The 65,457-nt window shown below is 32.2% G+C and overlaps 6 protein-coding genes, 2 long non-coding RNA genes and 1 pseudogene across 52 annotated transcripts in view; 7 read left to right on the plus strand and 2 right to left on the minus strand.

The window, feature by feature from the left end:
- The window catches only part of LOC128194829 (uncharacterized), a 12,406-nt gene extending 1,978 nt beyond the window's left edge, over positions 1–10,428 (plus strand). For 2 of the 8 annotated variants that reach the window (XR_008246245.1, XM_052871183.1), the window contains 6 exons: positions 1,426–1,485; positions 4,418–4,519; positions 9,427–9,643; positions 9,874–9,915; positions 10,006–10,116; positions 10,192–10,428. Coding sequence is in view for 5 of the 8 variants with exons in the window: in XM_052871183.1 (XP_052727143.1) it covers positions 4,482–4,519; positions 9,427–9,643; positions 9,874–9,915; positions 10,006–10,116; positions 10,192–10,245 (462 nt within the window). In the remaining 3 variants the exon portion in view is untranslated. Of the gene's footprint in view, positions 1–1,018; positions 1,233–1,425; positions 1,486–4,056; positions 4,178–4,244; positions 4,338–4,417; positions 4,520–9,426; positions 9,644–9,873; positions 9,916–10,005; positions 10,117–10,191 lie in introns of those variants that run through there. The other 6 variants (XM_052871184.1, XM_052871185.1, XR_008246243.1 and 3 more) reach the window with 6 other exon arrangements.
- Positions 10,429–11,724: 1,296 nt separating this feature from the next.
- On the plus strand, positions 11,725–15,626 carry LOC128194687 (leucine-rich repeat extensin-like protein 2). Of its 38 annotated transcripts, none has more exons than XM_052870255.1 (17): positions 11,726–12,379; positions 12,510–12,560; positions 12,691–12,750; positions 12,890–12,940; positions 13,071–13,130; positions 13,270–13,320; positions 13,451–13,510; positions 13,640–13,699; positions 13,839–13,889; positions 14,020–14,079; positions 14,219–14,269; positions 14,400–14,459; positions 14,589–14,648; positions 14,788–14,838; positions 14,978–15,028; positions 15,168–15,217; positions 15,376–15,626. In XM_052870255.1, the coding sequence occupies exons 1-17, from the start codon at positions 11,785–11,787 to the stop codon at positions 15,394–15,396; spliced, it is 1,443 nt and encodes a 480-aa protein (XP_052726215.1). In that variant the 5' UTR covers positions 11,726–11,784; the 3' UTR covers positions 15,397–15,626. The 38 variants fall into 38 exon arrangements, with proteins under 38 accessions (XP_052726246.1, XP_052726247.1, XP_052726215.1 ...); XM_052870259.1 differs by having other exon boundaries at positions 14,598–14,648; XM_052870257.1 differs by having other exon boundaries at positions 14,409–14,459.
- Positions 15,627–24,521: 8,895 nt separating this feature from the next.
- Positions 24,522–25,267, plus strand: LOC128194775 (uncharacterized). The gene is made up of 2 exons (XR_008246135.1): positions 24,522–24,924; positions 25,070–25,267. It is a non-coding gene; the product is annotated as an uncharacterized LOC128194775 (long non-coding RNA).
- Positions 25,268–29,846: 4,579 nt separating this feature from the next.
- LOC108332975 (nodulin-30-like) lies at positions 29,847–31,069 on the plus strand (annotated as a pseudogene).
- Positions 31,070–32,841: 1,772 nt separating this feature from the next.
- Positions 32,842–34,170, plus strand: LOC108332974 (nodulin-30-like). The gene is made up of 3 exons (XM_052870882.1): positions 32,842–33,526; positions 33,683–33,760; positions 33,918–34,170. Exons 1-3 carry the CDS (start codon positions 32,899–32,901, stop codon positions 33,929–33,931), a joined length of 720 nt encoding a protein of 239 aa, XP_052726842.1. The 5' UTR covers positions 32,842–32,898; the 3' UTR covers positions 33,932–34,170.
- Positions 34,171–37,341: 3,171 nt separating this feature from the next.
- Positions 37,342–37,947, plus strand: LOC128194706 (uncharacterized). The gene is made up of 3 exons (XR_008246034.1): positions 37,342–37,443; positions 37,520–37,671; positions 37,871–37,947. It is a non-coding gene; the product is annotated as an uncharacterized LOC128194706 (long non-coding RNA).
- A 13,226-nt stretch (positions 37,948–51,173) lies between these two features.
- LOC128194740 (protein ALP1-like) lies at positions 51,174–52,176 on the minus strand. The gene is made up of 3 exons (XM_052870754.1): positions 51,592–52,176; positions 51,275–51,500; positions 51,174–51,199 (listed from the first exon to the last, which is right to left on the minus strand). The coding sequence occupies exons 1-3, from the start codon at positions 52,174–52,176 to the stop codon at positions 51,174–51,176; spliced, it is 837 nt and encodes a 278-aa protein (XP_052726714.1).
- Positions 52,177–55,398: 3,222 nt separating this feature from the next.
- Positions 55,399–57,862, minus strand: LOC108332378 (uncharacterized protein At2g34160). Its single transcript, XM_017567614.2, has 5 exons — positions 57,654–57,862; positions 57,513–57,561; positions 56,012–56,074; positions 55,824–55,888; positions 55,399–55,661 (listed from the first exon to the last, which is right to left on the minus strand). The coding sequence occupies exons 1-5, from the start codon at positions 57,768–57,770 to the stop codon at positions 55,560–55,562; spliced, it is 396 nt and encodes a 131-aa protein (XP_017423103.1). The 5' UTR covers positions 57,771–57,862; the 3' UTR covers positions 55,399–55,559.
- A 6,964-nt stretch (positions 57,863–64,826) lies between these two features.
- The window catches only part of LOC108332377 (glyoxylase I 4), a 1,204-nt gene continuing 573 nt past the window's right edge, over positions 64,827–65,457 (plus strand). Inside the window, exons 1-2 of the mRNA XM_017567613.2 lie at positions 64,827–65,069; positions 65,227–65,332. Coding sequence (XP_017423102.2) covers positions 64,840–65,069; positions 65,227–65,332 — 336 coding nt within the window. The 5' untranslated portion in view covers positions 64,827–64,839. The remainder of the gene's footprint in view (positions 65,070–65,226; positions 65,333–65,457) is intronic.

A 65,457-nucleotide genomic window follows, 5' to 3' on the forward strand; every position in this document is an offset into this window, starting at 1 on the left:
AAAGGAACATATCCATGAATATAAGTATAACCTGTAATCAAGTACACAGTCTATTAGACAGCAAAATTTGGAGGTCAACAACCCCATCTCCAAGTCGAATTTAATATTGTCACCAATAGACCACTTAGCATCTGAGTAAGAAAAGAACATTGTGTGAAAATTAACTAATGCTAGAAATGCAAGCAAAAGATTTATATTTAAGATTTCACCATTTCTCTTAGTGGCTGTAAAATCATTACCACATTGCAAGTAACTTTTTAGTGTGTCTATACATGACAAAATAAAGTTTTTAGCAACTTTATCCCCACAGTGTCCCCATGAAAACGAGTCAAATTCACTAGAAGATAAAGAATCAGCAGCCTACCACAAAAACAAGAAAAAACGACAGTTAGCATTTATGAAACCTTAAAGAGACATGAGAGACAGGAAAGTTTCTGCAGGAAATAGGCATGAACCTTCAAAGCCAACCAAACACCAAGCTCGCCCAAACTAAATATCAAAGCATCAAACATCTTTGTTATTCTTTTTTGTGCAGACTCAGCAGCTGATCTAGTGAAATCTGAACTTTCTAGAGTGAGTTCATGCTGAGAAACAGAAAATCCATTGTTAATACCCGCTGACATAAAAAATAAATATTTCTGTACAACCAAGATTAATCATGAGAAAAACGAAATAAGTCCATGCATGATGTTACAACTAATGAAGCGAGCATATAGAGAAAAAGAATTCAATCAGAATGATATCCCAGTATAAAAATCATCCACACTATTATTGAGTTATATATGAACTGATATATATATATATATACACACACACACTTAGATACTAGATTTAATAATTATTTTAAATTGGAATATATCTAAGATTATTCATTTTTATATTAAAATTAAGTTGAAAAAATTAATAATGTAAAACTGTGTTAAGAAAATACTATATGGGTAATATAGTTGTAAAAGTTTAGAGTGTTCTATATATGATCAAAATAAACGGTGAAGTTGGTCAGAATGATATTTGAATTTCCCTAACTAGTAAGAGAAATATTGTCTATTTTTAACCCTAAACTCCTTACAGTAAATGTGTTAAATAAATTTTTCTTTGCTTGTGCAATTAATTAGTAACTATTTTATTTTGCAATACTGTGTATGATGCAGAAGCAAATTCATGACTTCATCATATACAAGAAAGGAGTAAAGAAAAAAATTATTAAAACGGCATCAGTTTGTACTTCATTGGTACTTAATCATAGACACACCAATTTTATTATACAGGCAATTATGCATTTGATTCAATACACAACTTTAGGGTCTCCTCACTGTTATCTAAAACCAAATCCATAAATTGTAAATTACATTTAGGTTGTTTACATATAATGTCAAAAGGCCTGTCCCTGTCATATAACATTTTTTTATTCACTTCTTGTTACAGGGAGTCCTATTAGCTGTGTTACAAGATTTGGAGACTATTCTGCTAAAAAATTCTCAAGTGGTAATATTCTTTCCTTAAAATCTGAAGTTACTTCTTCAAATGTTGTTAAGAAATTGGAATGACAAGTTGGTAGTTTGTCAAGAGTTTATAATATGATTTATGTAGATAAAGAGTAAAACAGAATCAATCCTAATAAAGTAGCTAATTATGAAATTAGCTCTTGAAATAAATCCCTTGATCTAAGGGATTGTGAGTTGACTTTCCCCATAAAAGGAAAGTCGATTGTAAATTATTTTCCTTGGATTAGTTCTCAAAGTTTAGTAAATTCATCTCATGTAGTGTATTTCGTTGAATATCGTCACTTATTCTAACCTTCCAATCCTCTTGGCATGAACAGAGGTCGTTGTAATGGATAGATCATGGATAGACATGCCTCGAAATACAAATCAATATATGAGAGGATTGAATACCTTCTTGGACTTCGCATTCACTAATAGTGGTGTTAGGGGAAAGATAGTATGTCCATGTCAGAAATGCAATTTTAAGAAATGGCAAAGTCGTGAAGAAGTATATGAGCACTTAATTATTAAACCTTTTCCAAAAGGTTATACAATGTGGCTTCTACACGGGGAGAGAAGAGTAAATGAAAAAGCTCCTCAAGTAATGGTCGAAGAAGATGGTGGAAGAGTTGAAATTAATGATAATATGTGTGAAATGATTAATGATGTATTTGCACATCATTGCTCTACCAACGACATGGTGGATGATGACGATATGGGTGCAGAGTCAAGCCATACTAGAAGTCATGATGGGACAAATTTTTTTGAATTAATGCAAGATGGACAACAAAGCTTATATGAAGGATGTGATAAATATTCAAAACTTTCTTTCTTGGTGAAGTTGTATCACATCAAATGTCTATGCAGAATAAGTGACAAAGTTATGTCCATGATACTGGAATTGCTAGCAGATGCATTTGAACATGCTAAAATTCCAAATTCATTCTATGAAGCCAAAAAAGTGATTAGCAAGCTTGGTCTTCATTACACCAAAATTGATGCTTGCCCGAATGATTGTATGTTGTATGTTGGAGAAGACAAAGATAAAGATTCTTGTAAGAAATGTAAGACATCAAGATGGAAGCTAAAAAAGAGAAATACAATTGGTGACGATGTTGTTGTTAATAAGCGAAAGAAGATTCCTACAAAGGTGTTAAGGTATTTTCCTTTGAAGCCTCGATTATAGAGGATGTTTTTGTCATCTAAAATAGCTGAGCATATGAGATGGCATGCATCAGAAAGTACAGATGAAGGCATGTTAAGACATTCAAGAGATTCTGAAGCATGGAAGAAATTTGACTTGATGCATCCTCAATTTGCCTTAGACCCTCGAAACGTGAGACTTGGTTTAGCTACTGATGGGTTCAATCCATATGGGAACTTGAGCACCAATCACAGTATTTTGCCAGTTGTTCTCATACCATACAACCTTCCTCCTTGGATGTGTATGAAACAAAGTTCATTCATTTTGTCCATGATCATTCCTGGAAAGCGAGCACCGGGCAATGATATTGATGTTTACTTACAACCATTAATAGAAGAGTTGAAGGAGTTGTGGAACACTGGAATTAAAACTTTTGATTCATATGGAAATGAAGTATTTGATATGCGTGCAGCCATATTGTGGACTATTAGTGACTTTCCAGGACTTGGAACCTTATCTGGATGGAACACACATACAGGATTAGCATGTCCGAGATGTAATTTTGACACTACTCCTAAGAAGCTTGTCAAAGGTGGGAAATTTTGTTTTATAAGTCATCGTCAGTGGTTAGATGGAAGACATAAGTTCAGATTGACTCATAGCAAGTTTGATGAAACTATTGAAAATAGAAGCCAACCAATGTCAATCTCAGGACATGATATCCTAAACAACTTGGGAATGTTCACGTTGAATTTGGGAAAGAACCTATAGTTGAAGAAAGGTCAAAAAGACAACGCAGAGTTGATCATCCTAAGGTAGATACTCTACAATGGCGAAAGAAGAGTATATTTTTTGACCTTCCTTATTGGGTAGATAACTTATTGCACCACAATCTGGATGTTATGCACATTGAAAAAAATGTTTGTGACAATATATTGTTTACATTGTTGAATGATAGTACAAATAATAAATGCAAAGACAATCTAAAGGCAAGAAAGGACTTACAACTTTGGGGTATTAGACCAGATCTGTGGCCTGATGAGAGTGGTAGAGATCTTCCTGGTATATATACATTGTCAAATGTAAATAAGGATATATTTCTAAAAACTTTGAAGAATATAACTGTACCCGATGGTTACTCAAGTAACATCAGTAAATGTGTTGATGTCAAACAACGTAAGATTGGAGGAATAAAAAGTCATGACTCACATGTGTTGATGGAGCAAATTCTTCCTTTGGCAATAAGAAAAGAAGTGTCCTCTATTTTGATTGATCTATGCTCTTTTTTTAAACAATTATGTAATAAAGTTTTGAAGATAAATCAACTTGTCCAATTACAAGATAGAGTTGTCCTCACATTATGTCACATGGAGATGTTATTCCCTCCTTCTTTTTTCATAGTGATGGTTCATTTGATTGTGCGTTTAGTAGAAGATGCCAAGCTTGGAGGACCCGTACTAGAGATGAATTTATTGCCATGGCTCCAGAAGGCATAGATAGAGATCATTGGGCTTCTGTTGTTGATTATCGACTTGATGAAAGAACAAAGGTAAAACCTATATCTCTTTTCATAAAATTTTGTTATGATTTAATAACTTTTCTTATCACAATGTTAGGAGATTGCCCTAAAAAATAAACACAATATGACGAAACAAACTCTTGCTCACACAGGGGGATCCAAGAGCATTGCAAGGAAGAAAGAAGAAATGGTGAAGTGTTATTTATCTTCAATTTTCTATTTCTCATAATATTTATAACATACCTAATAAGCATTTGTTATTTTTCATAGGAAAAAGAGTGTGGGCACAAAGTTAGCAGAGGAGAAGTTTGGATAGCTACTCATAAGACGACCAATGGAGCTTTTGTCAGTGATGAGGCAAGGGAAATTGGTGTAAGTTCCAATCTTTTTAGTATTTCCTATAATTGTTGTATTTCAGCATATTGTTTCATAAGGTGACTTTTGTAACATCCCAAAAATTCACCCAAAATTAAAAATTTATTTTCAAAACTTAAATGTTGTAATAATACATAACAACCCGAGCATAAACTAAAATCTATACATCAGTCTTAAGCTCAAACGCAACAGCAAGGATAACCTTGAATCCTCCTAATTCGATCTTCCATCTCTTCCTCCATTTGCACAGGATTACGTGACAATCCTTCAACTGCTCCCGTATAACATCACACATTATACGATCATCGCATTCACATGCACAAACAAGCAAAGTAAGGGTGAGCTAACCTGAAACACATCATTTATAAAACATGCATAGTTATTTCAATACAAATAACATATAATAATTAAGTCCGACATCCTCAAACCAACGTACCACAATTCCTGTTGGACACTCATTCCAAAGTACCTAATAATCAACCCAATACACCATAAACTCTCATCCAGATGATACGTTGATGAGCAAAACAACGGAAGGTACCCCACTTGTGATTTCATTCTTAGTCTCCTCAATATGTCCACAATCAACCACAGATCAAGACATCCTACTACAGTACCCTCAACCTCAATACATACCCAGATATCATAACATTACTGAATCAAACGATAAAACAACGAACTTATATTACATCGGATACTGTTTACACGAACAGTAAGATTGATCACTTAAGCTAGAAACTGAGCATCAAACGCTATTATACCGAATACCATTAGGTCGAATACCAAAAGATCAAACGATAATTAAGATCAAGTACATAGACTTCACGTTAAGACAGTGTACTCTACTAAAACAATTACTATTATTTCGAACACTATTCGAACGATTGCTCAAAGATCAAATCTCGCACACCACAGATTAATTACCATTCGGACGAACACTTAATTGATCACTTTACTGAATTTAATTCTATCTAAGAGTAACATCATCGAGACCGGATGTTCCCTACGTACAACCACTAACTATTAATGATCTTTACCCGAGACAGGCATCATCCAACCCGAGCACTACCTATGAATGATCATTTCCTGAATCATGTATCATCACGACTAATCACTATTTATCAATCGATCGACACTTCAACGACTATCAAAGCCGGTCACTCCCTATAAATGATTACAACCTCAGAGCAACATCACCAATAAAGATCATTCCCTAAGAACCATCGCTACTAGACAGAACACTATAATAAGGAACGCTTGAGTCTGGGTTAAACGCCTAGAGTACTCTGCTGAACACCTCAGTACTGACCGAACGTAATCAAACTAAATCTCAGGTTACCAAATTAAGATCGGACGCTAGCTACCTCAGATCCACTAACATCAAGATTAACTGTTATCTAATCACGCTCGCTACCTGAAAATAAATAACACCAAGACCGAACGTCACTAGTAAGAACGCTCGTTACTACCTATAGACCCAACAAGTTTTACTCCCCGTCTCTCTCGAAGAAGTATTCCAAATCCAACTTTATATGCACTACCATCTCTCCCGTATCCGTACCACCATCACGGTTAGAAACCACAGCCACAACATGCAAGATGAATAACCAGAATTATCACATTATAAACCCACTACATATACTATAACAATTCCCACGATAAATCGACTCACATGACACTGCAGACTAGTCTTTCATAAACTGATGTCGTTTACTCGTAATTCGTCGTCATAACCTGCTCTCAATAACAGGCGACCCGAGCCGTCATCCATCGCGACTTCAGACCTATCTCCCCGACTCCTCAAGGACTAACGAGTAAAAACATCGATACTACGCGTAACGATGCACTATACTCAACACAAGCCGAAGTCATTGGGCGAGACATTCACCTCCTCGCGCAGAAGAAGGTGACACTCGAATCTCCGTCTCACGCGTGAGACTAGCAAAATGCTAAAAAGACCGACGTAGTTACAAGTAAATAACATAGTGTATGTACCACCTCCAACAGAATAAACGTGCTCAATCACGAAGTCATACATATTCTCAATAATATGTATAACTAAACCAATAGAATAAACGTGCTCAATCACGAAGTCATACATATTCTCAATAATATGTATAACTAAACCAAAATTGGATCAAGGAAATAACCAACAATTCTCAATAATTGCTTCAAAATTCTCCCACGGATTCATGCATTGCCGAACGCTATTTCCAACTCTGATACTGTCTGAACGAACGTTCTGAAATCAATCCTCATCACAGGCCGAACGCTCACAAACAAGGGCCGAACGCTCAATACACCAAGGACGAACGCTCACAACACCAAGGACGAACGCTCACCACGCCAAGGACGAACGCTCACAAACCAAGGCCGAACGCTCAATACACCAAGGACGAACGCTCACAACACCAAGGACGAACGCTCACCACGCCAAGGACGAACGCTCACAATGCCAAGGACGATCGCTCACTACTACAAGGACGAACGCTCACTACAAGGACGAACGCTCACTACAAGGACGAACGCTCACCACTGAGCAATTTGGACGAACGTCAAATTTCATCGGAATTGGACGAACGTTAGGCCGACCACTAATTGATCGAGCACTGTTGGGACGAACGTCCAATTTTGACTCACCAAAATTGGACGAACGCGCATTCTGCATAATTCTGCAGAATCGCGCAGATTCCAGAGAAACCCAGAAAACCCCATTTTTAACCCCTTCTTCCCAAATTTGCATCAAAATACAGATTATACCAACAATTAATGAAATAAATCAAACTCCCCTTACCTCTTGAAGACTTCCTTGCAAGCTTTGGGATCTATCTCCTCCTAGACATGCAGCTCTAGATCTCCTAGCAAATTCATCAGCTCTCCACTTTCTCTTCCGATCTTACTGGAAGAACTCCACCCTGACCAGATGCCCAACCCAGATCTACCTCTCAGCCCTTCTGAAGTTGGAACAGCTTCTCATGGAAGCTCCTAGAACGACTGGAAACGAAAGGGAGGAAGGGTTCCCTTCTTCTGGAAGCTCTCCCTCATCCCAAAGATAAGCCTCTCTCTCCTTCTCACATGCCAAAATGAAAGCTCTCCTTTGCTGAGCCTTTTCCCCCGTAACCCAATACCTCCAATAAATGCTCTCCCAATAGTCAAAGAGGTGGGTGACCACCATGTCCCCACCATGTCCCCTACCATCCAAAATACGGGTCTTACAACTTTGTGATGAACACACCTCTTGCAAAAATTGGTGTTATTTTAGTTGTTGTTCATTTTAGTGCTTACTATTTTAGTACTTCTAATCTGTTTGCTTTTTATGCTTACTGTGTGGTGTACTTTGATTGTATTTCCATGTTTATTAATTGTATTTTTTTGTACAATGCCACAATTTATTGATGTGTGGTGTACTTCATACAATCATGAAATAGCAAGGTTCTGAATCAACTCTTTAATGTACAATGCCACAATTCACTTTAATATGGGGAACTAAAGTTTGGGAACCCCTCGGATTTCTAATCATACAGTTGTTGGAACAATCGGTACCGTTATAGAGTCGCGCAGCGGAATAAAATATTTTGAAAGCGTGTTACGGTCACAAATCAAGTTTCGATGGTCCGTTTTAGAAAAACAATTTTCTTAGAGAAAATTTATCAAACAGTTGATGTGCATAAAACAATAAAAAGAGTAGGGAGTAGAAAAATTGATACACTGGATTTTTATCCTGGTTCGATTCAAAAGAATCTACGTCCAGTTGTTAATCACTATAAAAAGTGATTAACGTTTTCACTAAAATCAGTTTCACCAATTACAATAAGAGTGAAAAAAAAACAGAGAGATAAAACCTTCCTTCGACGAACGAACCGGAAGATGACCACCTTGCCAACTCGAAGAGAACCGCTCCGACTATCGACACACGAAACGCGAGCTTCTCCTATTCACGAGACCAGGCAAAGCACTTGAACTAGCTTTTTAGAACTTCCTCAGACAAATTGTATTCTCAAAAAGCTCAGTGTTATTCTTAGAGTTTTGGAAGAACCTTATATAGCTCACTATTCTGAATTCGCAAAGATGAATTATAACTGCCACAGATAATCGATTATCAAAAGTGATAATCGATTATTAAAGTCCGTTACAGGGTTTTCAAAATGTAATAATCGATTATATGATGTGATAATCGATTATTCCTGTATGACTCTGTGATAATCGATTATTGTCATTCCATAATAGATTATTGCAGTTAAAAATGCAAGTTTACAAAGTTTACAAGAATTTCCTACTACATTTAATTTCTACAAATTGCTTTTAACTAATTCTAATATCTTCTTCAACTAAAACTTCTTGCAGCATCATCAAAACAAATTTCTTCAAGATTTACCAATACTCCTTATTGGTAACAACAGTAAATAACTATCTCATTCCACCAAAGTCAACTCCAATACCTAACAATCTTCGTGCATTCCTTGCCAATATCTTTCAATAGATTTAAACAAATATTAAGCTTTAAGCAGAGAATTGATTTTCCTATCCATGCCTTGTCAATATCAATTGTTTAGCCTTGGTACAAAATCAAATACATATTCTATTCTCTCAATACATTATTTCCTAGTATGATACAAAGTTAGAGAAGAATTACTGTTGAAGAAGATAATGATGATACAATTATTGATAATCAATAAAGAAGGCGAAAAAAATACAATCAATAAACATGGAAATACTAAAATAGATTCTTTCTTTGGATTGTCATAATCTCTTTAGTGATATAATTATTGATTGGCAATTCTTGCTACTATTTTTGCAGACATCTTAAGTTTAAATATAAGTATATTGCTGCCAACTCAATAGTTTGTCTCTTTATAAAAATACAATGTTTTTAATGTTGGCATCATTGATTACGTTGTATGTAGGAAAAAAATTCAAACATATGAATCTACAACATCGTCTCAATCAAAAGAAATATCAAGTTTAGATTCATTGGCTCATGTTTTAGGAAGCCAAGAGCATTGTGGATGTGTTCGCGGTCTAGGTTTAGGTCCTTGCCCATCTAAAGTCTTTGGAGTCCATGCTCGTTCTCATATTGGATCATCTTCATCTACTCCTTCTAATGTTGAATTACAATCTCAGGTTAATGAATATTTAAATATTTACTTGGTTTGTTCCTTTTAAAATTAACATGTTAGGTATCATATTTCTCACTTTTTAAATAAATTTTTCTGTTATAGGTATCTTCATTGACTTCTTCTAATGTTAAATTAGAATCTCAGGTTAATGAATACTTACTTGGTTTGTTCCTTTTAAGATTAACATGTTAGGTATCATATTTCTAACTTTTTAAGTAAATTTTTCTGTTATAGGTATCTTCATTGACTTCTTCTAATGTTAAATTAGAATCTCAGGTTAATGAATACTTACTTGGTTTGTTCCTTTTAAGATTAACATGTTAGGTATCATATTTCTAACTTTTTAAGTAAATTTTTCTGTTATAGGTATCTTCATTGACATCACAAGTCAATGAAATGAAGGCAATCATGACACTTTTGTTGCAAAATCATCAAGGTCCATTGCCTTCACAATTTGCAGTATTTCAAAGATCATCGGTAATAATTGTTAAATTTATTTGTATGATTTTTTTATTAAATATATTATCGACTAACTATTATGTTATATTGTAGGTATCTGATCAAGGGAGTGGGTCAAACAATGGATGTAATAAAGAAAAAAATTAGATATTGTTACTGAATACTTTTATGAGTCATACTTTTAGTATTGAACATCTATATTGAACATATGTAATGAACCTCTTTCTTTTTAATTTTTATGTATGAACAATTAGTTGTATGAATGATATTAGGTTGAACAATGTAGTTTATTTTATACAATATTATTAAATTTTAGTTCATATTAATTTATTGTTTGTTTTGTCAATAAGACCATTTTTATTATAATCTAATTTTATTATAATAAAAAAAATGAACTATACAAATTCCCGGCGGTTTTAAAACCCTGGTAAACTAAACCATCAAAAGTAGGGGCGGTTTTGAGATAATCTCGGCTAGTTCCGGCGATTTTTGTGTAGCCCCGCTATTCCCGGCGGTTTTCATAAAGCCCCATCTAATTCCGGCGGTTTCTACAAAACCCCTGAAAATTCCGGCGGTTTCTGGGAACCCCCGCTAATACTGGCGGTTTTTTCAGAAGCGCCGGTACTTGCTTGGCGACAGACGTTTTCCCACTGATTTTTTCAACCGCAGGAAATATGATTTGTGGGGGTTAAAACCGTCGGTAATATTTTAAAAAACCCCGATAAAAATACAGATTTTTGTAGTGAATTTGCCATTTAATATCAATTTATTCTTCACTGTAACAAAATTTTACCCAACTAAATAAATTTAACTAGATGAATTATATGAGTTCCGTTTTAAATATAAATAACCAATGCTCTAGAGATATTATCTATTGGTTATATTTATTAAAAATACAGTCTTATAATAATACATTAATTAATATAATTATATATTTTCAATATATATATATATATATAGTGTTTCTTTTTTTATATATAATTGTCGTTCTAAAAAATCAATTTTAGTTATAACGGTGACGTCATATAATAGTTAATGAACTGACTCTTAATTTTAATGAAGGATCGACCTTTTTGTGAAACCCAATTTTTCCAAATACAACATTAATTATTTGATGCAAGTTTTTGTTATATCCAATACACGAAAGGGTGGCCAAATATTATTATCTAAATATTACTCTTTTATCACAAATTCTTGATAATTTATTCAATACAATGAAAAATAACAATCACTTAACTATTTTTCTTTTTATCATGTATCAATAACTCAACCCCCATATGTACGCATCAAAGTATATGCCTCTTTAAAATTAGAATATTGCAGAAATTTTGAGTATATATGTAGAAGTATACACATACATATATAAGGAAATTCTTTAAAAAAATAATAGAAATAAATACGAATATTGCAGTATCAGTTATAGTGCATGGATTAAATACATAATTATGTTAATTAAGTTATGTAATTAAATTCTATTTTATTGCTGGAGATAGATAGATATATATATTGTTAACTCTTGTGAAGCAAATAAGTCAGGTTGTGTAATAAAGATGAAAGGTCATTATAATTTTTTATAATAAACAAGAATATAGTTTCTATATTCTTCTACGTATATATATATTGCAAACTTCATGCACCTAAGTCCCAACGAAACGTAAATTGGTTTATCATAACGAAAACCTAATCATGGAGAGAATGAGAGTCATACTAATCACTGCATTATTGTTCATAAGCGTGGTGGTTGCAGAACATTCTGGTGGTGGTAAAGCCATCAATCCTATAGAAGATGCTGCAACCGATGAAAGCACTAATCTTGCTAAGGACGTTGGTATGAGCTTGGCCATTGATCAAATACTTAATGGACAAACTCAAGCGTACGAGTTTCCGCGGTTTAAGAGGTTTGTGACACATTGCGGCTCACATGTTGCTGAAACATGCAGTGGAAATAGTCCAATGCATCATGGCGGTGGTGGAATCGGTGGCCAATTTGGGTTGTCTCAATGTCTTTTTGATTCCATGCAAGCATGCTTGGTAGACCACAAGGCCTCACTTTATCAAACAACTTCTTCCGATAACCCTAAACAGTCAATTCAATATTTGCCAGTGCTCTTTGAGACTGTAAAGTTTCAAACCGTCTTGAGAACCTGCTCCCGTGTCACTGCACAAATTTGTTTCACTGGTTCTAACGTTGATGCATCCGCTTTATCAGCTTGTCTTCTACCATCTTTGAATCGCTGTGTGTATCCTATGCAACGACGACCACCACCGCTCTCTAAGATTTGTATATCACATTTTTATTCTCTTAAAGTCAATTTTTTAAGAAAATTATATATCATTTAAGAAATATCATTAATATTTGTGCATTCTAATAAACTCATTAAGTTTAATTAATTAACATGTGGTTGGTGCAGATTCTACTCAAATTACGTCTGATCAAGAGCCACCACCACCCCCCACGATTTGTATATCACTTCTTTATTCTCTTAAAGTCTATTTTTTAAGAAAATTATATATCATTTAAGGAATATCATTAATATTTGTGCATTCTAATAAACTCATTTTATGTTAGAAGTTTAATTAATTAACATGTAGTTGGTGCAGATTCTACTCGAACTACGCCTGATCAAGAGCCACCACCGCCCCCCACGATTTGTATATCACTTCTTTATTCTCTTCAAGTCTATTTTTTAAGAAAATTATATATCATTTAAGGAATATAATTAATATTTGTGCATTCTAATAAACTCATTTTATGTTAGAAGTTTAATTAATTAACATGTGGTTGGTGCAGATTCTGCTCAAATTACGCCTGATCAAGAGCCACCACCACCCCCAACGATTTGTATATCACTTCTTTATTCTCTTCAAGTCTATTTTTTAAGAAAATTATATATCATTTAAGGAATATCATTAATATTTGTGCATTCTAATAAACTCATTTTATGTTAGAAGTTTAATTAATTAACATGTAGTTGGTGCAGATTCTACTCGAACTACGCCTGATCAAGAGCCACCACCGCCCCCCACGATTTGTATATCACTTCTTTATTCTCTTAAAGTCTATTTTTTAAGAAAATTATATATCATTTAAGGAATATAATTAATATTTGTGCATTCTAATAAACTCATTTTATGTTAGAAGTTTAATTAATTAACATGTGGTTGGTGCAGATTCTGCTCAAATTACGCCTGATCAAGAGCCACCACCACCCCCAACGATTTGTATATCACTTCTTTATTCTCTTAAAGTCTATTTTTTAAGAAAATTATATATCATTTAAGGAATATCATTAATATTTGTGCATTCTAATAAACTCATTTTATGTTAGAAGTTTAATTAATTAACATGTAGTTGGTGCAGATTCTACTCGAACTACGCCTGATCAAGAGCCACCACCGCCCCCCACGATTTGTATATCACTTCTTTATTCTCTTAAAGTCTATTTTTTAAGAAAATTATATATCATTAATGAATATAATTAATATTTGTGCATTCTAATAAACTCATTTTATGTTAGAAGTTTAATTAATTAACATGTAGTTGGTGCAGATTCTACTCGAACTACGCCTGATCAAGAGCCACCACCGCCCCCCACGATTTGTATATCACTTCTTTATTCTCTTAAAGTCTATTTTTTAAGAAAATTATATATCATTTAAGGAATATAATTAATATTTGTGCATTCTAATAAACTCATTTTATGTTAGAAGTTTAATTAATTAACATGTGGTTGGTGCAGATTCTGCTCAAATTACGCCTGATCAAGAGCCACCACCACCTCCAACGATTTGTATATCACTTCTTTATTCTGTTCAAGTCTATTTTTTAAGAAAATTATATATCATTTAAGGAATATCATTAATATTTGTGCATTCTAATAAACTCATTTTATGTTAGAAGTTTAATTAATTAACATGTAGTTGGTGCAGATTCTACTCGAACTACGCCTGATCAAGAGCCACCACCGCCCCCCACGATTTGTATATCACTTCTTTATTCTCTTAAAGTCTATTTTTTAAGAAAATTATATATCATTTAAGGAATATAATTAATATTTGTGCATTCTAATAAACTCATTTTATGTTAGAAGTTTAATTAATTAACATGTGGTTGGTGCAGATTCTGCTCAAATTACGCCTGATCAAGAGCCACCACCACCCCCAACGATTTGTATATCACTTCTTTATTCTCTTAAAGTCTATTTTTTAAGAAAATTATATATCATTTAAGGAATATCATTAATATTTGTGCATTCTAATAAACCCATTTTATGTTAGAAGTTTAATTAATTAACATGTAGTTGGTGCAGATTCTACTCGAACTACGCCTGATCAAGAGCCACCACCGCCCCCCACGATTTGTATATCACTTCTTTATTCTCTTAAAGTCTATTTTTTAAGAAAATTATATATCATTAATGAATATAATTAATATTTGTGCATTCTAATAAACTCATTTTATGTTAGAAGTTTAATTAATTAACATGTAGTTGGTGCAGATTCTACTCGAACTACGCCTGATCAAGAGCCACCACCGCCCCCCACGATTTGTATATCACTTCTTTATTCTCTTAAAGTCTATTTTTTAAGAAAATTATATATCATTTAAGGAATATAATTAATATTTGTGCATTCTAATAATCTCATTTTATGTTAGAAGTTTAATTAATTAACATGTGGTTGGTGCAGATTCTGCTCAAATTACGCCTGATCAAGAGCCACCACCACCCCCAACGATTTGTATATCACTTCTTTATTCTCTTAAAGTCTATTTTTTAAGAAAATTATATATCATTTAAGGAATATCATTAATATTTGTGCATTCTAATAAACTCATTTTATGTTAGAAGTTTAATTAATTAACATGTGGTTGGTGCAGATTCTGCTCAAATTACGCCTGATCAAGAGCCACCACCACCCCCAACGATTTGTATATCACTTCTTTATTCTCTTAAAGTCTATTTTTTAAGAAAATTATATATCATTTAAGGAATATCATTAATATTTGTGCATTCTAATAATCTCATTTTATGTTAGAAGTTTAATTAATTAACATGTGGTTGGTGCAGATACTACTAAAATTACGCCTGATCAAGAGCGACCACCAATACCACCGACTGTATATCACTTCTTCTGTCACTTCTTTATTCTCTTAAAGTCTATTTTTGAAGAAAATTATATATCATTTAAGGAATATAATTAATATTTGTGCATTATGTTAACAAACTTATTTTTGTATTAGAAACTTAATTAAATAATAACCTGTGGTTGGTGCAGATGGGCCACGTCTTCGGATGATACAAGGAAGTAATTGCGTTGCATATTATAATATAACAGAACAATAATTGCAATACATTAATGATTATCCTATATATGTAATGAATAATCTCTTATCTCTGCAAACATTGTTCCTACTATATGGTGTAGGATCTTATGTACTTTCTGTTCTAATTAGCTATATCATTGCATGTCATGTATAAGAATATCATTCAAGAATGCTATGATACATGGTAATAACGTTTCTACAATTTTGTATCTTAGTGTTGAATAAACTATTGTATGTGGATGTTACTAAAAAAATTAACTCTATTCTTTCTGTCTAAACATTCAAAATGTGTTATAAAAAAAGTTATTAATTACTATCATTTTTCATTTTTAAAAACTCACAACTTAACGAGGATGGTTGTAACACTTTTTTTAATAGTCACTGTACAACTAATGTCATAAAAACAGGTAAAGAAACTCATCTTTTTTTTATAAACTATAAATACAAGAAAATCAAGGTTTTTCACAAACATTATGAAACTCGAGATTAAATTTAGCTGGCATCACTCGTGCCTGTAAAGTTATTTTCCAATTTAAGTTTAAAATTGGTTTTTCTTTCTGTTTATCTTAAGAATTGAATTTTAAATTTAATTTAACCCTATAAAAATGTAAATTTTAAGTATAATGCAATCACACAAAACTAGCTTGTAAGGTGAGATTTGCATCTATATATTTTAAATTAACTTCATTTCTAGTTAATGTGTGATTTTTAACAAAATTAAAAATTTTATGAATAAAAAAATGAAAACTTAACCTATCGTAATGTAAAAAAAAATGTGAATCATAAAATTTGACACTATTTTTAATATACTTAATAGTCTCACATCTTAATAATCAAACTGCTTAAATTTAGAAATTAAAGTATAAAACAATTTAAATACTTTCTTTTTCTTTTTCTTTTTCTTTTTAAAAAAAATATTATAACAAAATATTCTAAAACGGAAAATATCTTAGATATCTAATGATTAACAATAAAAATATTACTCGACAAACTTAAAATCAATTTTACTCTATTAATACGAAAGAAAATTATTTAAATCTGTAATTTAAAAAAAGAAGAGAAACGAGAGCTTCTCCCTTAAAACCTGCCACCCCACCTTTTATTTTCAACTAACGGGAGTGATTTTATTCAAATTAATTAATTAAGTTTTTTTGGGTCAAGAAAAATAATAAACGACTAATCCACGAATATGCTTTTGTAAAACATACTTTATTTCTACAATTATGAATGCATTTAATAGAATAATAAAATTAAAAAATATAAAACAACGACAGTTTTTAATTACGTTTCACAAAATTATTTTCGCTTGACTTTTACGTATAAATATCATATTTCTTTAATTAAACAATTTCATATTTTATATTATTAAATCATTAAATTATTCAATGTGGTAAGTCAATAAAACTTTTAAGCTAACCTTTACTTTAACCAATGAAACAATCTCTTTACAAAATAAAAATCGTAAAAATTGTTATATAAAATGTGCACGAGTATATTCATACATTATGACTACATTTCTAAAAATAAATAAAAGATGTCTTTATCATTTGCTTCTCTAACCTTTATAACATTATTATTTACATAGACCCTTTTCATAATTTATTAAAAAGCGTAATGAAGAAAAATAAATGTGTTACACTTTTTAATGGTATTAAAATCATGATTAGAGTCTAGCAAAAATATAATACTATTCTGTTTTGTAATCAGAAATGCAGGCCACGTTATAATAATAACACCTCTAGCAACGTTAATATAGCACCTGAAAATAAACAAGAGTATCGTTTAGAATTGATAAGTAACTTATAGAACAACATTAGTAAAATTCAAAAATAAGAAAAAAAAAAGGGGTTTTTATACCCATTCCTAGGGCTAAAAAAACATGCATAATTTTTGTTACAAAAGATTATAATCCAAATCTCATATATCTACTAAAATATATACTTTAAATTTAACTTAATTTAACAAAATCAATTTATAAAATAAAATTTACACTCAAATATCATCAATAACACATGTATTAATTATTTTACTCAACTCATCAAAGTTAAGAATTGCCTCTTTAAAAAAAGACAAAATAACTTATGCAGCTCAAATTTTAATATATATATATATATATATATAATGAATTTTCATAAAAAAATAGAAGAAATAAACATGAATATTGCAATATGAGGCAATTCAATGATGGAATACAATCTATTATTTTATAGGATTAAGTTTTATTATATACTTTCAACCCTTCTAAAGCAAATGTGTCAGGTTGTGCAATAAAGATGAAAGGTCATTATAATTTTTTTATGATAAACCTGAATATATATTGTAAAATAAATTCATGCACCTACCACCAACCAAATGTAAATTGGTTTATCATAACGAAAACCTAACCATGGAGAAAATGAGAGTCATACACTGTAATCTTGTTCATAAGTGTAGTGTGGTTGCAGAAGATGCTGGTGCTGCTAAAGCCATTAATCCTACAGAAGAACATATGTCATCATCTCTTTCGTCAAGCACATTGAACCATTGGTATTAAAGGGTAACGCAAATTCTAGAAGAATGTAGAAACTCCTAAAATAGAAGAAAAGAAATGTAACACAAGTTCTAGAAAATTGTAGAAAAGTCTAAGATAGGAAGAAAAATCAAGAATATTCTACATAGGTAAAAATCTAGAACATTTCACATAAGTTGTGACTAGTATGTTCTAGAATAATCTATATATGGGTCTATAAATACCCATGAACTCTACCATTTGAAGCATGTAGACAACATCTACCATTTGTATGAAGCCAACATCTACTACAACTAAAGACAACTACAACACTTCTTCAAACTACTACTATATATTCAACTATTTCTATATTTTCTTTATCCCATCAACTATTCCTTTCACAGCCTAAAAATACTAACAGTGGTACCAGAGCTACGTTCGGTCATCTACTGGGCGTAGATAAAAAATTTCAACTACCTTAAACAAAACTATAACTCCATCCTGTACTACTTCCAAAATATTTTCTCAACTCATGGCTACTACTAATCAAACATCATCAATTCCAGTACCTATTTTCAAAGGAGAAAATTATGATTTTTGGAGTGTCAAAATGAAGACATTCTTCCGCTCTCAAGATTTATGGGACATCATAGAAGAGAGATTCACTATTCCAGAAGACACCTCTACTCTTACTACAGCTCAGAAGAAGGAGTTGAAAGAAAATAAGCAGATGGATTCAAGGACTTTATTTGTTCTTCAACAAGCAGTTGATGACAATTTTTCCAAGGATAATTGGTGTCACAAGTGCAAAGCAAGCTTGGAACATAATACAAGAGGAGTTTCAAGGAAGTGATGAGGTACACAATGTTAAACTTCATTCTCTAAGACGAGAGTTTGAATTATTAAGAATAAAAGAAAATGAAACCATTAAAGACTATTATTCTAGAATAAAAGAAATAGTCAGTCATATGAGAGCCTATGGGGAAAGCATTCTTGACAAAAAGATTGTTGAGAAAATTTTAATTTCTATTCCTCAAAAATATGATGCAATCGCAACCGCGATTGAACAAACAAAAGATTTGGATCATTCTCAATCACACAACTAATGGGCTCTCTTGAAGCTTATGAACAAAGATTGAAAAGGCATGAAGAAGACTCGGTTGAAAATGTCTTTCAATCAAAACTAAAATTACGGTCTCAAAATAAAGAATATGAAGGAAATAAAAATACAGAAGAAAATTCTAGAAATAAAGAATATTCTAGAAACTTTTCTATGACTCGTCAAGGAAAATATACTCCATGTGGCATACGTAAAAAGACAAGTCACTTGGAAAAAAATTGTTGGTATCATGGAAAACCTCAATGCCAGTATTGTAAGAAATTTGGTCACGTAGAGAAGTATTGTCGTGATAAAAATAAACATCAAGCAAACTTTGCGGAAGAAGATAATCAGGAGAAACTCTTATTCTATGCCAATCAAGATTCTCCTAGTGGAGAAAGGAGTTGGTACTTGGATAATGGATGGAGTAATCACATGGCAAAAGATCAAAGTATCTTCAAAGACATTGATAAATCTGTCAATGTCAAAGTTCGGCTAGGAAATGGCACCACAATTGAGTCTCGAGGCAAAGGAACGATCATGGTGGAGATAAAGAAAGGTACAAAATTCTTCAAGGATGTTTTACTAGTTCCCAATCTTAAAGAGAATCTTTTAAGTATTGGCCAAATGATGGAGAATGGATACTCTCTTCATTTTGAGAAAGATACATGCAAAATTTTATGATAGTAAAATGATAGAAATTGGTCAAGTAAAAATGGAGAAGAGAAATAGAACCTTTCCTATAAGCTTCAAACCTGGAACTAATATTGCCATGAAGGTAGAAGTTGATGACTCATGGCTTTGGCATAGGAGATTTGGCCACTTCAACACACATGCCTTAAAGCTTTTATATCAGCAAAACATGATGAGAGATCTTCCATGCTTGAAAGAGACGTCTGGCCTATTGGGTTCCATGTCTCATTAACGTCACCCATATAAACGTCGGACAGAGATCAGACATTAAAAGTTCAAAATAACATACTTCTAAAGGTCTTTCTGCAGTAGTGTTCACTCTTAAAGTAGAATGTTGGAACACCACTTTTTTATTTTGAATTTGTACTGAACACTACTTATATATATCAATTTTTTTAAAATTATCCATATTTTTTAAAGATAATGAAAATTGATTTTTTAAGAAATTCCCAATTTGGATATACAAAAGTTTTTAATTGGCTACGCGAGCTCTTTTGCATTTCTAGTATGAAAAAATTTTCACATAGGATTGAGTAGCTTTCTTTACATTAATTTCTAATTTGACAAACGTGTATTTTGATTGAGTAGCTTTCATGTCCACGAGGAGTATTTAAAAAAATTGAAAAAGAAACAGTAAAATAGGAATAAATTTTTATTTTTTTAATCATAACACAGTGGTTATTTATAATCCAGGAAAAAAATAATTTTCATGTGTTTGATATTAGGAGTATTAAAAATTCGACTATAAAAAATAAAAAATTGAGAATCCATCAACATTATTTTTATATTTTTATGAAACTAAACCAAACTGATGTAATTTATATATTTTTTATTGCATTTCTAGTATGAAAAAAAATTCAAATAGGGTTTTGCAGATCATGAGATCAATTCCGTCTTGCAGTTTTGCCATTCTTCTGTATCTGGTGGCCATCTGGGCATACAGAGGACAACTCGTAGGTGCTTTGTAAAATCTCGATTTTTGAGATGCCCGATTAAGATTAAAATTTTAAAATTTTAAAATCATAATACCATTGTGGGAATGTACTTATGTAATACCAAAATTTTATTTAAAATTGAGAACTAGATTGAATCAAACAGAATCGCTTTTATTTTTTATATATTGTTATGTAATTAGGTTTAATTAACAATAAACAAAATATTGAGTAAGAACAATATTTGTTTATAAATATGAGATATATTTAAAAATAAGAATATAATAACAACTTTATACAAATTATTTATATTATTTGACAATTTTCATTCAAATGTTTAATAACTTTTTGTAAGAAAAAAATTACAATTTTATAATGACAAAAATCACAAAAACATATCTAAACCTTATCGTAATGAAATTTAAAATAAACTAAATTGAATCCTACTTTTCTTTTATATTAGTTTTATGTATTTTTCATTGAAAAATTGAATTAAACTAAAATTTGATATGTATTGTGAAAAGAATAAGAATTCTTTAACCTCCCTTTTCATAAATAATCATGTTTTCAAAAAATGATGGTTAAAACTAAGAATGAACTTCATGGGAGAAAGTTTAAACATTTTTTTATTATTTAGCACCGGAATACAATCACAAGCAAAATCTAAGGATGGGTTAGCTATTTAATTAACATATAAGAAATTTCACGTCAAGCTTACCTCAAAGCATAACCATAATAGGATTACAATTACAAACAAAATCTAACTATCAACTAGTTCACATATGATTATAAAAATTAGATAAAAAAAATTAAATTAGGGTTACCTCAATGCCTTTTTGATTCCATGGAAGCATTCTTGGTAGACGACAAGCCCTCACTTTATCAAATGTTGGAAGTCCCACATCAATTAGTGATAAAATCCACTTTCTAATATGGTATGAGAGTCATGGTTAGAGTCTATCCTAGCGAGTTCTAAGTGGGCATTTATGTTTCCACCCGTTGTCGGGCTACTATCGGACCACCCCATTAATTTCTACTCTCACGCATGAGATGTCTATACGCGTGAAGGGGGTGTGTTGGAAGTCTCGTATCGACTAAAGATAAGGTCAATTTATAATATATATATATAAGTGAGGTGCAAACCTCATTGTACAAGCCGGTTCGTGGGGTTGAGTTAGGCTTAAAAACTACTTTCTAGCATGGTATCAGAGTCATGGTTAGAACCTATTCTAGCGAGTTCTAAGTGAGCATTTCTGTTTCCACCCGTTGTCGGGCCGCTATCGGACAACCCATTAACTAGAGATAAAGCCCACTTTCTAATATCAAACAACTTCTTCCGATAATGCCACCACCATCGCCACCTTCACCACCATCACCGATATGTATCACTTCTTTCACTTCTTTATTCTCTTAAAGTCTATTTTTTAAGAAAATTATATATCATTTAAGGAATATCATTAATATTTGTGCATTCTGATAAACTATCATTATGTTAACATGTGGTTGGTGCAGATTATAAGCCTGATCAAGTTGAGCCTGAGAAAATTACACCTGGTATGACTTCCTCTATCACTTTGTATAGTCTATTTTTCAATAATAGCAATGCATTATAGATTATCCTATATATGTAATGAATAATCTCTTTATCTCTCTTAAACATTGTTCCTACTCGTTGTATGGTGAAGGATCTGTTGTACCTTCAGTATTCCAATTAGCTATGTCATTGCATGTCATGTGTAAGAACATTATTCAAGAATGCTATGATACATGGTAATCACGTTCCTACTATTTCGTATCATGTGTTGAATAAACTTGTATATGATTTACTAAAAAGTTTAACTCTATTCTTTCTCTCTAATGATTCAAAATGTGTTATAAAAAAGTGTATTTGTTAAAAGATTAACTTCAAATAGATATATATAAATAGAAACACGCAGAGTCTATAGAACTTATAAGACCAATTTAAAATATATCTAAACAGACGCAAACGTTATCTTACAAGTCAGTTTTATAAAATTGAGTTAGGTTTAAAGTTCAATTTTTAACATGATATTAAAGTCATTGTTAAAGTTTATTTTAGCAATATTTATTGTTTGTAGAGCATATTGTTCCACACGCTATCATATCATTCATTAATGTCTAGTCTAACGTACGAAATGTTTATATCTCAACGTGAGGAAGTGTGTTGAAAATTGTAGATCGATTAAAGATAAGATCAATTTAAAATATAGAAATATATAATTTTTTTTATAAGTTAATTTTTTAAGATTGAATTAGACTTAGTATACTAATTATTACTTATTTTCAGTTTTAAAAACTCAAATAGTTCTAACAACTTCAATGAATAATCACTGTTGAACAGAAACTCATTTAAACTTTTTTATAAACTATAAAATACAAGAACATCAAGGTTTTTCACAAACAATATGGAACTCAAGATTAAATTTTGTTAGCATCACTCGCGCTTGTAAAAGTATTTTTCAATTTAAGTTTAAACATGGTTTTTCTTAATTTTTAAAATTAAGTTTTTTTATGAATAGAAAAAAGAAAACTTAACCTACGTTAAAGTAGAAAGAACGGTGTTTCAAAATGATTTGGTATTTGTTACTACTATTCTCTCTCCCTACACACGTTACAAAATATATATCATTCTCATCCACCAATCTTATCCGCAACATAAAATAACATGTTTACTGTCTAAGAAATTATTTATTGCAATTAAAAGATTTTATAGAATAATATCAATTCATTTATTTCAGTGAAAGAAAACACCTTAAATCATGTATGAAATATTAGAAGAAATCCTTACATAAAAACCAATTTTAAAACTCAAAATAATTAATTTAAATATCAATCTATAAACTAAAAACAATTAATATTTAAAATAACTTTCAATAAAAAAATATAATTGATTTAAAAATTAGTATTTAAACTGATCTTTAATATTAACTATCAAGTTTTTTACTACAAAATAAATCGATATCTAAATTAGTACGTAATTAATTAAAGAAGAATTTAAACTTTTAAATAAATTTATATTTTAAAAAGAGTCCTGAAAAATATAATATACAATTTGCCATTTAATATTAATTTATTCTTCACTGTAACAAAATTTTACCCAACTAAATAAATTTAACTAGATGAATTATATGAGTTCCGTTTTAAATATAAATAACCAATGCTCTAGAGATATTATCTATTGGTTATATTTATTAAAAAACAGTCTTATAATAATACATTAATTAATATAATTATATATTTTCAATATATATATATATAGTGTTTCTTTTTTTATATATAATTGTCGTTCAAAAAAATCAATTTTAGTTATAACGGTGACGTCATATAATAGTTAATGAACTGACTCTTAATTTTAATGAAGGATCGACCTTTTTGTGAAACCCAATTTTTCCAAATACAACATTAATTATTTGATGCAAGTTTTTGTTATATCCAATACACGAAAGGGTGGCAAAATATTATTATCTAAATATTACTCTTTTATCACAAATTCTTGATAATTTATTCAATACAATGAAAAATAACAATCACTTAACTATTTTTCTTCTTATCATGTATCAATAACTCAACCCCCATATGTACGCATCAAAGTATATGCCTCTTTAAAATTAGAATATTGCAGAAATTTTTAGTATATATGCAGAAGTATACACATACATATATAAGGAAATTCTTTAAAAAAATAATAGAAATAAATACGAATATTGCAGTATCAGTTATAGTGCATGGATTAAATACATAATTATGTTAATTAAGTTATGTAATTAAATTCTATTTTATTGCTGGAGATAGATAGATATATATATTGTTAACTCTTGTGAAGCAAATGAGTCAGGTTGTGTAATAAAGATGAAAGGTCATTATAATTTTTTATAATAAACAAGAATATAGTTTCTATATTCTTCTACGTATATATATTGTAAACTTCATGCACCTAAGCCCCAACGAAACGTAAATTGGTTTATCATAACGAAAACCTAATCATGGAGAGAATGAGAGTCATACTAATCACTGCATTATTGTTCATAAGCGTGGTGGTTGCAGAACATTCTGGTGGTGGTAAAGCCATCAATCCTATAGAAGATGCTGCAACCGATGCAAGCACTAATCTTGCTAAGGACGTTGGTATGAGCTTGGCCATTGAACAAATACTTAATGGACAAACTCAAGCGTACGAGAATCCGAAGTTCATGAGGCTTGTGACATGTGGTTGGTGCAGACACTACGCAAATTACGTCTGATCAAGAGTCACCGCCGCCGAGGATATGTATATCACTTCTTTATTCTTTTAAAGTCTATATTTTAAAAAAATTATATATTATTTAAGGAATATAATTAATATTTGTACATTTTGTTAACAAATTATTTTTATATTAGAAGTTTAATTAATTAACAACATGTGGTTGGTGCAGATGGACTACATCTTCGGAGATAAATATATGATACAGGAGAAGTACTGCCTTGCATATTATAATATAATAGAACAATAATTGCAATGCGTTATAAATTATCCTATATATGTAATGAATAATCTCTTGTATCTGCAAACATTGAATAAACTATTGTATGTGGATGTTACTAAAAAATTTAACTCTATTTTTTCTCTCTAATCATTCAAAATGTGTTATAAAAAAAAGTTATTAATTACTATCATTTTTCAGTTTTAAAAACTCACAACTTAACGAGGATGGTTGTAACACAAGTTGAATGATTTTTTTAATAGTCATTGTAGAACTATAATGTCGTAAAAACAAGTAAAGAAACTCATTTAAATTTTTCTATAAACTATAAATACAAGAAAATTAAGGTTTTTCACAAACATTATGGAACTCAGATTAAATTTGGCCGGTTTAGATTAACTTTCTTTCTATTTGATGTGTGATTTTTAACAAAATTAAAATTCTTATAAATAGAAAAAAGAAAAATTAACCTACCGTAATGTAAAAAAAGTTATAGATCATAACATTTAATACTGTTTTTAACATATTCAATAGTCTCTGAGTGAAAGTTTAGAATGCCTTAAGTGTAGAAATTAAGGTATAAAATAGTTTAAATATTTTCTTTTCTTCTTTATTAAGATATTTTTAAAGAAATAATATGACAAAATATTCCAAAACAGAAAATATCTTAGATATATAATGAAAAACAATAAAGATATTACTCAGCAAACTTGAAATCAATTTTACTCTATTAATAAAAAGACTATTATTGAAAGAAAATTGTTTAAATATGTAATTTAAAAAAAGAAGAGAAACGAGAGCTTCTCCCTCAAAACCTGCCACCCCAACTTTTATTTTCAACTAACGGGAGTGATTTTATTCAAATTAATTAATTAAGTTTTTTTCAAGAAAAATAATAAACGACTAATCGACCAATATGCTTTTGTAAAACATACTTTATTTCTACAATTATGAATGCATTTAATAGAATAATAAAAAATTAAAAAATATAAAACAACGACAGTTTTTAATTACGTTTCACATAACTATTTTCGCTTGACTCTTACGTATAAATATCATATTTTTTTAATTAAACAATTTCATATTTTATATTATATTAAATCATTAAATTATTCAATGCGGTAAGTAAATAAAACTTTTAAGCTAACGTTTACTTTAACCGATGAAACAATCTCCGTACAAAATAAAACTCGTAAAAATTGTTATATAAAATGTGCACGAGTATATTCATACATTATAACTACATTTCTAAAAATAAATAAAAAATGTATTTTGTCATTTTCTTCTCTAACCTTTATAACATTATTATTTACACAGACCCTTTTCATAATTCTTTTTCATTTTACACGCAAATATATTAGAAGCATATTTTATCAATTTAATACAGTATCTTTTTAAATCACAATAAAATTTTATAAAATTATAGACAAAAATAAATATATTCTTAAATTTGAATTATTGATGAATTTTATCGATATTTAAAATTTTAAAATTAAAGAATTTAATTAACGAAATTTATTATGGATGAATTTTTTTTGTCAATAACACATTTAATTTACTAAAAAACAGAATGAAGAGAAATAAATGTGTCAAATAAAACTGTTGAAAGGGGTTGAGTTATACTTAAAAGCCACACTTTTTAATGAAATTATAGTCATGATGAGAGTCTATACTAACGAGATCTGTATGAACATTCTATTTAGTAGTAAAAAATGTAGGTCACTGTTATATTTAACAACGTTATAATAATAACACCTATAGCAACTTTAATAGAACACCTGAAAATAAACAAGAGGTATCCATCTAGAATTGATAAGTAACTAATAGAACAATATTAGCAAAATTCAAAAATAGGAAAAAAAAAAGAGAGGTTTTTATACCCATTCCTAGGGCTCAAAGTTCAACCTCACTGATAATTTCAACAAGCGAACTTCAAAACATGCATCAATTTTTGTTACAAAAGATTATAATCCAAATCTCATGTCATACTAAAATATATACTTTAAATTTAACTTAATTTAACAAAATTAATTTATAAAATAAAATTTACACTCGTATATAATCAATAACACATGTATTAATTATTTTACTCAACTCATCAAAGTAAACAATTGCCTCTTTAAAAAAGACAAAATAACTTATGCAGCTCAAATTTTAATATATATATATATATATATATATAATGAATTTTCATAAGAAAATAGAAGAAATAAACATGAATATTGCAATATGAGCCAATTCAATGATAGAATACAATCTATTATTTTATATGATTAAGTTTTATTATATACTTTCAACCCTTCTAAAGCAAATGTGTCAGGCTGTGCAATAAAGATGAAAGGTCATTATAATTTTTTTATGATAAACCTGAATATATATTGTAAAATTAATTCATGCACCTACCACCAACCAAATGTAAATTGGTTTATCATAACGAAAACCTAACCATGGAGAAAATGAGAGTCATACCAATCACTGTAATCTTGTTCATAAGTGTAGTGTGGTTGCAGAAGATGCTGGTGCTGCTAAAGCCATTAATCCTACAGAAGATGTGCAGCAGAGAAATTGAGTTACGTTATCTAATTAAAATTATTTTCTAAAATCAATTTAGTAAAGATGGTAATGTGATTTATGTAAATTAAATAAAATGAAATCAAATAAGATATTAACATTTACTATTGAAAGTTTTAAAGCAACGTTGAAATTGAGTTCATTGAGTTCATGACTAACATTACAGTAACTTTCCGAAGAATATATTCTGCATTCAAACATTAACATCATTGTATCTTGGTTTAATTTCTTAAAACAAGTTCTAAAGATATATGTTAAATTATTAATTCCTTAAATAATCCAACATATCCTTTGCATTAAAATCTGATGTTTATAAATGACCAGAAGAATTGAAACTATTCCTAGCATCATTCCTTCTGGTTACTTTTCTTACATTTATATTCAAAGTTATTTCTCAGTACTCGTGAATATATAAATTACATCATACTTTCGTATAATGACAAGTAAATCAAGAAAAACATATGAACACAAAAATATATTGAACAGGAACATCAATGGGAAGTCATTACATTCAATTCCAATGAAAGAAAAATTTAGCTACTCTCTTGAATATATAAATTGCATCATACTTCTGTATCATAACAAGTAAATCAAGAAAAATATATGAACACAAAAATATATTGAACAAGAAGATTACATCAATGAGAAGTCATTACATTCAATTCCAATGAAAGAAAAGTTTAGTTACTCCTAATCATATTGAACGTACACATTTTAGCAATTCCTTACATACAACGGTGTCTTGATGTCTTGAAGTAGTCTCTTGAAATCCTCTAATGTTTTTTGTTTCTTTGCTCTGTCAGAAGTTCCTTTCTTTTTTGCTCGAACTTAAAAGCCAATATAGATTTAATTAATTCGCTCAGTGCACAACTATGCATGCGTTGAGCGAAAAATCAACTGCAAATCCTTTAACTGACCTTAATTTGCTTAGTGAGTTCTGTTAGTACGCTGAGCAAATAATATCCCTTGTAACTAAGTGCATTATTGATTAGCTTAGCGAGAAACAGATGACAATACTCTAAATGACGTATAAGTTATTGAACAATTGACTATACAACTTTTCTACTCACTATTACAATGGATAAAACATATTAATTCATGAATAATTACAACTTTAAGCTAGTTATTAAGTGTGAAAATAAGTATTTTTCACAATTATCAATGGACAGAAAATAAATACCTAAAAAGAAAAAGAAAAAAATTTAATCAAATCAAAATATTTACTAACGAATTTTTTATTGTAATTACTAACAAATTTTTCTTGTAATTATTAAAGAAATTTTTTCTATAATTACTTACAAATTTTTCTGTTATTAATTACATACAAATATAAAATTCCATTGACAAATATTACCTACTACGATGAATTTTAGTTTATAAAAAATTCATTGATAAAAAATCATAACAGAACTATATTTAACAACGTTATAATAAAAACACCTATATAGCAACACGTGAAAAGAACAAAGAGTATCGATTTGGAATAGATAAATAACCAATAGAACCAACATTAGTAAAATTAAAAAATAGAAAAAAGGAGAGAGGTTTCCATACGTTCCTAGGGCTGAAAGTTCGACCTCAGTATAATTATTTTTCTTCTTATCATGTTGTCAACAAGTAAACTTTAAAACAAGCACCAATTTTTATTTTTGTTTAGAAAAAATTATAATTCGACTTTCATATAAAGTTTGCATCCACGGGACTTCCAAACTGTAGATATTAATCTGAATTTTATAACTGTGTCTTTGACAATTAGTTTTATTTATCGTTTTTAATTTATATACACTGATTGTATTCATTCATCTTTAATGAAAAAAATACCTCAGTTTCTCAATCCTCTGCTTCTCTGCATAATAACATAACACCAACACATGTATTAATTATTTCACTCAACCCATCAAAGGTAAGAATTGCCTTTTTTAAAAAGACTAAATAACTTATATATATGAAATTCCATATAAAAATAGAAGAAATAAATATGAATATTGCGGTATGAGCCAATTCATTGATGGAATACAATCTATTATTTTATGTGATTAAGTTTTATTTTATATACTTTCAACTCTTGTAAAGCAAATGGGTCAGGTTGTGTAATAAAGATGAAAGGTCATTATAATTTTCTATATTGTAAAATTCATGCACTTAAACACCAATAAAATGTAAATTGGTTTATGATAACGAAAACGTAATCATGGAGAGAATGAGAGTCATACTAATCACTGTATTATTGTTCGTAAGTGTGGTGGTTGCAGAAGATGCTGGTACTGCTAAAGCCATTTGTTTCGATGTGCAGAGAGACACTAACTTTCAACTTGTGTATTTCGCTTGTATGTAGTTTAGATTGATTGATTGGTTGTCACTTTAGAAAGGAAGAGATATCTGCAAAAAGCACTATGACGCTTAAGTTATGAGCGGTTTTATCAAATGGTCTATATTTTATTATCATGGAGCAAGGTCTCTTTATCCGGGCGTTTAGCCTTATATTGATAGGACTTATAGCAATCAAGCTCCTTAATCCATATTTGATCAGGCAATAAATCCAACAATACTTGTTAATACCTGCTAACCGTCCATTAATATCATATTCTTCTACAATATGACTTGTCAATCACTCATAAATAGCGTATATTTACATTTAATATGGTCATTAAACGTATTAATTGGTTATTAATGATATTTACCTTTCCTGATTAGTGTTTGTCCAGTCGGTTGTTTGTTTTGGTCTTGGATTTTTTTTTAGTCGATCAGTCACCGGATATAGTACATCATTAATCCTACAGATGCTGCAACAAGTGATGCTGCAGAAGAGGCTGGAACTGATGAAACCAGTAATCTGAGCTTGGCCATTGATCAAATACTTAATGGACAAACTCAAGCGTACGAGAATCCGAGGTTCATGAGGTTTGCGACACATTGCGGCTTACATGTTGCTGAAACATGCAGTGGAAATAGTCCAATGCATCATGGCGGTGGTGGAATCGGTGGCCAATTTGGGTTATCTCAATGCCTTTTTGATTCCATGGAAGCATGCTTGGTAGACCACAAGGCCCCACTTTATCAAACAACTTCTTCCATTAAACCTAAACAGTCGGTTCAATATTTGGCAGTGCTCATTGAGACTGTAAAGTTTATAACCGTGTTGAGAACCTGCTCCCGTGTCACTGCACAAAGTTGTTTGACTGGTTCTAATGTTGATGCATCTGCTTTATCAGCTTGTGTTCTACCATCTTTGAATCGGTTTGTATCCTATGCAACCACCACAACCATCACCACCGATACCATGTATGACTTCTTCTATCAGTTACTTCTTTATTCTCTTAAAGTTTATTTTTTAAGAAAATCATATATGATTTAAGGAACACAACTAATATTTGTGCATTATGTTAACAAACTTATTTTTATATTAGAAGCTTAATTAATTAACAATTGCAATGCATTATAGATTATTCTATATATATAATGAATAATCTCTTCATCTCTCAGCAAACATTGTTCCTACTCGTTGCTTTATGGTGAAGGATCTGTTGTACCTTCAGTATTCTATGTGTAAGAACATCATTCAAGAATTGATGTTGACGAATATATTCATACAGTAACTATATTTCTAGAAAAAAAAAAATTGATGTCTTCATCATTTTCTTCTCTAACCTTTAGAACATTATCATTTACATAGACCCTTTTCGTAATTCTTTTTAATTTTCAAGGAATATATTTTAGAAGCAATTTTTATCAATTTAATACAGCATATTATTTTAAATCACAGTAAAAATTCATAAAATTGTCAAAGAAAATAAATTTGTTTATAAATTTTAATTATAGATAAATCGTACCGACAAATTTTATTATTCTTTTGGTAACACGTGTTTAATTTACCAACAAAAAATTCATCAAAATAATTCGTCAATAATTTATGTTTTATGTACTAATTAATTCATTGACAAAACAATAGTCAATAATTTGTTTTATGTATTAATTAATTTGTTGATAAATTGTCAATTATTTATATTTCATTTACGTCAAAAAAAAAATCATTGGTTAATCTTATCACCCAAATATCGAAGATATAGAAAGTACTTGATCAAAGCTTCTCCACCTAAAATAGATCCAAACTTCATTCCTTTTTTAATCACCCAACGCCAAAACATAGTAGCAAAAGAAAGTCTAAGTGTCTCCACCATAGCTCCAATATAACAAAATGAAAAGATATGGATGTATAAACAAAAACTGCATCTGCCAATGGAAAAAGAAACAAAGGGAGAATGTCTTTGCTACGAAACCCACAAGGAGCTGCTTCGAAATAACAAAGGAGCAACAAAAGATCCTGGATTTGCAATCTTCTACAAATTTTTGACTTATAATTATCAACGAATTTTTTTCAGTAATTCTTGACCAATTTTTTTATAATTATCGATAAATTTTTTGATCAATAATTATCGACAAATATAAAATTTTATCAATAAATATTACTAATTATATTATTATTAATAGTTTTTTATCTGTCAGAAATCCGTAAAGAAAAAGTCTTTACAGACAAAAATTTCACTGATGAATTTTAATCTTCAATAATATATGTTTTTCTAAATAAAATTTTATTTTGTTTAAAAATAATCATAAAGAGAAGTAAATGTACGATGGGCAATACAAGCAATTCTCAATACAACATAACTATATTTAGCAACGTTATAACAATAAGAGCTGAAGATGAACAACTAGTATCGATTTGGAATCATAAGTAACCAATAGAACCAACATCAACAAAATTCAAAAAGAGAAAAAAAAGAAAGAAGTTGCTATACCCATTCCTAATCCGACTTTCATATCATGTCAAGAAATACTTTAAGTTTAATTTTTACACCCACGTATAATCAATGTGATTTCCATGTATTAATAATTTTACTCCACCCATCAAAGTAAGATTTGCATCTTTAAAAAAGACAAAATAACTTAGAATAAAATAAATATTGCAATATCAGCCAATTCAATGATGTAATACAATCTATTATTTCATGTAATTCAGTTTTATTTTATATACTTTTAACTCTTGTAAAGCAAATGGGTCAGGTTGGTAATAAAGATGAAAGGTCATTATAATTTTTTTTATGATAAACATGAATATAGTTTCTATATTCTTCTATGTATATTTATTGTAATATTCATACCCTTAAACACCAATCAAATGTAAATTGGTTTATCATAACGAAAACCAAATAATGGAGAGAATGAGAACCATACTAATCACTGCATTATTGTTCATAAGTGTAGTGGTTGCAGAAGATGCTGGTGCTGGTAAAGCCATCAATCCTATAGCAGATGCTGCAACCGATGAAAGCACTAATGTAGCTAAATACGTTGGTATCAGCTTGGCCTTTGATCAAATACTTAGTGGACAAACTCAAGCATACGAGTCTCCCAGGTTCAAGAGGTTTGTGACACATTGCAGCTCACATGTTGCTGAAACATGCAGTGGAAATGATCCAATGCAAAAAGGAGGTGGAATCAATGGCCAATTAGGGTTGTCTCAATGCCTTTTTGATTCCATGGAAGCATGCTTGGTAGATCACAAGGCCTCACTTTATCAAACAACTTCTTCCTATAAACCTAAACAGTCAATTCAATATTTGACAGAGCTCATTCAGACTGTAAAATTTCAAGCCGTCTTGAGAACATGCTCTCAATCCACTGCACAAAATTGTTTGACTGATTATAATGTTGATTCATCAGCTTTATCAGCTTGTCTTGTACCATCTTTGAATCAGTGTGTGTATCCTACTCTATGGTGGCCATTTCCACCACCACCACCACCACCACCACCACCACCAAAACCACTACCACCACCTTGTATGACTTCTTCTGTAACTTATTTCTTTATTCTCTTAAACTCTATTTTTTAAGAAAATCATATAGGATTTGAGGAATAGAATTAATATTTGTGCATTCTAATAAACTCATTTTATATTACAAGTTTAATTAATTAACAACATGTGGTTGCTGCAGTTCCTACTGAAGTTGAGCCTGATCAAATTACGCCTAATCAAATTACACCTGATCAAGTTGATCAAGTTGAGCCTCCTGGTATGACTTCTTCTTTCACCTTCTGTACTCTCGTATACTCTATTTTTCAAGAAAATCGTATACGATTTAACGAATATAATTAATATTTGTGCATTCTGTTAACAAACTTATTTTTATATTAGAAGCTTGATTAATTAACAGCATGTGGTTGGTGCAGATCAGGAGAGATAAATGTACTTGCGTTGCATTTTATACTAATACAGCAATAATTGCAATGCATTATAGATTATCCTATATATGTAAGGAATAATCTCTTCATCTCTTTGCAAACATTGTTTCTACTCGTTGCTTTATGGGGAAGGATCTGTTGTACCTTCAGTGTTAGTGTTCTAATTAGCTATATCACTGCAGGCCATCTGTAATAAAATCATTGAAGAATGCTATGATATATCATAATGACGTTCCTACTATTTTGTATCAAGTGTTGAATAAACTTGTATGTGGAAACGTAACTCTATTCTTTCTATCCAATGATTCAAAATGTATTATAGAATAGGTATTACTTTCATTTTTAAAAATCACAACTTAACGAGCGAGGGTTGTAACACAAGTTCAATGAATTTTTAATAGTCACTTTCACAACATCCTCGCTCTCATTATTAGTATATTATTACTATAGATTTTCTGGAACTTTAATTTAATTTATCTATTAATATAGATTTTCTGGAAATTGAATTTAGCTTAATTTTATCAGATATATTTGATTACCAAGACTCCCCTTCCTGGGTCAACTTAAACTGTGAATTCTTTCACAATCAGCAACAGAACGAGACTAGATGTATCACCATAGCAAAAAAGCCTTTTCTAAGGCAATAAATTCAATAATCGAAATAATCAAAAATCAGAAAAAATGAAAATCATAAACGCACCCGGCAGCATCGCCACACGGAGGAGGTGGTGCATTGTGAAGACTGTGAGAATCTGAGATCGGGTGGCTTCCTCGCGGATTCTCCAGCGAACAGCGGTGGACGCCGGTGGGAGACGGAACGGTTCGGGCGTCCAGGAGGAGAGAAAGAGAAAGAGGGCGAGATTTGAAAGACAGCGAGATAAGCATGTGTTCTAAAAATTATCCCTGGTGTGTTCCTTTGAAAATAAGGGTGTTCTCATGGCATTATTTGTGGCGATTTGCGACGACGGATTAGGAAGGATTTCCGAAAAATCACTGTGCATTTCATCTTCCAAAAGTGCGACGATTTGCGGTGATTCAGGTAGAGCTGTCAAAACGGGTAACCCGCCCCGACTCGACCCGACCCACCACGGGTTGGTCACTTAGTAAGCTAACCCAACCTGGCTCATTTATTAGCGAGCCAAAAAAATTTGAACCCGACCCAACCTACCACGGATTGGTGGGTTAAACGGGTTGGCTCATTGGCTCACTTAATTAACTTTTTTTCACCCTTTTCTTCTCAGATTCTTATAACATATTACTTTTATCGATCAAATTGAAACAATAATAATTTGACCAATTGATATAAAAAAAATGAAACAAAAGAAATATATTGTTATATATATTCTAAGCTATCAAGCATAAAATTTTGCCAATTTAGTTTAATGAGACATACACAATCATTTGACCAAGAAATTACATATAGTTGTTAACAAAAATATATAACACAAGATAAAACTGTCAGGCTTGTAGATAGGTCTAAAAACAAGATAAAACAAATGATATATTCTTGAATTATCCAATCTATAATATTATTCATTTATTAAATTGGAATCCTGAATGGATAAATTCACAGTATTATGCTCTCTTGAAGTATCTTCTTCTTTATCTCCATCTATAATATTATTCAATCTATAATCTTAGGGTTTTATTTGTAGAGGGAAACTTTTGGAGACACAACAACGAGAAAGGCTATTGCTAAGTAAAGGTTGTACATTTTGAATAATTAATTTGATTTCAGTAATAAAATAGGATTTGAATAATTAATTTAATTTAATTAAAAAAAATTGGTGGGTGGGTGAGCCAACCCGACCCACCACGGGTTCAACCCGTGTGAGCCGGGTTCTTAGTGAGCCGGGTCAAAATTGGCTCGCATAAAAACATTTGCATTTTTTTCCAACCCAACCCGGCTCAAACCCGTGGTGAGCCGGGTTGGCTCACGGGTTTCAACCCATTTTGACGGCACTAGATTCAGGGCACAAAGTCTTATATGCCCCTTGAAGTACGAATACTGTTGTTGCAAACATCTTTCCAAAAATATTAACGTGGTTATTTCTGGATTCGAATCTCATTTATAAGTAATCGATTCCAAAAATAATAAAATAAACAAAAGTATCATCTCCTCAATCACTGTTGCTTCACGAGAAAGAAGTTATGTATAGTTTGACGAATACAGTGGATTGTGGATGTCCATGTGATGACCCAGTGTGCAGGCATGCGTTTCTTTGCTTTTGAGAGTGCTTTTGCAGCCCATTTGCAGTGGCCAGATTCCCTACTTGACAGAACCATTCACTGCGATGTACTGCATAGTAGAGTATCGTGGGAAAGATGTTTGAATTATATTACAATGCTTTCACCATCCACACCATTAATAAGAAGGTGGTTGGTGGATAAGTTTGGTGTGTATTAAGCGATGTGTGTGTTTACATAGAGAGACATCGAACTTTGAAGATACGGAACTGGAAAGCAACTTTTGGCAAGTGTGTGTGGTGAAGTAGTGCCTTCAGAGGGAGGTTCTGTGGAGTAGATATAGGTAATGTTTGTTTTGGATTTTGTTGTGGTTGTTGCAGGAAAAAGCTGTGTCATGTGGTTGAAGAGGAAGAGAGTTGGAGGAGGAAGAAGGTTGTTGTTCATGATGAGGAAGCGGATGAAGATGAGAAATGAAGGAAGGAGCAGTGGTTGAAGATAACTTGGAAGAAGCCATATTCACTGTTCGAAGAAGAGGGTGTGTAGACTATGCATGGCTCGGACGTAATCGGTTACAAGTGCCGTAACCGGTTACTCATTTAGAAGCAAGCATAATCGGTTACACATCCCGTAACCGGTTAAAGCTTCAATGGTGTTTTGCAAATGGATGTGTATTCGGTTACAGTTGCCGTAACCGGTTAAAGGTTCAACATCACCTCAGTTTTCCGGTTGAGGCCTGTGGTCAGAGCGTTGTTGTGGCGTCGTCTCCGGTTGGCCAGGATTTGGTGTCTGTATTATTTGCACTTGGATAGGTGCATCGTTGAAAATCTGCAGCGACCTAACCTTGTTGCATGACAGCGTTGGTGGCTATGGGGTGGACGAGTACGGCGCACATCATGGAGGTGGGGTCCGAGCACTACCTATGGAGGCATACTCATACGCACCGAAGAGGGGGAGGAGGGAGATGTAGATGCACAACACGAGGCCGAGAGTAATAGGCAGTTAAAGAATATGGTATTTTTTTGAATTTAAGCTTAACCAATTATTTCTGTTGCAGGTATATGTAAGCTGAAGAAGCATTTGGTGAGGTATTGGTAAGCTACGGAGGTGCTTGATTTGGTAAGGTACAGAGAATGTTACTGATACAAAACACACCCATTCCATTTTATTAATAAGTTTGCTGAATTTTAAGGTTGTTGTTTGACAGTTTCCCTAGCCACAACAACACCAGCTGTGCAGAAGTATTACAGAAAAGTTGTCCAAGTTTGTTGTGGTGATGATTTTCCAACGACGAATTTGATCACATTTACTGGTATAGACTGTGTTGAAGGTAAATGTCAGACAAAATATTGTAATTTATTTTAACCATTATTTGATATAAGATATGGGTGTCCTTTATTTAACAGGTTGCATTTGGATGTTGCATTTGGATTATCCACTCATTGTATTTCAATATTGAGACTTGAAAGTACTATCATCTTCTGATCTTACTCTATTCAATCTTGGCTGAAGTGTTCCTTGAAACCTTTCTAAAAAGCTTCACAACTTTCTTGAATAGGTATAATACATATGAGGTGGTGTTAATCAAAGTATTAATGTGGTTTATTTACTGAATAAATATAATGTTATTTATTAATTATTATATGAATGTATAAATATTGTTAAATAAGATATGATTTGTTCAGTACATGAATTCAATGATGTTCATGATTTTTAAATTTATGTATGTATAAAGTTGTTAATGTTTGGTTTATTAGGATGACAGTTTGAAGTTTATCATTTGACGTGGTGAAATTGGTGGAGAAATTATCAGCATTTGAGGATCATATTAATTGTATTGAATCAATCTTCATTACATCAAACATAAGGCTTCAAGAGGTATTTTTTAATCACTGTTCGAACTAATGAAATGTAATGAATATATGATTGCATGTTATTTTACTTGTATTTTTTTAAAAGTTATTATGTTAATATAGATACCTTTTATATTTTTGTATTGTTGCAATGTATTATGTTTATTTAATGTATAATATTTATTTATTGTAGTCATGTTGATGTATAATATTTTTGGTATATATTAAGATATGATATATGAATGTTTGAATGAATGAATTATGTGTAATGAACATATGAATGCATGATTTTTTTAATTGTATGTAATTTTGTTTAAGTACATATAGATGGAAGAAAATATAGATTTATCATATTTGGATCGTGAAGATATAGATGATGATGTTGTCGGTGTAGACTTCAATATTATCGCAATGATACGTCAACAATTACAAATAACCACTTCATTGGGTGCATTGACAATGTTATGCATTGTTGCACACGCATTGCATATCTTGAATATGTACACGAGTGATTCGAGTAGTGTAAGCAATTACCTACCAGACAGAGACCGTCGAAGAGAGCAATTGATGTCATATCTTGTGCATACTAATCGGTGTCGCGACATTATAAGGATGGGTCCAGAGGCATTTATTACTCTTTGTCAGACCATAAGATCAACTGGGTTAGTGAAGGACGCGATTCGGTCCACAGTTGAGCAACAAGTTGCTCAATTTCTTCATATAATTGGCCATAATGTTAAGAATCGAAGTGTTGCATTTTTCTTTCATCGATCGGGTTCGACGGTTAGCAGACACTTTCACAATGTATTGGATGTTATCTTAAGTTTGGAATCTGAATTTCTAATTCAACCCTCAGGAAATGAGGTTCATCCATATGTCTTGAACAATAATCGATTTTACCCCTACTTTAAGGTACTCATGAAAAATATTTGTAGATGTTCTTTCATAAATGGATGATAAGAAATAGTTTAGTGTTATGATAACTTGATATTTTTATGTTTAGGATTGTTTAGGGGCCATAGACGGTACTCATGTTCGTGTTAACGTTCCAACAAGTGATGCTCCGAGATTTCGAGGAAGAAAAGATTGGCCAACTCAAAATGTGTTTGCGGCGTGTGATTTTGACATGAAATTCACATACGTTCTTGCTGGGTGGGAAGGCACTGCATCTGATTCAAGAATTTTAAAAAATGCTATTGAACGAGATGATTTGTTGGTCATCCCTGAAGGTCAGTGTGTACATTGTGATGTTCACTGTTTTCTGAAGTAATGACTAATCATGAGTATATGTGGAAATTTGTAGGAAAATATTACATAGGTGATGCTGGATTTATGTTGAAAAGCACAGTGTTGACTCCATATAGAGGCGTCAGATATCACCTTAAAGAATATACACGTAGAGGACCACAAAATGCACGCGAGTTGTTTAATCATCGACATTCATCGTTGAGAAATGTTATAGAAAGAACTTTTGGTGTGTTGAAGAAACGATTCCCTATCATTGCAAGTGGCACTGAACCACACTATGAATTGCAGACAATGACAGACATAATATTAGCTTGTTGTATCTTACATAACTTCCTTCGTGGTGTTGATAATGATGACTCGTTACTTGATGAAGTTGACAATGAGTTGAATGAAAGGGAAGATCATAATGTTTCATTATCTCAAGTTAGAGAAGAGGACCATAGGATTGGTAGTAGTATCAGGGATTCTGTAGCAGATCATATGTGGCAAGAGTATCAAAACTCATAGTTATTGTATTTTATTGTGTTGTAATAGTATTTGGTGTTATGTGTATGACAAGATCATTATATTAATAATGTTTAATGTTAACTTCTAACTATTTTGTGCATGAAATAGGTATAAAATGAACAGAGGTAAGGCAGTCGCGATTCAGTCCTCTGCTCCTACTAGAGAGTTCATGAAGTGGACAGAGGACATGGATGCACGTCTTCTACACTGTATGATTGACGAATCACGAATCGGTAATAGGGTTGACGGAAGTTGGACATCCCAAGCCTATAGTAATATAGTTGATCATCTTCATAGCGCTGGGTATGTCGCCATTACAAAAAATAATGTTAAAAATCATCAGAAAGTCTTGAAAGATAAATGGCGTGAGGTACATGATTTGTTTTCTGGATTGAGTGGATTTGCGTGGAACCCGGTTAGTATGACATTTCATGTTGAGGACGAAGTTTGGATGGACCTAATTCAGGTACTCATAATCAAAGTATACAAACATTTTGTCCATTCCTTATTATACTTAATATGAACTTTTTTTATCTTATTTTGAATCAGTCGAGGCCAGCTGCGGCAAAGTGGAGAGTCACTAGCATAAAACATTACGATTTGATGGTGGAGTTATGGGCAGCTGACCGAGCTACCGGGAGTGGTGTTCGAACTGCTCGTCAGGCACGTCGACAGCGGGTTGGTCCTCGTGTCAGTGTTGACTTGAATCAAAATGTTGAGTACATCCCAGAACAGCCTCAGTGGGCAGAGTATAGAGACCCAACTCCACCATCACCTCCGCCATCTGTCGATGAATATAGTCCAGGCCAGACTCAATCTGTGCCTTCCGTCCCATCCGGTGGAACTTCATCTTCACGGGGCTCGAAAAGGAAGGCACCTATGGTCGATGTTATTGATTCTCAGTTTGATAAGTTGACCACCAGCCTGGATGGTTTCGCAAATGTCCTTAGCTCATCAAATGTTCATTTTGGTGTGATCTCTGATACAGTCGTGCGTCAAGTGTCAGCAATGGAAGATAGAAATAAAATACTCCGGCGCAACCCGAATTACACATATACAGAGGCGGACATTTATGAAATGTTGACTTCTATGAACATTGCTGACGAGAATTTGCTGGACCAATGTTATGATTTCTTATGTGGAAACCCCACATGTACAAAGAGGTTGATGGGACTGCCACCACATAAGCGGTGGAATAAATTATGGAAAATGATATCGGGCGGTGACTGTTAGGAATCTTCATGTCACACTTACTTCTATTAGTATTAAATGAAATTCTGTATCGGTAATTTAGTTATGAATTATTATATTTGTATGGTGGATGTCATTTTGTAGTTCTGTTAATGGTTACGATGTATGACATTTGTTCTTATGTGTTGTTATGCATTGTTATTATGAAATATAAGTAATATCTTATCATGTACCTTCTTCTTATTTTAATGAAATGATTTCTTGAAGAAATTATCAGATGGCCTCATCATCAACAAAAAGGCCAAGAAAAAGCCGTAAGGGAAAAGAAACTCTCACTAAGGCAGAAGATGCACCCCTTGTAAGACCATCTGTAGAGGAGCAATTAGATCAGCGTCATTTTTTCACACACAGTCATCAAATGGAAAACTATGCAGCTGATTTCTGTACAAGGACTATAGTTCCTCCGAAGATAATGAATTTTGATTCATTTACCGGTTCTGGGTTATTTTTCCAACAACATCTTTGTCGCAACCGGAAAAAATCGCGACGGGACGACGATCCAAAAAAAGATAAGATTTTGAAAAAGAGATTTGGAGTCGCCACCATAGTTTATTCTGGAAAACTACGGAAAAACCATAAAATGATAAGGCATGGTCTATTAGAACCAGATTCTTGGTTCGGGAGTCGGTTACGTGTAGGGAAGGTATTAACACCCTACAACGCCTGCCTTAAGGCAGTACCTTTAATTAAATATGCGAATATGGTGTGGTTTTCAAAATGTTTAATTTTCCCTTAAAATAAAACTCGAAAGAAACAAACAATATTTTTTAGGTTTTTGGGCCCGACAAGGATTGACCTTGCTCCTACGTATTCTCATTCAGAATGAGAAATCAGGGTTCCGTAGTTCGTTTGAAACTGCTTGAAAATTTTGTTTGAAAATAGTTTGAGAGATTTGTTTGAGAATGATTTTGGATAAATTTGGATTTTTGGGAAAGTGAACCTGACAAGGACTGGCCTTGCTCCTACGTATCTCCATTTTTTATGGAGAATCAAGGATCACGTAGTTCTGGCAGGCGATATTGTGTGTATTTTTGAGAAAAAGTGATGTTTTTTTAGTTTTTGAAGATTTTTTATGTGTTTTTGGTATTTTTTATTTAGGAGAACGAAAAGGTTTTTAGCACAAGGACGATGTGTGCGATCACACATGTGCCTAAACCTTTAAGACATATTTTTGTAATTTTATTTAAAAGAGAGAAAAGGTTTTTAGCACAAGGACGATGCGTGCGATCACACATGTGCTTAAACCTTTAAAACATATTTTTGGCATTTTTTGAAGAAAGAGAAGAGGTTTTTTGGCACAAGGACGATGCGTGCGATCACACATGTGCCTAAACCTTTAAAACATATTTTTGGCATTTTTGAAGAAAGAGAAAAGGTTTTTTGGCACAAGGACGATGCGTGCGATCACACATGTGCCTAAACCTTTAAAACATATTTTTGTAATTTTTAATTTTTAATTTTTAATTTTGTATTTTTCTTTTTAATTTTTATATTTTGTAATTTTTTATGTAAATCGAATTAAACAAGTTCAATGGATATAAATAAAACAAAAGGGTGGGAAACTATACAAAGGGGAATTGCAGACAATAAAAACCAACTAAGAAAATAAGAGCAAAAACAACCAACAAAAATAGGGGTACAGAGATAAAAACCAGTGTTGCGTGCGGAGTAAAATTGGAGCCCCCTTAGTTTGGGCCAAAATCCCTCTTTCCAACTTTTGTATCTCTCAGGGGTGAAAGGATGAAACTGGTGGTGTATCCTGAAATGCGTGAGCCCAATTCTTCTTTCTTTTTTTATTTTTGTTAGAAAGAGTGAGTTTAAGCCCAAATGAAATGGAGGTATGAAAATGAAAATGACGGGGTGCGTGAAGGAGGAAAATACTTTTTTTGTTTTGTTTCTATTTCATTTTATATTTTTTTGTTAATATTTTTTATTTTTTCTGAGAGTTGGACAGAGAGCAGGCCCTAAGGCCTTTTTCGTTCTTGCTCAAGAGAACTTGGAGTTCAGCATTTCTCCAATCCAACTATCTGACACGGTTTCCTTCCCTCTCTGATCCAGAGTACTCCTCCGTCAATCCCAGACCACGATTCCGGCCACCACAAGCCACGGCGTTGCCAGGGACAACTGTCGCCGTCCGCCGGCTCCCGCACATAGGCCGTCGCGCCACCGTCTTCTTTGCTGCCAGGGTCATCGCTGGTCTTGACGAAACGGCCACCGCGCCACCGCGAACCAGCCACCGTCGAGACCAATCACTGGGGCTCTTTCCCTTTCTCGCGTGCTCTCTCCGGATCCACCCTCACCGCCGTTCGTCACCAGGATCAAGATGGCCGCGACTGGGGCTCTTTTCGCGTGTGGCCCAGCTTCACCGTTGCTGCTCGCCGGAGCTCGCTTCTTCCCCGGCGTCCTCACTACCCTTTTTCCATTTTTTTGTTTATTGATTGGTTTGGCTGCTTTGCTGGGATTGAAAATTACTAGTGTGTTGGGTGCATATGATTGTGAGGGATATCAATTTGTAGGTTGAAGAGATGAATTTAAAATTGAACTTGAAGTTGGAGGATGAAAATGGGTGATAGTGTGAAGGTTGTGGTATCTGGGTTTGAAGATCAAGTGTTGGAGATGATGGGAGAAAATGAAAAGGGCCGTGAGGTCAGGATGAAGAAACAGAGGGAGTCAGTGTCCCTGGGCCGCTGGAGGTGATCATGGGTGTGGTTCAGAGGTGTTCAGTGCTGAGGATCAAGTGTCGGAGGTAAAGGCCATACGGTTAGGATGTTGAAGATGGTGAAGTTGGTCGTGGCTTGTGGCAGTGGGTGTTTGGCCGTGTGTGAGTGATGATGGTCGTAAGAGGCCTCGGTTGTGGCACTGGGTGAATATGGATGATGATTGTGGAGATGAAAGTCTGTGGGCAGAGGTTGAGAGAGTCAGATGAAGATGATAGGCTGTTGGAGGTGATCACAGGTGAAATGGAAGTACAGTTGGAATGGTTACGGGTGAGGGGTGGAGAGTAGTGTGTTACGGATGAGAGGAGCAGAGGGAGCCAGTGCCCCACGGCTGTGGTTCCTGGATTGTGCCCCCCCTTTGCAGTGAAGATGATGGGCTCCTTAAATTGGCAGAAGGGGTGCCATTGTCGACAGCTTTGATTGGGGAATTAGGAGCGTCGGCAGCTCTCATTGGAGGATTGGGAATGGTGGTCATTTTCAGTTATTGAAGGTGGGAATATTGGTGTAATGCACTCAGACCACCGTCGGCAGGTTTCATTGGTGCAAACTCAATAGTGGGTGTGGGAATAATTAGGGAATAATTGAGACGTATTGCCCCTTTTTTTAATTTTTAATAAAACAAATAAAAACAATAAAATATGATTACAATAAAACGAACGCCTCATACTGTTTGGACGAGTGGTAGACGAAGTGAGGACGAACGGCAGAAAAGGGCACAGACCTGAACGAGCGGTAGAAGACGGAGAATGATGGACGAGCGAGAGAAGAGTGGAATGAGCTGGACGAACGGTAGAAAGGGGAAATGATGGACGAGCGGTCGCACAAGGACAAGGACGAGCGTTCAAAACCAAACGCTGGAAGAAAATAAGCACCAAAAGTACGAACGCTGAAGGAGACCGAACGTCCAAAAGAAAAGCGAACGTTCAAATGAAGACCGAACGTTCACTAACACATCAAAAACCGAACGTTCACTAAGAATAAACAAGACCGAACGTCCAAAACCGAACGCTGAAGACATATATCATTGAGGCCGAACGTTCATCAAATCATTATGACCGAACGGTTGGCGATGACGACGAACGTCCTAAGGAAACGAAAAGCCGAACGGTTGAACAGTGCATAGGACGAACGCTTACGAAAAAGCAAGGACGAACGCTCTTCTAGGCATACGACGAGCGCCCAAAACCGAACGCTCGCTGAAAACAAATATTATGGAGACCGAACGTTCATCAAAACTTTATGACCGAACGGTTGAAGATGAGGACGAACGTCCTAAAGAACCGAAATGTCGAACAGTCGAACAGTGAAAAGGACGAACGGTCGCATAAGGGCGAGGACGAACGGTCACATAAAGGCGAGGACGAACGTTCGCACTAGGCATATGACGAGCGCTCGAAACCGAACGCTCGCTGAACACAAATATTATGGAGATCGAACGTTCATCAAAACATTATAACCGAACGGTTGAAGGTGAGGACGAACGTCCTAAAGAAACGAAATGCCGAACGGTTGAACAATGCAAAAGGACGAACGGTCGCATAAGGGCGAGGACGAACGGTCACATAAAGGTGAGGACGAACGTTTTTTCTTTTTTTTATTTTTTTATTTTTTCTATTTTTATTATTTATTAATTAATTTTATTTTTTTTTAACTCTCTTTTTTTTGTTTTTTTTATTTGACACTCATGATAAAATAAATTTATTAGTCAATCCGGACGAAATTGGGTGTTGACAATCTTCTATTTCAAGGGTTGAGCCAATTTCTTACATTACAGGGACCCTACTATCCGGATTTAATCAAGGTATTTTATTCAAATCTGAAGATATCATCAAATGGATATATGCTCAGTGAGGTCAACAAGAGAAAAATTAGATTCAAACCTGCTGATTGGTTGAATGTAGCCAACTTGAAGTACGGCGGTCAGAAATTGTGTTATTCAAATCTCCCACAGGACTTTCCATATGATCACGACATGGCATTAGCTACTATGATCATACCAGATTTGCAGGGTGGTCAAGGTGTTTTAACGGTGGGTTGTTTGAATATCAATGATAGGCTTCTGCATTATATTATTGTGCATATGTTGACTCCACGACCAGGGAATTTTGCTAGGTTATTGCATGAAGATATTTTTATGATATGGATGCTTAAAAATAATAATGCAATCAATTGGCCTCATCACATCATGCAGCATATGCTTAAATGTAAGGCCAGTGACACACCCCTCCCATACGGTGTCCTTATCACACAGATAAAGCAATATTGTGGAGTTCACGTCGATGCCGATGCCAGCACTCATATAGGGTCCCGACATCACTTTTCTATCAATTCTTTGAAGAGGATGAAAATTATTAATGTCAACGGTGTTTGGCAACACGATCTGGATGATGATGAAGAAGAAGACCAAGCAGACCCTCATCACCACACTGTGCAGCCTCCTCCACCTCTATCTAATGCTAACATGATCACTCAAATGTGGGAAGGAGTACAAGACTTGAGACACAGAATGCAGGGTATGGAACAAATGCAGGTACGGGTTCAACGTATTGAAGATAACTTGGCAAACCTTTCCCTAGACATGAACCGCCAATTTGCTCACCTCAATCAAAATGTGAACTCGATTCTTCACCATTTAGATGATTAAGTTCATTATATTTCCGATAATGTATTACATGACTTTAATATATATAAGGTTATTTGTATGTGACTTTCAAAAATTACATTATATATTAATGTTATTTTCCTTCACAAGAGCATTGGTAGTTTATTTATTTCTGTACTTTGTTGTCTGCAAATTATATTACAATTTAAAATTACATTTTAAAATACATTCATTTTACTACATTATAACTTTTATAATTTTTAAACATTAATTTTAACAATTTTTTATAATTTTTTCCTCTTCATAAACATTTTTACAATTAAATATAACATTACAAAATTACATTTTATAATACTTTTATAACTAGGGGCAATTTGGTCATCTTCATTTTCTACCAATTAAACTAATTTTTAAAATCTATCACATCAATCAAATCCTACACTAATTCTCATAAACTTTACTTCCAAATCCACTCTCAATTACCCACAAATCCACTCAAAAAAACAACATTAAAAATTACCCTCAAATCCACACAAATCCATTCAAATCATCTCCCCCAAATCCCCCCAAAAGAACACACCCTAAATGTAAAACCAAAATTTGGCTGCTAAATGAATAAATATTCAAATTTTGAATTTTGAATTTACACTTACCAACTTTAACAGCAAAAAAATTACCCAACAGCTGAGAATGTGCGAAAAAACTGAAAGAAAAAGGGATTATACAGAAACAATGAAACAAAGGATCTTGGAAAGGAAGCAGTCCAAAGCTTGCTTTAATGGGCTCGATAGAAAGCAAAAGCAAGAATCTTTTAGGGTGTGTTCTTTTGGGGTGATTTGTGGGAGATGATTTGGGGGAGATGATTTGAATGGATTTGAGTGGATTTGAGGGTAATTTTTTAGTTGTTTTTTTGAGTGGATTTGTGAGTAATTGAGAGTGGATTTGGAAGTAAAACTTATGAGAATTAGTGTAGGATTTGATTGATGTGATAGATTTTAAAAATTAGTTTAATTGGTAGAAAATGAAGATGACCAAATTGCCCCTAGTTATAAAAGTATTATAAAATGTAATTTTGTAATGTTATATTTAATTGTAAAAATGTTTATGAATAGGAAAAAATTACAAATAATTGTTAAAATTAATGTTTAAAAATTATAAAAGTTATAATGTAGTAAAATGAATGTATTTTAAAATGTAAATTTAAATTGTAATATAATTTAGTACGAAGTGATGTGAATTTATAAGTCATTGAAGTGAGAATGATTAACATTAATCAAACAACCACAATTAAGTAGCAAGTTATAATATTACATGACCTAAAAAAAATTTAAAAATTCGACATACAAATATCCTTTTAATAGTTCATCATGACGTTGATTCAGCAAGGTATCGTTGTAATGCATTGAAACGATATTGTATTGGCATCCCTATTAGACGTCTTGTATGAGATGGATGCGAAGATAAAAAATCGAAGCACTGTCTGATTAAATCATGGTCTTCAATGTTCATAGTCCGTAACAAGTTTTGAATTTGTTCTGTAGTTGGATTAGATGATTGAATCCTAGCATTTACCAGGGTGATTCGACGCTCCATGGCTTGTGTATGTCGTTCAAGAACAGCAGACAGTCTTGTTGATAAATTAATTTGTTTTTGCACTTCATCAATGATTCGAGAGTCCATCTAATTTACAGATAACAAAGTACATAATTAAATAAACTACCAATGCTCGTGTCAAGGACAATAACATTAATATATAATGTAATTTTTGAAAGTCACATACAAAGAAACTTATATATATTAAAGTAATGTAATACATTATCGGAAATATAATGAACTTAATCATCTAAATGGTGAAGAATCGAGTTCACATTTTGATTGAGGTGAGCAAATTGGCGGTTCATGTCTAGGGAAAGGTTTGCCAAGTTATCTTCAATACGTTGAACCCGCACCTGCATTTGTTCCATACCCTGCATTCTGTGTCTCAAGTCTTGTACTCCTTCCCACATTTGAGTGATCATGTTAGCATTAGATAGAGGTGGAGGAGGCTGCACAGTGTGGTGATGAGGGTCTGCTTGGTCTTCTTCTTCATCATCATCCAGATCGTGTTGCCAAACACCGTTGACATTAATAATTTTCATCCTCTTCAAAGAATTGATAGAAAAGTGATGTCGGGACCCTATATGAGTGTTGGCATCGGCATCGACGTGAACTCCACAATATTGCATGATCTGTGTGATAAGGACACCGTATGGGAGGGGTGTGTCACTGGCCTTGCATTTAAGCATATGTTGTATGATGTGATGAGGCCAATTGATTGCTATATTATTTTTAAGCACCCATATCATAAAAATATATTCATGCAATAACCTAGCAAAATTCCCTGGTCGTGGAGTCAACATATGCACAATAATATAATGCAGAAGCCTATCATTGATATTCAAACAACCAACCGTTAAAACACCTTGACCACCCTGCAAATCTGGTATGATCATAGTAGCTAATGCCATGTCGCGGTCATATGGAAAGTCCTGTGGGAGATTTGAATAACACAATTTCTGACCGCCGTACTTCAAGTTGGCTACATTCAACCAATCAGTAGGTTTGAATCTAATTTTTCTCTTGTTTACCTCACTAAGCATATATCCATTTGATGATATCTTCAGATTTGAATAAAATACCTTGATTAAATCCGGATAGTAGGGTCCCTGTAATGTAAGAAATTGGCTCAACCCTTGAAATAGAAGATGCTGCTGGAAAAATAACCCTGAATCGGTAAATGAATCAAAATTCATTATCTTGGGAGGAACTATAGTCCTTGTACAGAAATCAGCTGCATAGTTTTCCATTTGATGACTGTGTGTGCAAAAACGACGCTGATCTAATTGCTCCTCTACAGATGATCTTACAAGGGGTGCATCTTCTGCCTTAGTGAGAGTTTCTTTTCCCTTACGGTTTTTTCTTGGCCTTTTTGTTGATGATGAGGCCATCTGATAATTTCTTCAACAAATCATTTCATTAAAATAAGAAGAAAGTACATCATAAGATATTACTTATATTTCATAATAACAATGCATAACAACACATAAGAACAAATGTCATACATCGTAACCATTAACAGAACTACAAAATGACATCGACCATACAAATATAATAATTCATAACTAAATTACTAATACACAATTTCATTTAATACTAATAGAAGTAAGTGTGATATGAAGATTCCTAACAGTCACCGCCCGATATCATTTTTAATAATTTATTCCACCGCTTATGTAGTGGCAGTCCCATCAACCTCTTTGTACATGTGGGGTTTCCACATAAGAAATCATAACATTGGTCCAGCAAATTCTCGTCAGGAATGTTCATAGAAGTCAACATTTCATAAATGTCCGCCTCTGTATATGTGTAATTCGGGTTGCGACGGAGTATTTTATTTCTATCTTCCATTGCTGACACTTGACGCACGGCTGCATCAGAGATCACACCAAAATGAACATTTGATGAGCTTAAGACATTTGCAAAACCATCCAGACTAGTCGTCAACTTATCAAATTGAGAATCAATAGAATCGACCATGGGTGCCTTCCTTTTCGACCCTCGTGACGATGAAGTCCCACCAGATGGGACGGAAGGCACAGATTGAGTCTGTCCCGGACTATATTCATCGACAGATGGAGGAGGTGATGGTGGAGTTGGGTCTCTATACCCTGTCCACTGAGGCTGTTCTGGAATGTACTCAATATTTTGATTCAAATCAACACTGACATGAGGACCAACCCGCTGTCTTCGAGCTTGACGAGCAGTCCGAACACCACTCCCAGTAGCTCGATCAGCTGCCCATAACTCGACCATTAAATCGTAGTGTTTTATACTATTAACTCTCCACTTTGCCGCAGTTGGCCGCGACTGCAACAACAAACAGAATAAACACATTGCTTCAGTATATGTATAATAAGGATCCACAAAAAGTAAGTATTTTTATAAATACCTGAATAAGGTCAAGCCAGACTTCGTCCTCAGCATGAAATGTCATACTTACCGGATTCCACGCAAATCCACTCAATCCAGAAAACAAGTCATGTACCTCACGCCATTTATCTTTCAAGACTTTCTGACGATTTTTAACATTATTTTTTGTAACTGCGACATATCCAGCGCTATGAAGATGATCAACTATGTTACTATATGCTTGGGTTGTTCAGCTTCCGTCAACCCTATTACCGATTCGTGATTCCTCGATCATACAGTGTAGTAGACGTGCGTCCATGTCCTCTGTCCACTTCATGAACTCTCTAGTAGGACCAGAGGACTGAATGGCGGCTGCCTTACCTCTATTCATTTTATACCTAATGAGTCAAGAAATATGTAAGAAGTTAACATTAAACATCCTTAATATAATGTTGTTGTCATACACATAACAAACAATATGAAAATACAGTACAATAAAATACAATAACTACGATGCTTGGTAATCTCGCCACATATGATCGGCTATAGAATCCCTAATACTACTACCAATCCTATGGTCCTCTTCTCTAACTTGAGATGATGAAACATCATGTTGTTCCCTTTCATTCAACTCGTTATCAACTTCATTGAGTAATGAGTCATCATGATCCACGCCCCGAAGGAAGTTGTGTAATATACAACACGCTAGTATTATATTCGTCATCGTCTCCAATCCATAGTGTGGTTCAGTGCCACTTCCAATGATAGGGAATCTTTTTTTCAACACACCAAAAGTTCTTTCAATTACATTTCTCAACGATGAATGGCGATGATCAAACAACTCCCGTGCATTTTGTGGTCCTCTGCGTGTATATTCTTTAAGGTGATATCTTACGCCTCTATATGGAGTCAAAATTGTGCTTTTCAACATGAATCATGCATCATCGAGGTAGTATTTTCCTACAATTTTGCACATACAAAGGTAATTAGTCACTACTAAATAACTTCATGCACATGGATTGTTTAGACACTGACCTTGGGGGATAACCAACGGATCATCTCGATCAAGAGCATTTTTTAAAATTCTTGAATCTGATGCAGTGCCTTCCCATCCAGCAAGAACGTATGTGAATTTCATGTCAAAATCACACGCCGCAAACACATTTTGTGTTGGCCAATCTTTTCTTCCTCGAAATCTCGGAGCTTCAGACGTTGGAACCCTTACCCTAACATGAGTACCGTCTATGGCCCCTAAACAATCCTAAACATAAAAATATGAACTCATCATATGACTCAGAATTTGTTATCATCCTTTGTTAAAATAACATTAACAGATGTAATCAAATAACTACCTTAAAGTACGGATAAAATCGATTGTTGTTCAACACATGTGGATGAACCTCATTTCCTGATGGTTGAATTAGAAATTCTGATTCTAAAGTTAAGATAGCGTCCAACACATTGTGAAAGTGTTTGCTAACCGTCGAACCTGATCGATGAAAGAAAAAGGCCACACTACGATTCTTAACATTATGACCAATTATATGAAGAAATTCAGCAACTTGTTCCTCCACTGTCGACCGAATGGCGTCCTTAACTAACCCAGATGATCTTACTCTCTCACAAAGATTAATAAATGCCTCTGGACCCATCCGAATAATATCGCGGCACCGATTAGTATGCACAAGATATGACATTAATTGCTCCCTACGACGGTCTCTATCAGGTAGGTAATTGCTTACACTACTCGAGTCACTGGAGTACATATTCAAGATACTCAATGTGTGTCCAACAATGCATAGCATTGTTATTGCCGCCAATGAAGTGGTTATTTGTAAGTGTTGACGTATCATTGCCATAATCTTGAAGTCTACACCAACCACATCATCATCTACATCTTCGCGGTCCAAATATGATAAATCTATATATTCTTCCATCTATATTTACTTTAACAATTACACATACTACAATCAAAATCATGCATTACAATATTCATTAAACATAATTGATATATACATTAATACATTCAACTAATCATTATAAATAAACAACAATAGATACCATGACACAACGAAAACTTGTCATACATTTTTTTTAACTACATACATATACATTTTTTTTAACTACATACATATACATATAACAAATCAAATCCAGCTTTGAAATATTAATACATTCATATACTAAATAACATAGAAATATAAATGACCATAATATATTTCATTCATACATTCCAACTTGTAAATGTACACATAACCACCACTAATTCAATCATTCACATATATATATTACATCCAAATCATGTAAAACACTTACCTCTTGAAGACGTTGAACACGTATATGCACACTTGAATATAGTTTCAGCAACAGTTTTCCAGCAATGAGTTCCACAACCAATTTTGGTCAAATCACACAACCAATTTGACCTTACATGCTACCTTGCATTCAAACCTACAAATATAATCATATTGGTTTATTAGATAACAGTCTCATTTTTCAATGCTTGCACATCACTGAATTCAACTTCCAATCTTACATTAACCTTTGGCAATATGCACAAACTTCACGCGTCCACCACGATCAAAGTACCTCCAACCACAGTGAACACCTGCATCACAAACACTATGTTAGACCTCATCGTCTTTCACCCACCATGCACTTACGTCTAACAACCACTTCGCGCAACAACCAAATGCAAAGTGAACACTCTTCCATGCATTGCAGCACCTCGCTTGCCCTCCAGTCACCAACATACACCACTGCATCATGTTTCACTGCATAGGGAAAGGGATGAGCTGCTCATTATGTAAGTATTTGGTCTCTGCCAACCATGGCCGGCCACTCACTTCTTCCTTCATTACGTCTCCATACCCTTAATTTATTTTCTGGAAACACCTTACGACCCTTGATGATATGCCCCCTCAACCCCGGATCTAAGACCACATCACAACATCTCCATGGCGTTCGGACTCATAAGCCTTCCAGCACCAGGGGTCTCCAGCCAGCTCTTCCAGTTTCAACGTAATACCCCTCCAAGTAACCAAAACAACGAAGTTCTGTAATCGGTTACCACGTTGACGTAACCGATTACAGAAATGCTCACATTCCTTCACACCACTGTAACCGATAAACCAAAGGCTGTAACCGGTTACGGCTGAGACTGGCACTGTTCATCATCTTCTCAAACACGCGGATCCAGTTTCTTCATCTTCAACCACCAGCTGCTGCATTCCATCAACACGCACAACGTCCTTCTTCCTCCTCCTCTACAACCCTGCAAATCAAAACCAACAATATGTGCTTGGATACCCGAGTTTTGGTATGTTACTAACCTAACCACTTTCTCTTCTTCGTCTCAGCAAAACCTTGTTCTCTTCCTCGAGTGAGCTTACACAGCGGAGCACTGTCTCTTCGCACACACCTTACAACACTAGCAACCAATTTAGTAAGCTTTTTACCACTCAATAAATAACATCACCTACCCACAACCAACCACATATGAATTCCCACATTCTGGTCAATGCAACTTATCTTTACTGAATTTTCACTGTGTGTGGATGCAGGAATCTTTCCTGTTCAATGCCTGTATGAAGCACCGTATCATCAGTAGCTCAGGAATTTTTCAGTGGCCACGCCCCCACGCCAACCTAAGCATTCTCGTGTATGCACAGTGGTAAAGCAAACTGTTAACTGTAGAGTCTATATTTTTAATATATACCCCTTCACCATGTAATCGGTTTCTCTGGTGCACTGTGCTATGGAATCGGTTTAATTCTGCATAGGATTCACTTGAATGGAATTTAGTAAAAAGGCTCAGGGCACACACGACATTTCATCCCAAATCAGCGCAAATCTTCTCACATCCGCGGGTGACAAAAAATGTATGAATCCCGCAAATCCATCTTTGCTTTTCCTCGCTCTCTCCCTTAAATGAACACGACGCAACTACATTTGCTCGCTCTGTAATTCGCATGAACAGTAAATTCTGTTCATGCGAACACAGCCTTAGAGAGAAAAGGAGTTAAACTGCACTGACATTATGAGCATTCCAACTACGTGTAAGAACAATATGAAAGCATGTTTTCCAAACGTAATGCGACGTGTTAGAAGGCTATGTTGAAAAATGTCAAATTCTAGTGTAAGAAAAATACCCTGCCTAATGTCCAATTTTTAAGTGTGTTTCAATTTCCACTTTTAGTTAATTTTGTGTTATTTTGAAAATTGTGTTTGGTTGATCCTTTATATTTTGTTTTTTATAGTGATGGTTCAAAGTGTATATTTTAGATAACGTCTTCTTTATTCGGAGTAATTTATCGAAATTAATTAATTATTTTTTTGTTGGTCAAGAAAATGAATAAACGGCCTAATAGGAAGTAGCCTTTGCAAAACATATTTTATTTGGACAAATTGAGCAAACAAAATTAAATAATTTTTGTGGGTTTAAAATTATGAATGAATTTAATAGAATAATATAAAATTAAGAAACAAATAAAATAATGATATTTTTTTAATTACGTTTTACAAAAGTTATTTTCGCTTTATGTCAAATATTTTACCGATAAATATCATATTTCTTTTATTAAACAATTTAATGATCATTAAATTATTTAATGCAGTAAGTAACCAAGTATTTTATTTGATAACATTTATCTCGACCAATCAAACAATCTTCAAACAAAAAACCCCTCACAATAAACAACCGTGACAAACCAATGTTAAAATATAACTTAAAATTATATAAAATGTCCATGAATATATTCACACATTAACTATTACTCCAGAAAAAAAAAACGATTTCCTTGTCATTTACTTCTCTATCCTTTAGAACATTATCATTTACACAGAGCCTTTTCATAATATATTTTTTTAGTTTCCACGGAAATATATTTTAGAAACATTTTATCAATTTTAACACAAATTACCCATTTGATTACAATAATACTCTAAGTTTTAAAAATATCATTAAGAGGAGTACACATACGGTTGAAATACAAGCGATTCTCACACCATGAAAAGGGTCATTGTCCAACTGTCTCGCTAAAAATCCATCTAAACACACCCTAAGGCAATTGACACAGATTGATAAATTCATAGAAATTAGATCACTAGATGAACCCCTTCATCTCAACGAAGAATTGATACATAAAACCCACCAAAAATGAAATTAAGAAATGCCTATTTATAGAGAAAAGAAACAAGGAACTTTGTTCAATATTGCAGGTCAGTCTAAAAGGACGTGTCCTCTACCTCGCGACAATAAAATTGCAAATTCCTAAGCAGTACATTTCTTGAACAGATTCAAGCGTAATTTTTAGGGAATTTATGCGTTTTGCTCTTCAGCATCGCCATTTTCACCGTCTTCAGCAGCAGCAGCCGCCATCAATTCATCGAAGTTTGCTGTTTTCCCAAGTACTATTTCAATCTAAAACACGAGTCATCAAATGCAAAAACTTAGGCTAGTTGTAAAGCAGATTCCAAAGCTATGGGTAGCAAGTAAACTGTTAGACGATGATATGAAATCACATGCACATGATCATACACATCAACATAAAATTCTAGAGTAAACATGTGTTTACAGACTTACCTTGGCCTTTTGAACAGGTCTACCTCTGGAATCGTCCTTTATGTCAACAGTTGATGTCGTGATTTCTGCATGAAGATTGCGTCATTAACAAATTAGATTACATTATTTATCCACTGAAGAATAGGATAGATGTACGAGAGCAAAAAGGGATTTCACAGAAAATAAATGGGAAAAAAATTGAATCTCACTCTTCTCCACAGCAAGTCCGTTGTTTTTCAAAATTTCAGCAACAGTTACCACTGTGGCAATAGCTGCAATAAACAAAAATGGGGTTGAAAATTCGGAAATCATATTAAGATCGGAATCAAGGAAAGAGAATAGGAAAAAGAGAGGTACAAAAGTCGCGTAAAAAATCAGTGCATTGTAATAAAGTTCTACAAAATAAGGAAACAACATGACAGCCACATAAAATACTGCTGTCTCAATTATAAAATTTTAGAAGTTATTGCAAATATACTTATCAGACTGTTGCAACAGTTTTCTCCCAGTATTTATATCTTCTACACAAATGAAATAACAGATGATGAAAGACAATGGCACATTATAGGAGAGCATAGCAGCAATTTGTGTGATATATCAATGTTACTAAGATATATGCTTCAAAAACCAAGTTGATCGTTTAGGTATATTCTTTGGGTAAATTTGTGATTTCTCTCTAATTTTCTATGAATTTTTTGCTATGAGAATATACTAGCTTTCGAAACCCTTCAAAACCCTTCTGCCTTGAACATTACACATTACAAGACTACATTTTTTTCTGTTCCTTCACACTTTACCAGTCTATTGTTTTATCTAATTAGCTAAACTTTTTCCTGTTAATTTCATTACCAACTTTCATTTTTCGACTTCATTACTCCACTCTTATTCCTTCTAGATTGACATTGATTGCATGTGTAAACTCTAAATTATTATATATCATTAACTTATGAGTTTTTAGTACTTATATTTCTAATATTAATAAGTTTGATTTATAATGGTAATAATATCATCATAGAATTTTCAACTTACACGTACACGCCATTTTCTCATATATATGTAATGGATTACACTTCAAACCCACACTAGAAGAAATGCCCGTGTGCAGATCTTCACGAAGAGTCAAGGGGGAAACTCTAATTACAGGACCTCACAAATACATCTACATCAAAAATTAGTTTATCTGATTTGACAGAGTCACATTTACCCAATGGATACAATGGGATCAGCAAAGCAAAAATATGGGCTACAAACCTCCGACTTATTATGTGGAATTTCATGAAGAATCAGAGCATAGGAGGCCAGTGATGTGATGCTTTAAACTGAGCATAAGTACATATATAGGTTTAACACCAGAATCACAGTAGAGAAAGTTTAATTCAGAGGAAAATATGAAAGGCTTGAATCAAAGTCCAAGACTGAAGGCGTTCAAAAGTTCAGGGCATGCAGGGGTAGCCAATGAAACCTAATCAAATTATATATGTTCACAAGAGTAATTTTCTGTTCAACAAAATTTGAAGTGCAATCATTCTTAAGTTTATTAAAATTCCCAATAGAACAGAGCTATATTTAGCAAAGTTTTAATAATAACACCTGAGTGAACACAGATCATTGATTCCACATTGATAATCAACAAGTAACCAATAGAACCAACACCAGCAAAATTCAACTAATAAAACTCAAAAACAGAAACAAGGAGAGGGGTTTCAATACCCATTCCTAGAGCTGAAAGTTCGACCTCGTTATGCTGTTGCATGTATCTCTGCACATTCACAAAAATCAAAATGAAGAGATAAATAAAAAATAAAACACTCGCTTCAAAATCGAAAATACAGAGACATGGCGTGATACTACCTTGGCGAGATTAACATAGAAGAATAGGGGCTTCTTGGTGTTAGAGACCTGAATACGATTCTTCTTGTAGGAATCGGTAATGTTGATGTTGTTCACTCCCTCTGTTATGCCTTCCATTGCTCTCTTTCTCACTCACACTCTCCCAATGCTAACAACCAAAAACCCTAAGGATTTGTTTATGAAATGTGATTGAGAAATGCAGAATCCGAACCCCTAGCACAGGATGTACTCCTTTCTTACTCCCAAGGGCCTGGGCCTAGGCCCAACATTATATTCACAGTTCACAGTTCCAACTAAATCACACTCGGCCAAGCCCATGAGTATGAATGCAACAGTAATAGTAATAATGGAACATTGACATTTTCAATGAACCATTATTTTATATATATATATATATATATATGTATTGATGGGAAGACTTGCATTTTTGTGCAGATCATTAGTAGGGATGAAATCAGTGTAAGAGAATTATATTATTTTTTCTATATTTTAACTTAATTAATTAATCTAGTTCAATTTAATATCTTAGGTTGAGTTGGATTAAATTTAACATAAAATATGCATAAATTCAACCCCGATCCTATATTTTTTTAATGGATTGAATAATTAATTTGTCCAAATCTTATATAACTTAATCCGGAAACATTTCTACTTTAAATTTATTTATATAAATTAAAATTGAATGATAAAATCATTCATTATAATTATTATTACTTATTTAAAGTTAAAAAATATAATTAAATAAAATAATAGATATGAGTATTATTTTAACAAAAGCAAATAAGATTTTTGTTTCTCATCCAAGGGACAATTTCTTGCCCAAACAAGATGCATCTTTTGTACAAGTGATACAATCTCACTCAAGCGAGAAAAATTTCATCGAAGCAAAAAACCCTCACCCAAGTGTCTTATATTTCTATACTTTTTTTCATTTTTAATTTTATCCTTTTATTATTTCCTCTTAAATTTAGTTTATTTTTATTTCTTATAATAAAATTATTTAACCAATAATATATATTTATTAATAATACAAATTATTTACATTGTCATGCAAAAAATTGTTTCTCTAACTAATTATTTCACTATATTCATAAATAACACTGTTACTTTTTCACAATTAAAATTTTCTGCCAATTTCTAAAACGTGAATTATGTCTGAAGTTCAAATTATATTGTTAATCAATTTAATTCATTATTTATATCTTTAAAATTTATTTTAAAAATTAGTTGATTTTTAAAATAAATAAATAAATACTTATTTTACTCTGTGTCATTATATACATTTTAATCATTTTTTAATATATTTATTATTAAAAAGTATTTTATATTTAAAGTATTAATTTCTTTATACTATTTGTTTTCATTTTTTATTTTATTCTTTTACAAATTCTAATTATTTTATTATTTAATAAATTATTAAATAATAACTTATATTTAAAGTATTATTTTTTTTATACTATTTTCTTATTTTTAATTTTATTATTTTATACTAATTATCTTAAAATATACTAATGATGCATTTATGTTGTCATTAAATAAATTTATAAATATATATTATATTAAGTATATTATTTAGATGAATCTAACTACATCCATTTAGATTATAGTATAACAAAACTATTAAATAAAAAAAATTATATTTATAGTATTAATTATTTTTCTATACTATTTTTTTTATTTTTTATTTTATTTTTTTATGATTTCTATATCATTTAGTAAAATAAAATTTTAAAAAATATTTTTTTTAAAATAATATTATTTAAAAGTAATATATATTTATTGATAATATAAATTATTTATGTCTCGTATAAAAAATTATCATATAATAATTTTTGTTTTACAAAAATTCTCAAATAAAATTACATTTATTTTTTATATTAAACTATAAATTGAATATAACTTTTAAACAGGAGAAACACTTCGAGATCATGTGTACTCGTTATTCAACTTTCATTAAAAAATAAAAAAAGTCACTGTAATTGGGTTCTTGCTTAATCCATATAAGAAGTATTAGAGATATTAAAGTATACCACAAAGGACACATATTGTATTAGTAATGTTGACCAGGTACTAATTTATTGTTATCGCCCACAGAATACACTGGTTTCATTTATATATATATATATATATATATATATATATATATATATATATATATATATATATATATATATATATATATATATAAAACTCAGTTTTATAAAAATCAAAATAATTTAAGTTGTTTTTCCCTAAAGCTAGAAACATAATATTTTTTCTTTAATAAAATACATCTTTCTGCATTGTCTATTATTTATTATCTTTTTTTTTTGTTTATTTTTTTTTGTGAATACTGTTTACTGTTATTATAATACCCAACAAGGAACATCTACTTGTATGAAATTGAAAATCACAAGCAACATATAGAAAATGCGATGATTGCGTGAATGAACAACAAAATTAAAATTAAAAAATGAAAAATCACGATTTTATTAAGTAATAAAGCGATTATGCTATTTGTTTAAAAATAATTTAACATGTTTTTTTTTCAATATGAGTGAAAATGTTTTTTTTTTCTGCTACACACGGGATAAAATGAGGAAAATCTGCAAGAAATAATGGAGACATATGATAATTCAGACACAATGCATGGATACTAACTAATGAAAGCAATAGCTACCTCGTGTTATTAGAAAAATCTTGAAGGAGCTATTTAAAACAAGAAAAATGACGTGTAGGAAATAGAAAGTTTTTTCCTTTTTCTAGAACAATATTTTTTACTGTAATACATCCATAATACATGGAAATAGAAAAGATGAGAAATAAATAGAAAATATGATAAAAACTAACTAATTGACCACGTGTATTTTCTAATAAAACAAAATTATTATTCTGAATCCTATCTAAAAGTAGATCAATATTATTTAGAAATGATTAAAAAAATTCAATAAAAAAAATTGGGTTAAAATAACATTTTTAACTTAAAAATTTGAATTAATATGATTCTCTCAAGTATGACTGTATGATAACTAATCTTACGGATTAGCTAGATCAGTATATTAGTTCAGTTTCATTAAAAAGTTAGAATTTGATAACTTAGTTGAAGTCTGATATAATTTGATCAATATCTAGTATAATTCGTCCAATATTTAAACGAGTTTAGACGACATTTTTTTCAATTTAGAATCAATCCAACAACTATTTTTCATGTAAGATAAAAAAATTCAACTCATTTTCATGTGATATATTTCAATAACAAATAAAATATAGGCGGATCAACCTAACAGGAAATGAGTCGGATTGTAAATTCAACTATTTTAAATTAACATGTCAGTCTAATCTGATCCGTTTTTATACATCAATGTTTAAGCTAAATTTAAACGGATCGAATTGACACGTTTTATCACTCTTTCACATTGTTAATCAAGAAGTTGAGTTCATATTATTTTAAAAATTTAATAGTAGAAGGTCATTTTAATAATGAAATATTGAAGAAATGTGTTGTTACAAATACATCCTTTTTTCACTGAAGTACTCATTCCGACTTTTTCTCCGTTTTTATCTGTGAAACTATATTATCGTCACTCTACATCAAAAGTAAAAAAATTGAAGATATTTCATCCACCTCACATGCTTCCATCAATATTTTGGTAAGAACATTAGGTTTGATGAAAAACATTGTATGTGACCAAATGTGAAAAATGTCATTCATTAATCTTTTCACGTCGTGACATCCTTAAATGCTTGTTCCAAAATATTAGGTTGGAGCTTAGAATATGTATCATAAAAGAAGAGTAGCAGAAAGACTATCAAAGATATCAAACTTATGGAGGCCCTCTGGTTTAATTAATGCAATACAAGTTGGTGACATTGTACAGTGCACATAATATGAAATCACGAATACTCAATCACTCAAAAATCAATCACATCTAATGATTCAATTCACAATGGATACTTTTGAAGGGTATTTGTGATCCTCAATTATACAACAATAAGTTATATTCCAAAATGGGAAATTTTGAAGTGTAAAGGATTTGGATAAGGGTCACTTAACAGGGAAACATACAATAAAAATCCATAAAACTTTAAAGAAAATAAAAAGTCTTTAATTTATTTATTTTTTATTTTTAATTTCCTTAAAGGAGAAATTTTCTGTTTAAATTTATAATTTTAGTGTTTTAAAACTTTTAATTTCTTAATTTTGATACCATTATAAAATTATCAATAGATCACAAAATTTTATGTTTAAATTTATAAAATCAGTGTTTGAAAAAGTTTTGTTAATAAACAGTGTTTTTTCAGACAAATATTAGTCTATTAGTGTCCAAATAAACAATAATTTTTTAGAAATACTGTCTATTAATAGACAATAGACAATTTCTAATAAACCGTGTCTAAAAAGTATTTTTTATTAAAAAAATATTATATATTCACAATTTTGTAATAATATAACTTCTAATAACAAACAAATTACATGAGTAATACTACTACGGATATCATAAAATCGAAATAATAACATGTATTACATAGAAATTAAATTATCACGTAATTATAAATGCCAAAAAAAAAATCGTATTCAGTCGACAAATAATTGTAGCTTGTGATAAGATACTTCTACATTATAATGGTGCAATTATATTCACTTTTATTTTCAGCATCATTGTTCTCATTTAGTTTCTCCCAATATTGGAATAAAGCTAATAAAATATACAAGTGACCTCCAAGATATAGCAGAAAAAATACATTAAAAATTGGATATTTTATATATGTTTCTTATTATCAACTTTTATTATTTTTTTATTATAGTATATCTATATGCATAACCAAAACACTAGTAAATACTTTTCAAGTATGTTTCTTACTTCGTTATAAGATGTTTCATAAGTTTATGATAGCTAACAACTGAAATAAATTTTAGAATCTATAAATAATAATAAAAAATTATAAATAAGTTATAAATGTTCATTTTTATTTTATTAAAAAAATAAATTTCAAACTTTTGAAAAATTCAAGTGTTGCATATTGAAGTATTTGAAAATATACAAAAGTAGTGTTTTTAGGTAGACATTCTAACATTAAATCATGATTAATGGTGAAGTTATTTTTGTAGTTATTTCTATAAGGTGCTTGATTTTTTTAAGGAGACATGAATATAAATATCACATACTGTATAGGTTCTTTGCAGATGAAATAGATAGAATGTAATTAAAAACTTGTATATGAAGAAATTGGTGAATAAGAATATTATTATTGTTTTTCTCTTTGTCATTTTCATGTTCGACTTTACATAATTTTGTTGCATAGTAATTTTCACATAGTTCATTTCCAAATCTTAGAATACGACTCATATCTCATCGATATACTCATAAGACAACTAAATTTCAATTTTATATACTTTATATCTATTTTCTGATATATTTTACTTTCCCCATCTTTTTTATCACTCAATATCATCATAAATAATTCTTTTTAAGTTTAAAAACATTTCATTTACACATTTTTACAAATTAAATATAGTTTAAAAAAAATTAAAAATGGTATCCTAATCTATTCTAATTACAATTATTATTAAAAATTAGATTGGTAGATAATGATTAAAACCATTGAGTAAGATGTATAAAATTTATAAGCGGAAATAATTATTCAAACCTTAAAAAAATATGCAAGAAGTAACATTAGAAAATCATAATAATACTTACAAAATAAAACATCAATATTTTTAATATATAAAAACTCTTTAATATGATAAGTAAAAATTCCCAAGCAAAAAAATAATGAATTTTAGAAGGGGTTTTTTCCGGCGGTTTTAGAAATCCTGGATAAATTTCGGCGATTTAGGTTTTAAAACCGCAAGTAAGTTTTTTTTTTTTTTTTTATAATTCTGGCGTTTACTGAAAATGCATTATCTTTTTTTGCATTTTGCTATGGGAGGAGGTGACATTAGCCTTGTTAGTTGGCTCCATAATAATAGTTTATTTTAATGTAATTGATTATGAAATTCTTGAGATGTTGACTCTCAATGTTAAGTTCTAATGATCAATGCATAGTCAAATCTCTTGATTTATAGGGATTAAATATTGTAATTACAGCATGAAAATCCTTTCCTAGTAATTGTTATTTACACAGTTGCAATATAGAAGTAAATAAATGGATTTTATTTAGGTAAATATAAGGAAACAAATAATGTTCTAATATCATTAGTATTATTGAGAGGTACTTGATTTTATTGTAGATTTCTAATATCATTTTATTGATACTGTTAGATAGGTCTTTGCTGCATCAGAATTACGAAATTCTCCAATTCCAAAAAAAAAAAATCTGCATGCATTTCCGGCGGTTTTTAATAAACCCCTCGAAAGTTTCGAACTCAGCTACTTCCGGCGGTTCTATAACCCCGGTTAGTTCCGGCGGTTCTCAAAAAACCCTTGAAAAAGGTACAGTTTGTAGAATCTAGTGAGTGCCGGCGGTTTCTAATAAACCGCTGTTAGTAGGGGCGGTTTTGCCGAACCCCGGTTAGTTCCGGCGGTTCCCAAAACCCTTGGAAATTAGAAAAAAACCTCTGTTACCTTTGTGACGCTGGTTTTTCCAATGGTTCCTGTAACCCCTGGAAATATATTTACCAGGGGTTAAAACCCCCGGTAATGTTAAAAAAAACCCCTTCTAAAATTGCATATTTTTGTAGTGAATAGAGCTTCATTTATGGATAAAAAAAATCAAATAAAAAATTGTGACAACAAGTCAAAAATTAGTTTTACGTCTTCTTTTTTTCTTTCAAGATGATAAAAAATAACTCTTTTAATTTAGAAGAATTATTTCTCCATTTAAATTAAGTGAAACAAATGGAATTAACTAATTTAGAATTTTTACACACTCAACCTGACAAATTTGATATAATTTTTTATTTAACTAAACATTTTAAATAATGCAAGGATATTTGAAAAGAAGTTAATGAACTTATGCTATGGAACAACTTGTAATAAAAATTATTACACTGCTTTTATTGAATATAATATAATTGCTTATAAAGGTAAATAAAAAATAGAATTGGTTTTAATATTTGTGTAGTTGGATTTGAGCGGTGATTGGATAACGTGGAAACGATGTGTCAGAAAAAAAATCCCTCCGATGTGGCACTGATGTGGCTTGTCTTCTATATATAGCGGCCGCCCATTTCGCCTCGGTAGGTGCACTTCCTCTCTTTTCTCTTATGCTCCTTCATTTTCTCTCTTCTTTTCTCTATCTGGATTTGCATTTTCATCTCTTTCATTCGATGCTTCACGAAATGAAAGAAAGCGTGGAAAACCCTCTGCACCTAAAATCTGTCAACCATATCTCTCTCATCTGCACCTCCGTCGTAAAATCCATCAACTTCTATCAGAACATTCTCGGCTTCTTCCCCATCAGGAGGCCAGGATCATTGGATTTTGACGGAGCATGGTAATTCAATTCACTAAAATTTTCAAACTCTGATACCCCACCAAACAAATTTTCTCAGTTGAACAAAAATGTCAAAAAAAAGAATCAAACTTTTTATGTTATTTTCTTCTGGGGTAAATTCTCCTCACTCTGTTCCTTCTTGGTCATCGTTGTACAGGCTATTCGGATATGGAATTGGAATTCACTTGCTTCAAGTAGAGGACCCCAGCAACATTCCAAGAAAGAAAGAAATTAATCCGAAAGATAATCACATATCATTCCAGGCAAGGTTTCAGTGTGAAATGAAATTTGTTTGATACAATAACTTGAAATTAATTGCAGTGTGTTTGACAAAATGACTGAACGAAAGGAAACTAATTAACATGGTTTGTTTGGTTTTTGTGATGAA

The sequence above is a fragment of the Vigna angularis genome, chromosome 11 (assembly GCF_016808095.1).
Source record: "Vigna angularis cultivar LongXiaoDou No.4 chromosome 11, ASM1680809v1, whole genome shotgun sequence".
Lineage (NCBI taxonomy): Eukaryota > Viridiplantae > Streptophyta > Magnoliopsida > Fabales > Fabaceae > Vigna > Vigna angularis.

Bases quoted from the DNA above. Each gene is read 5' to 3' on its own strand.
- LOC128194687 (XM_052870255.1), top strand. From the start codon at position 11,785: ATGGAGAGAATGAGAGTCATACTAATCACTGCATTATTGTTCATAAGC. The intron at 13,511-13,639 runs GTATATCACTTC...ATTAACATGTAG, and splicing joins ACCACCGCCCCCCACGATTT to TTGGTGCAGATTCTACTCGA. The intron at 14,460-14,588 runs GTATATCACTTC...ATTAACATGTAG, and splicing joins ACCACCGCCCCCCACGATTT to TTGGTGCAGATTCTACTCGA.
- LOC108332974 (XM_052870882.1), top strand. From the start codon at position 32,899: ATGGAGAGAATGAGAACCATACTAATCACTGCATTATTGTTCATAAGT. The intron at 33,527-33,682 runs GTATGACTTCTT...TGGTTGCTGCAG, and splicing joins AAAACCACTACCACCACCTT to TTCCTACTGAAGTTGAGCCT.
- LOC128194740 (XM_052870754.1), bottom strand. From the start codon at position 52,176: ATGGAAGAATATATAGATTTATCATATTTGGACCGCGAAGATGTAGAT. The intron at 51,501-51,591 runs GTAGTTATTTGA...TTTTATGTTTAG, and splicing joins GATTTTATCCGTACTTTAAG to GATTGTTTAGGGGCCATAGA. The intron at 51,200-51,274 runs GTCAGTGTCTAA...GCAAAATTGTAG, and splicing joins TCCGTTGGTTATCCCCCAAG to GAAAATACTACCTCGATGAT.
- LOC108332378 (XM_017567614.2), bottom strand. From the start codon at position 57,770: ATGGAAGGCATAACAGAGGGAGTGAACAACATCAACATTACCGATTCC. The intron at 57,562-57,653 runs GTAGTATCACGC...GTGAATGTGCAG, and splicing joins TCTATGTTAATCTCGCCAAG to AGATACATGCAACAGCATAA. The intron at 55,662-55,823 runs GTAAGTCTGTAA...CTCGTGTTTTAG, and splicing joins GACCTGTTCAAAAGGCCAAG to ATTGAAATAGTACTTGGGAA.